The sequence below is a fragment of the Vombatus ursinus genome, unplaced genomic scaffold (assembly GCF_900497805.2).
Source record: "Vombatus ursinus unplaced genomic scaffold, bare-nosed wombat genome assembly UNPS02014802.1, whole genome shotgun sequence".
Taxonomy (NCBI): domain Eukaryota; kingdom Metazoa; phylum Chordata; class Mammalia; order Diprotodontia; family Vombatidae; genus Vombatus; species Vombatus ursinus.
In genome coordinates this window covers 5215651-5281384 of record NW_020954580.1, presented here as the reverse complement: position 1 = coordinate 5281384, position 65734 = coordinate 5215651, and the positions used below count along the sequence as shown (strand labels likewise).

Below are 65734 nucleotides of genomic sequence, written 5' to 3'. Positions count from 1 at the left end.
ACTGGGTCTCAGCCTGGCTATGGGCGAGGCGACGGCCGAGGCGGAGGAGAAGGCGGCGGCCGAGGCGGTGGGGCGGCTGGCCACGGCGCTGTGGCTGCGGCTCCGGGGCTGGGAGGCGGTGCTGGCGGCGGCGCAACGGCTGCTGGTGTGGGAGAGGCCGCTGCACAGCCTCGTCTCGGCCGCCGCGATCAACGGCCTCTTCTGGTAACGGCCACGGCCGCCGCCACCGCCGCCGCCGGGAGCGGCGGGCCGGGAAGGGGCGGGGCCGGGGCGGGGCCCGAGGCACGGCGGGGGCGGGGCCGGGGCCCCCCTACAGTCCGGTATGGTGCGGGAGGGGCGGAGGGGAGAGCCCCCCGGGGTCAGCCGCTCGACCCCCCCCCCCCACGCCTCGAGGTGAGCTGCCGTCTCTTCTCCCAGGCTGCTGTCTTCCTCATCCCTTCGGCCCTTCTTCCTGCTCAGCATCTCCCTTTTGGGTTACTTGCTGCTAGATCTCTGGCAGCCCCACTTTTTGGCTGACTTTTCAGGTGAGCTCTAGGTGAGGGGTGGGATGTTCATGCGCCCAGATTTCTGAAAACCCGCCTTCCCTTCCCCCGAGTAGCTTTAGCCCTGACCTAGCTTGCCACCCCAAATCATGAAGTGGGGGGGCACATATTCCATCTACCTGCACAGTGACCTCTGCCCACCCCCCCTCTGTTCATAGCTTCATCCCCAGAAGAGACTCACTCTGATAGGTAAGTACAAGTTACCACTTAACTCACTTCTGCATCCAGCTGGGAAAAACCCCAAACTTCTTTTTAGGGTACACAGCCTGGGGAGGGGCAGGTGCTTGTTGAAGATGTAGTATGTGTTGGAGCTTCCTGGCCTAGGCACTTGCCTCATCTAAGTCAGTGTATTGGTATTTAGCCACAAAGATTTCTTGGTCTCGGGTGCAAGTGGAAATTTTTTGAGACTCCTTGGAGCAGAGAATTGGATACTTTAGGTTTTATGCCATGATACCAGGGCATTCGAGTAAGGGAAATGGAGTTATGTGTTATTTTAGACAGAATAATTCACTGGAATCCTTAGAACAGGGGGTATTTGATCTTTTTTACTAAATGGAAACCTTTGGCAATCTAGTGAAACCTACGGGCCTCTTTTTAGAATGAAGTTTTTAAACATACAAGATAAATACAACAGATTATAATGGAAACTTTAAATACAGTAATAAATTATCTTTTTAAAAAGTTCACAGACCCTAGGTTAAGGACATCTGTTTCAGAGAGGCTTAGAGAAGGCTGGAGTGCCTAGGCAGCTGATGCCTGAGACTTCCAGGCATCATGTCATGTCTCCCCAGTGAGGGTGCAGGGCCAGGCGCCCGGCCTCACCTGCTGAGTGTGCCTGAATTGTGCCGATACCTGGCTGAGAGCTGGCTCACCTTCCAGATTCATCTTCAGGAGCTGCTGCAGTACAAGAGACAGAACCCAGCCCAGGTATACCTCCCAGCCCACATGTCCATTTCTTGTTCTGCACCAGGAGGAAGGAATGGGGTCTACCTACTGTCTTGAGAGTCCTGCATAGAATTTTGACTGCCCTTTGAAACCATATTTATCATTGCCAGATCTTTATGGGAGCCTTGAATACCCTAGATAACAAGCCTCTCTGGGTATCTTCTCTAGAGATTGATCACTAGTATCCTGGGCTACTAATAGTTAAGGCAAGATAGTTGTAACTATAAAGGTGACCCTGTTTTACAGATGCCAATGTCAAACTTCTTTGTGTTCATAATATCCAATGTGTTGGTTTCACTGATACATAAGTTATAGAATAAGGTGGAGGAACTATGTCCCTCTTAGCCAGCTGAGAGCCTATGATAGCCCTCCCCCTCTTCTCAGACCCATGCTCTTCTCTGCAGTTCTGCGCTCGAGTCTGCTCTGGTTGTGCAGTGCTGGCCATGCTGGGACACTATGTTCCAGGGATTATGATTTCCTACATTGTCTGTGAGTAGAGTGTAGCCCTCTACCCTTCCCTGAGCTCCCATTTTTTGGTCTTCTTTCCTTGTGCCTAGCCAGGGAAGACATTGCTTCCTTTGCAGCTAGGTGACCCAGTAGATAGGACCATGGCCTTTGGGAGTCAGGAGGACCTGAGTTCAAATCTGGCTTCAAACACTGTGTGACCCTGGGCACGTCACCTTCCACGTGCCTCAATTTCCTCAACTGTAAAATAGGGATAATAACAGCACCTACCTCTGAGGATTGTTGTGAGGATCAAATGAGGTGTTTGTAGAGCATTGAGTACGGTGCCTGGCACGTAGCAGGGGCCATATAAATACTTCCCTTCCTTCTCCCTTTTTTCCCAACTGTTTATTTGTGTAGGTCTCTGAAGAATCTATAACATAAGTCTCAGTGGAGGAAAGCTGGGAAGGGGAACAGGATCAATCTGTCAGGAGACCATCTGACTGAGGGGCCTCGGGGTGAGGGAAGTGGGGCGGGGAGAACTGAGTAGGCTTTCTGACTCACAGTGCTGAGTATCCTGCTGTGGCCCCTGGTGGTTTATCATGAACTGATCCAGAGGATGTACACCCGGCTGGAGCCCCTGCTCATGCAGCTGGACTACAGCATGAAAGCTGAGGCCGAGGCCCTCCATCACAAACACGACAAGAAGAGTAAGGCCCAGAGATTGGGAAGATCCCGGGAGGCCTGGGTTATGGGCATCCCTCTGTCTGTGGTCCACGGTTGCTCCTACCGCTTTCCCCAGTTTGTCAACCTCTCACCTCCTCTACCTTCTCCCTCAGAGCGGCAGACGAGGAGCATGCCCCCCGGAGGTGATGAGCCAATGGCCGAGACAGAGAGCGAGAGTGAGGCAGAGCTCGCCGGCTTCTCCCCAGTGGTGAGATCTTGGTAGAAGAATGGAAGGCTGAGGGGAATCTTTCTGAGGGAGTTGTGCATTCAGGTAGAATTTTTGTGCCCTGGGGGCTGTGTTTTGCAAATATTGTCATATTGGGGGTTGAAGACAGAGATGGAAAGGGCTTCCTGATAAAACTGAATGGCTTCTCCTGTATGGCTTACATTCAAATGAGCTAATGTAGTCAAGACTATTTTTAAAGCTTAAAGGACTACATAAATGTCAGTTACTCTCATTCATTCCTCTGGTACAGGTAGACATGAAGAAAACAGCACTTGCCTTGGCTATTACAGACTCAGAACTGTCAGATGAAGAAGCCTCTATTTTGGAGAGCGGGGGCTTCTCTGTATCCCGGGCCACTACTCCACAACTGACAGATGTCTCTGAGGGTATGGGGAGATCTTTATCTCTGCCCAGCGTAGGCCCCTCCCCATGCCATGCATCCTGTGCTCTATCCCAGGATCTTGGCTGAGTTCTCAGATTCCATCCTTGATTGCCCACACAAGATCTCTCTAAGGCCCCCAGAGCCCTGGAACACCTAGTCTCTAAGCCCTAGCCAGGCCCTCCCTGAGTTCAGGTTGGAGAACTGGCCACAGTTTTCTCAGTGTCTGGTTAGTCTGGTCATCAGAAACACAGGGCTGACCCTGCTTCCCATCTCTGCAGATCTGGACCAGCAGAGCTTGCCAAGTGAGCCAGAGGAGGCACTGAGCAGGGATCTTGGAGAAGGGGAAGAAACGGAATTGGCCCCTTCTGAGGAGCTGCTGGACCATGAACATGCCCTTTCAAAACAGGCACTGGACTCTGAGGAGGAGGAGGAGGTGGCAGCCAAGGGGACCTTGCTTCAACTCGCTTCCCCACTGCACTTTGTGAACACACACTTCAATGGGTCAGGGTCCTCCGGGGCTGGGATCAGGGCTGCCTTCGGGGGACCAGTGGAGTCGCTTAGCCCTGAGCTAGTGAGTGATTCCCTCAACACTGTGCCCAGCACCCTGTCAAGCCCACTCTGCCATGCCGAAAGCAGCAAAGTCCCCTCCCCCACAGTCCTCCTGCCTGTTCCCCAGGACTGTCCCCTGCCTGTCCTTGCCCCTGAGGAGGAGGAGGAGACACTGACCTCTGAGGACTTTGAGTTACTGGATCAAAGGGAGTTGGAGCAGCTGGAGGTGGAGCTGGGATTGGGGCCAGGCACACCTCCAGAACCCCCTGACGCTCCACTTCCTGCACTGCCAGACCAAAAGGCTGAGGCTGCTGGGGAACCCTGAGCCAGCTGGGGAGGGGGCCTGAGGGGGGGTAGGCTGCACGGCTGGCTGCTTAGCTGAGGGTATAAGCATTCTTCTTGCTGGCCCCACCGTATTAGGCAGGGAGTGGAGCAGTGAAGCTGGGGGCCATTCCACCCTCCATCCTGCCTGCAACTAGACCTAAAGTTGGTTTTAAGTTTGTAAATAACTTTAATTGGGGTTAGTGGATATGTGCAGGACTAGGGAAGCCCTGCCTGCAGCCTATCACTTGCCTCCCTCCTTCCCTCTCTTTATTCTCCCTCTCACCCCAGTGGGTTCCTAAACCTTTCCCTTCCAGCCTCAGGGACCTGTGCTGCTCTGCCTGTGTCCCAACGAGTTGTTTAGTTAAGGCACTTTACCAGTTTCCTCTCTTATCCTGCTCCCCTCTGTGCTCTATTTCCCTGTTGTCTTCATCTTACAGTTAGGCTGCTCTGCCCCAGCTCCCTCCCCATAACCGGCACTAGCTGAACTGTGGGGAGGTTCCTGTTTGGAGGTGGGGGGGTGGGGAGGGGGGAACAGGGAATTCACAGCACATACACCAGCACTGGGGTTGGATGAGCACAAAGCCTGGCTTTAAGCTGAGTGGGGATGGGTGGGGAGGGGGGATACTTGTAGTAGGGAGGGAGGGAATGAAAGAGGGACCTAGGTGCCTGGATGTTAGGTATTCTAAATACCTAAGGGTTTTGGATGTGGACTGTAACACCTGTGCAGGCATCAACTAGAATAATAAAATGTGTTGGTTGGCTGGATTTGCTGCTGCCTTCCTGCCCCATTGTGGGCTGTTTTATAGGATTCCTTGATACTTAGTGGTTCTGCCCTTCTCACATTCTCCCTTCCCCCAACTTCCTTTTCCATGGATCACTTAGAGCCCCTGCCCTGGAGAAGGGCAAAACTTATTACGTAAAGCAGCCCAAAGTTTCACTCAGCTATCCTTTAATTATGATTTGTTTTCCTAGTTTTCTGGAGTTTGCAAAGTTATCACATTTGGGGTTAAGTGACTTGCCCAGGGTCAAACAGCTAGTAAATGTCTGAGGCCGGATTTGGGCTCAGGTCCTCCCAACTCTAGGGCTGGTGCTCTATCCAGTGTCATAACCTATTTTCTTTCATCCACACATTTCCATCTGTTTTATGGATGGAAAACCTTAGGGTTTTTGTAATTTGCCTGAGGTCACACCAATAGTGATGGAGCTGAAACAAGCTATGTCTTCCTACACCCAACTTCTCTACTATGCTTGCCTTTCCCAGACAATGTCAACTAGTCAATGAGAAAAGTTTAGACTAAAAGCGTCTTGGACTATTCCAGTCCAAAGTAGTTTGTAATAGTGATTTTCACCAGTTTGGTTAGTGACACCGAAACCAAACCTTTATACCAAACTCTCTCCCGTCAAAAAGTTAACTGATGGTGTTGATCCCTATGGAGTTCAAGAGGTAGTAGTTCCATTGAAAGAAGTGGGGTTGAGGACTTGTGAACAGTGGGAGTTTGAACTTCGTGCCACCATTCAGATGCAGCTGTGGTTTTCTGTCCCAGGCAATTCTTCCACTTGGGTGCTGAATAGGATTGAAGACAGCCTTCGAATCAAGTGGGCAGAGGATATTCGTGTCCTTTAGCTTTTGACTCGACATTTTGGTTTTATCCTTGCCTCACAAGCCATGTAGATGTTGAGATTTACCTTTAATTCTGTTTTAGATATATATGTATAAGCTTTTTTCAATTTGATGAGACTGACATCCCACGCCATCTAATGAATAGAAGCATTTAGTAAATCATGATAAGCTATGAAAAGGAAGGGAGGAAATTCACTAGTTAGCTCACATAACCAGTCCAGGTAAATGGAATCAAATGTGAAGGGAGGCTTTGAAGCAGTGCTATCCCCATACATCCCACAATAGGTATGCAAATAACAAAAGTTTGGGAACTAAAATCCACATCTTAGCTTCTGGAATTTTTGGAGACCATGGCACAATGGGCAACAAAATGTGAGAAGCAGAACAGTAGCACCCTAAGGTTGAACTCACAAATGCTAAGTTCTAGTTCTGACGTCTAATTTATGTGTGACCTTAAGTCATCTCACCTCAGTTTCTTCATCTGTTAAACATGATTTGCACTGTTAAATCACTTTTGAAATAAATGCCTCCTGTCATTTTGATGTCCAGTCTGATCCAGAGGCGGCTACTTCCTCAGCCATAAATGAGTGGACATAAATGGCCATTTTCTCTAACAGGCTGAAGAAAGATGCTCCATATTCACAAATGATTTAATGGATATGTGAAGATCTGAAGGGTCAAAAAAATCACCTGCTTGCATTCAGGATGGAAAGGACTTGAGTAGACTGCAAGCTTAATATGAGCCAACAGTGTGATGTGAGTGCTAAACAAGCTTATGTAATCTTGAAGGGCATTAATAGAAGTATGATGTAGAGATGAGGGGAGTCAATAGTTCTGTATTCTGTGCTGCATGTTGTGTTCAGTTGTGGGTGTCACACTTTAGAAGAGACATTGGCAAACTTAGAAGTGATGAGTATGGCAAAAAGTCTCAAAACCACACCATATGAGGAACAGTTGCCCAAAAATGGAGAAGACAAAATTTATTGGACACATTATAGGGCCTCAGATATTTCAAAAAGATGTTACGTGGGAGAGAAAACAGACTCAATCCAGGATCCAGACCTGGAAAACCTGGGGAGGAAAATTTTAGTGCATATTTGTCAGGGAAGAGTTTTGCTGTTTTCAAACCAAAAAAAAGGAAGAACAATGCAATGTGAATGGATAGACACAAAATAGTCTTTAAATTAAGATCTAGGGAGAAAACAAGGGAGATCCAGTAACTGTAAAACTCAATAATCCAGTATTTGATAAACAGAAAACAAATTACCTAGGAAAAAACTATTTAATAAAAACTACCAGGAAAACTGGAAAGTAGTCTGGCAGAAATTAGGCTTAGAGCAACACCTTGCACCACATTCCACAATACATTCAAAATGGGTAAGTGATCTTTAATATTAAAGATCATACTATAAAAATGTAGAAGAAACAGATCATATACCTCTAATAGCTATTGATAGGAGATTATGCTTAACCAAAGAAGAGATTGTGGCAATTACAAAAGATTGAATAGATAACTTTGATCATTTAAAACTGAAAAGCTTCTGAACAGATAAAATTAATTCACCTTGGATGAGAAGGGAAGTAGTCAAATGGGAAAATTCTTTTTATCAAATATCCCTGATAGGGGTTTGGTATCCAATATATGTAGACAATAAACATATGTGACTAATAACCATTCCCCAATAGATAAATGGTCAAATGATATGAACAATTCTCAAAAGAATTATAAAGTATTCACAACAACATGAAAGAATTCTCTAAATCAGTAATAAGAGATGCAAATCAAAACAACCCTGAGGTGAAAAAATTGGCAAAAGTGACCAAAAAATGGCATCAGTCATTGTTGGAGGTGTTGTCAAAGTGTAGGCACATGAATACATTACTGGTGGAGCAGTGAAATGGCACAACCATTTTGGAAAGCGATTTGGAATTATGCAAATAAAGTGACTAAAATGGCCATACCTTTTGATGAACCAGACAGAGATTCTGTTACTGGGTTTATACCAAGGAAGCCATGAATAGGAAAATATTCCCATATCCTCCAAAATATTTATAGCAGCACTTTTTATGATAGCTAAGAATTGTAAACAGAGTAAATGCTCATCAGTTGGGGAATGGCTATACAAATTGTGGTACATGCATGTAATAGTATATTACTACACTATAAGAAATGTGTGTGTGATGAATCCAGAGAAGCACAGAAAGATCTAGAGACACTGATGCAGAGTGAAGTAAGCAGAGCCAAGAGAACAATATACACCATAACTACAACAATTTAATGGAAAGAATGACACACTAAAAAATCAAAAGTAAATGAAGCAAAGTTATAAAGATCAAGCAGGACCCAGATAAGGAGTGATGAAAAGACATCCCCAATCTATCCCTTCGTGGAAGTGCTAGGTCCATAGGGGTGACACATTGTACATGTTTTCCAGAGTTCTTCAATATAACAATCAGTTGGGCTGATTTTTTTTCCTCTCAAAAAAAAATTTTTTTTTTCATATGGGATGGATCTCTGAGAAGGAGAAAGAGAGGGATACTTGGAATAATTATGGTGATATAAGAAACAGAAAATATCAATAAAAACATGTTTCTTAAAATAAAAATTACAGGGGCAGCCAGGTGGCTCAGTGGATAGAGCTCTAGCCTTGGAGTCAGGAGGACCTGAGTTCAAAGCTGGCCTCAGACACTTGACACTTACTAGCTGTGTGACCCCCCGCAAGTCACTTAATCCTGGTTGCCTCACCAAAAAGCAAAAATAAAAAAACCAAAATAATTAAAATAAAAATTACCTAAGTAATTACCTAAGTATATTCAAATAGTGAATTTGAATAAATAACAGACAACAATTTACAGTTATCCTAATAGAAAATAGCCTAATAATGTCACTGTTGGATTTAACTATAGCGTCTAGGTAGTTTCAGCTAATTTATGAAATTGGCAGAGCAAATAAATAGATGGTGGTTAAAAATTACTCCGAGAGCCTTCCAGGCATAGGCAGCAATTAAAAGACAAAATGGAAGGTCCTCTGATTCAACATCCAGAAACAGCTTCTGAGTAAGAGCATTCTAGCACTGGACCTGATTTAGAAGTGAACTATTGTGAATGCTCCTCTGAATTTAGAGAAGTTAAAGTAGATCATCCGCTTTAGAAGCTTCATAGGGAATAATTTTAAGTATTATTAATTCTCAAACAGTGCCAGAAAAAGTAAGAGACTTTACTGACACAAATATGTCTATGATTCCTAAAGTATCTATTTGCTCTGACAGTCTGGTATTTCTAAAGCCAATACTTAACAGCTCTGTAATTGGGCATAGCATAATTGTGGCAGGTGACTCTCAGGGAAAGTCATATTTCTGTAAAAAATTTGTTATGGCTAGAGACGTATTTGGAACTATACCCAAAGGGCTATAAAACTGCATATCCTTTGACCCAGCAATACCATTACTAGGTCTGTATCCCAAATAGATACAAGAAAAGGGAAAAGGGCCTATCTGGACAAAAATATTTATAATAGCTCTTTTTGTGGTGGCAAAGAATTGGAAACTCTCCATTAATTGGAGAGTGACTGAAAAAGTTGTGGTATATGATTTCAATGGAACACTATTGTGCTATAAGAAATGATGAGCAGGATGCTTTCAGAAAAACCTGGGAAGACATATATGAACTGATGCAAAGTTAAATGAGCAGATGTTGTAACCAGTAAAAGCACAATTGCACAGTGATCAACTTAGCTGAGCAATGAATGATCCAAGACAATTCTGAAGGACTTTTTTTTTGTCGAGGCAATTGGAGTTAAGTGACTTTGCTCAGGGTCACACAGCTGGTAAGTGTCAAGTGTCTGGTCTGAAACCAGATTTGAACACAGGTCCTCCTGACTCCAGGGCCAGTGTTCTATCCACTGTGCCACCTAGCTGCCCCCCTGAAGGGCTTATGATAAAAAAAAAAATACTATCCACCTCCAGAGGAAGAACTAATGGAGTCTGAATACAGATCAATGCCTACTTTTTTTCACTTTATTTTTCTTACGGGTTTTTTGTCTTTGTTTTCTTTTACAGCACAGCTAATATGGAAATATGTTTTGCATGATTTTACATGTATAATCTATTGCTTTCCTTCTGTGGAGGTAAAGAGAGGGAGAGAGAGAATTTGGAACTAAAATTTTTTAAATGAATGTTTAAAACAATTTTTACATGTAATTGAGAAAGATTTTTAAAAAACATTATTCAAAGAAAGGGTCCATAGACTAGCAAACTGTGTGTGTGTGTGGGGGGGGGGGTTATGACACAAATGATGTTTAAAAAACCCAAATTTACAGAGTAAATTTACTTTCAGGCCTATGTGAACAAAAGACTAGTAGCACCGTGTCATCAGCATACAGAAGAGATTTTTCAAGAGCCAATGGAGCCCCGATAAACTCCCTGGTCAGGGAAACCTTTGTTTATATCCTTAAGGACTGAATAGAAGTGGTGCCAAGTGACATCCATGACTCATTTCTTATTCAGTAGAGATTACCTCCATATGCCAAAGAACTGGAAATCCAGGTTTTTCTTCTGGCCAAGAGGTTTCAGTGAAGGTGCTTAGTCAGGAAAAAGAGAAGCTGGTGCCTGTCAACATCAACATCCTTGAACTTGGGCAAAGCCAGTTTCTGAGGACCAAACCAAAGACTGCAATTAGTCAGACAAATAACATACACATACATACATACAAATATTTAAAAGTTTATGCTATTAAGTTTTATTATTAAGTTTTAATTAATTTAATTAAGTATTAACTTTATGCTATTAAGATTTTATATGCTTTGAACTTTTTTTCCCTTTAAAAAAATTTGTGTATGCTTTATTGTTCTCAGAAAATATTAGCATCCCTTCTAATCCCATATTGACTGGGGCGGGAATGACTTTCAGAAAACAACATTTATTAAGCCTCTACAAGGCCTGCTACTAGGTGCTAGGATAAAAAGGGGAAAATAAAACAGTCTTTGCCCACCAGCAACCAGCAGCTTACATTCTACTTAGAGTTACTGAATATTTGTTTATTCAATGTGTTTCTTCCTTTAGGGAAAGTAGTTCCCCACAAGAACAGTAAATAAAGCCTAGAATTTTGTCCATTGCTGAAAAGAGCAGAGCATAATAATATTCCATCTGAGGAGAGATCAATGTCACCTAACCCATCCAATGGCCAAAGACTGCAACTGTCAATTGAAGAGTGATTGCAAGAGACCAGTGGATTGTCCTGATCTGCAGAAGAGACGCTGTACCCTCGGAAGAGTCCAGCAGCCAAGCAGTGGAACCCACCTGGTGAGGAGCCAGCACATTCACCAGGGGCTTGCTCAGTCATCCTGACACCACACCTTAGGAGGGAGTAAATCCAGCTGAACATGGAAACAACTAGGAGCAAACATTGGGAGGACTATTGGGAGAGAAAAGGAGCATCAAGGCACGGTTCTGTAGTTGTGAGTCGCCTTGGTCATGTGTGTCCCCTACACGTGTATCTCACCACAATTGTACTTTAAGTTTGTGCCGGCTTTTCCTCCCTCCTGGACCCTGGGCATTCTTGTGGGAGAGTGTGTACCCTGGTGTCAGGGAAAATGCTTTAAAGCAGCTGTTTTTGCTAGGCTATTTGAGAAAATGCCCTTGCTAACGAACTGAGTCTACTGGCTGACTGTTAGGGGAATCATGCTAATAGGGGTTTCTCAGTTGATATCTAGGGGGATACACACCCACTGAGTCACTCCGTAGAGCTCTGGGATTAGTAATAGTCACCACTCTGAGGACCTAACCAGCCAGTGGTGGTGTGAGTTGGATTACTGAGCTCCAGAGGGGTATTAAATGTCAACTTATTTTGTGTGACTCTGCTTTTTTTTTTTTACAAAGATTTTCTTTTGAGGAAAGAGAGAGAAGAGAGGTGTGAGAAAGGAAGAAAGAAACAAAGAAAAGAAGAAAAAAGAGGACAATTAAAGTGTTTTTAATGCACAGAAGAAATAAGAAGGACACAGACAAGGAAAACCTTGAAATGACCATGTTGAATTTATAATGTACTTAAAAAAAAAGCATATTGTATTAGTATAAATCCACAGATGCACAGACAATCCTCTTTTCCTGTTCTTGTTTGTATATAGAAATGCTTATATCTGTTGATGTTTGTCAAGTTCAAAATAACAAAAGAGAATTTTTTTAAAAAAAGTATCTCTTATAGCAGGTTAAACCTGAGCTCAGCCTTGAAGAGAGTTGAGAAGGTGCAGCTAGGTGGCGCAGTGGATAGAGTCAGGAGGACCTGAGTTCAAATTTGATCTCAGATGTATATTTACTAGCTGTGTGACCCTGGGCAAGTCACTTAACCCCAATTGCCCCCAAAAAGAGAGAGAGAGAGAGAGTCAGGGATTCCACCAGGTGGATGGGAAGTTCAAGGACATCCCGGATATCAGAGACAATCTATCCAAGGTGTGGAGGTAAGAAATTGAATGCAATGAATTGTAGGCAAGTTAGACCCCTTTTGCTGAAATGCAAAATTATGAGGGGGGTGGTAATATGAATTTAATATTAAACACTCACTATGTGCAAAGTATTATACTTAGTGCATATGCATCACTCTGGAATACAAATAGAAAACTGAAACAATTAGGAACCCTGGAAGTTTAGCTTCCTGCATGATTCATGAGTCCCGCCAAGAATTCTACTGAAGGAAAATCAAATCCAAATGATTTAGGTGCTTATCTTTTTTTTTTTTCCCAAGAAAAAGGACTGCTATGATACTGTGCTCTCTCTATTTTTTTTTCAAAGATTCCAATGACCCAACTACTCATTTGTCATTAACACAAATTTCTACATGATACTCTGTACATTTAGTAAAACAGGTTTTCAGAATCCAAACTGGTAGATAAGTGGGGCCTGCATATTTTGTAAATATTATTGGCAGTGTTTGCCAAGGCCTCAAGTTTTGAAAGCATTAAGTAGGATGTAGATATTTATAGGAAGGATATAACCAGTTTATTTTGTAGCAAGATGTGTTGACCATTTAGTTTTAGTGTCTATTCCCAAGGCTAAGTACCTTGAATCAACCATGTCAATACCCCTCAAGTATGAGAGCTGAGTCGAGGAATAAACTACCAGACTCTTTACTAACAGGAAATTCCTTCCAGCTTTTGAATATATGATCCTAAGAAAGGTTTCGACAAGCTGTGTATTGGACAAGGAATACACAAGCAGAAAACATGCTATATCATCCAGGTCCACACCCACCAGCATTTACTCATCAGGAAACTGCCTGACTGCCTGACGTATAATTCAGGACCAATTAGCTGCTCAGCTGAAGTAGCATGAGTCAACAAAAATCCTGCACCAATCAGTTCATAACGCGGAGGACTGGCCAGCTGGTGATCAAGCTGGCAGTGTGAACAGTGAAGCCTGGAAGATTGCCATAGAGGAGTGGGATGTGTTTATTTAGGTATGACTTGGGAACACCTGAGTTAAACAAACGGAAAGAAGTACAAACTAGAGCAAGGCACAAAAACATAAATAAGAGCTGTCAAAAGTAACTCCAGTTGACTTCTACATGAGGCTCTGGACCACTGCAGGAGAATAGGCACTATTAGAAATATTTGTTGAATTGAGGCAATTTTCAGGGTTTGAGTGTCAATCTCTAGATCAGTTAAGGTGCAGGGGGTAGATATGGAAACTGGCAAGAGTGAGGCCAAAAAGAGGAGAAAAGGAAAAAAAGAAGGCAATTGAAACATTTTGTAAATGAACAGAAGGGAATTAATACCTAAGGAGATACAGACCAGCAGGAAAACTTGGAAAATGAAATTGAATATATTATATACTTTTTTTAAAGCAAGCTATAGGGACTTGAGATTCATGGTTTCATATATAATCTTTTTATGTTCTATTTTGTGTATGGAAATGCTCACCGGGAAGTGTCTGTTAAGTTTAGAATAAAATAATTTAATTTAATTTAAAAGTTTTCAGTAAAATATGAGTTAAGGTCTTGGGCCAAGACAGTCAGAGAAGAGATAGGGAGAGAAACATTTTAGAACATGTAGGGTGGTGAATAGTATAGAGAATCAATTTGTTGTTGTTCAGCCATTTCAGGCATGTCCAACTCTTCATGACCCCATTTGAAAAACATCACTTTGCTGTATACCATAAGGGCCCATTAGATAAGAGGTTCGTAACCTTTTTAGTGTCATGGACCCCTTTGGAGTTGAGTGAAACCAATTGACCCTTTCTTAGAATATTGTTTTTAAATGTATAACATACAGAAGATTACAAAGGAAACCAATTAAACTGAAATTCAATTATCAAAAAATATTTTTTTTAAAAACAAGCTCACAGACTCCAGGTTAAGAATCCTTGGTTTAGAGAACATACACTTGTATTAGAACAGTCAACGTCCTCTAGAGCCATTACACATGGACTTGGAGCTGATTTCCCAGGGGCTCACTTTCTCTCTTTGGAGCATTGCCCTTACCTTGGAGTAAAATTCTGGGAAAATCTGATTAAAGCTTACAAATGGTTGGTTCCTGGATTTCCCCAGCAGAGGGTAAAACACTGCAATTCCCAGATGGACACAACATAGGTACAATGTTTATGTAGGGGATGAAAAGTCTTCATTTTACCCACAGAAGAAAATGCACAGAATTAAAAGGACTCAAGGTACCCATGAACAAGGGACAGAAAGTGGGAGTAATCCAGGTTTGGGCTTTGTAAGACATAAAAAGCCCCTTCTATTTTTTTTCTTCTTTTTTTTCATCTTTTTTTCTTACTTTATTTTGATTTATCAACAATCATTTCCATAAGCTTTTGAGTTTTAAATTTTTCTCCTCCTCCCTCCCCAAGACGATGTGCAATCTGATATAGGCTATACATATACATTCCTGTTAAACACATTTTCACATTAATCATGTCGTAAGGAAGAATTAGAACCAATAGAAGGAACCACAAGAAAGAGGAAACAAAACAAAACAGGAAAAAAAAGAGCAAATAGTATGCTTCAATTCTTTCTTTGGATGTGGATAGCATTTTCCATCATGAGACTTTTGGATATGTCTTAGATCCATGCATTGCTGAGAAGAGCTAAGTCTATCAAAGTTAGTCCTTGCACAATGCGGCTGTTACTACGTACAATGTTCTCCTGGTTCTGCTCACTTCACTCAGCATCAGTCCATACAAGTCTTTCCAGGTTTTTCTGAAGTCAGCCTGTTCATCATTTCTTATAGCACAATAGTATTCCATTACATTAATATATCACAACTTGTTCAGCCATTCCCCAACTAATGGGCATCCCCTCAATTTCCAATTCTTTGCCACCACAAAAAGAGCTGCTTTAAATATTTTTGTACATGTGGGTCCTTTTCCCATTTGTATGATCTCTTTGGAATACAGCCCTAAAAGTGCTATTGCTGGGTCAAAGGATATGCACATTTTTATAGCCCTTTGGGCATAGTTCCAAATTGCTCTCCAAAATGGTTGGATCAGTTTACAACTCTACCAACAGTGCATTAGTGTTCCAATTTTCCCACATCTTCTCCAACATTTATCATTTTCCTGTTTTATCATGTTGGCCAATCTGATAGGTATGATGTGGTACCTCAGAGTAGTTTTGATTTGCGTTTTTCTAATCAATAGTGATTTAGAGCATTTTTTCATATGATTATAGATGGCTTTAATTTCTTCATCCAAGAACTGCCTGTTCATACCGTTTGACCATTTATCAATTGGGGAATGACTTCTATCCTTATAAATTTGACTTAATTCTCTATATATTTTAGAAATGAGGCCCTTATCAGAGACACTGGTTATAAAAATTCTTTCCCACTTTTCTACTTCCCTCCTAATCTTGGTAGCATTGGCTTTGTCTGTGCAAAAACTTTTCTATTTAATGTAATCAAAATGATCTATTTTGCATTTCATAATGTTCTCTATCTCCTGTTTGGTCATGAATTCTTCTGCTCTCCATAAATCTGACAGGTAAACTATTCCTTGCTCTCCCAGTTTGAAAAAGGCCCTTTTAGGTGCAGAGCACTGGCCCTGAAGTCAGGAAGACCTGAGTTCAAATCCAGCCTCAGACCAAACACTGGACACTTACTAGCTGTGTGACTCTGGGTAAGTCACTTAACCTCAATTGCCTTAAAAAAAGGGTGGCCTTTTAACTTCTGTCACTTTTTGATTATGTTAGAGCAACCCAAAACTTTCTCCAACATATCCTGGTAATGCATACAGCATTCTACATGGAGTTTCCCACTTATCTCATGCAAAAGCAAGTTGGCTAGCTTGAAAAAAAAAAGCACATTTAGACAAAGCCCCAAAGATGTGTGGAACTCCCCAAAACAAATTAAGAACTAGGGTTTGAAATCAAGCCCTTACATCTTGGATGAGCTCCAAAGATGAACTCTAAAGACCGCCCTGTTGTCACTTCCCTCAAAGACTCTGGGCTTACATGGACCTGGAGCTGATTTCCCAGGGGCTCACTTTCTCTCTTTGGAGTATTGCCCTTACCTTGGAGTAAAATTCTGGGAAAATCTGATTAAAGCTTACAAATGGTTGGTTCCTGGATTTCCCCAGCAGAGGGTAAAACACTGCAATTCCCAGATGGACATAACATAGGTACAATGTTTATGTAGGGGATGAAAAGTCTTCATTTTACCCACAGAAGAAAATGCACAGAATTAAAAGGACTCAAGGTACCCATGAACAAAAACAGAACGAAAACACTCCAGTAACCCATCAGATTGATTAGACTTCTCTAAGAAGGTAAATATGCTTGTGGGCCTGTCGGGCAAATGCTTTCTATGTACCATGCACCTGCACCAAACAATTTACAGCAATGTTATGGAGGCTTGGCAAAGTCCAGGTTCAGGGCTAGCCTTTACAGAGGATGTTCTTCTCTGAGTTTCATGATGCTAAGGAAATCTCCCTTGTGGAGGCTGTTGCCCAAACACTCAAACTCAGGCATTCTTAATCTTTTGGGAACTCTCAAACTCAAGATTACTCATGGTGTGAACCTCACCCCCACCCCCAAGACTGGAATCATCCATTTTCAATGCATCAGGGGTTGGACTCAAGCCCTTCCTATGGAGCGAGGCTTATGTTCTGGTCCTTCCATTAGGACAAGTACTGTGGCCATTTGCTAAAGGACCTATGTCACTAGCAGGTATTGGTTGATTCCCATGTGTCCCTGTGACCGGAGGCTGGGTCAGAGATGATTGTTGACTTAACCAGCAAGAGCCTCACAGTCAGGAGGCTATAAAAGGAGAGAAAAAAAGGCCTTGCTTCTTTTTTCCTTCCTCTCCTTTGAGCACACAACTTGGGACACTACCAGATTTCTCTTGGATTTCCATCCAGCAAGAGGGAGAGGGGCCTTCTCTCCCCTTTTCATCCCCTCCAGTGGCCATAGCAGCACTGAGCACATGGCAACCAGAACATGTACTTGAAGCCCAGTCCAGTCAAGATTAAACTTCAAGCCCATGACTACTTCTCTTCTTTTGCCTTTCTTTCCCTGAGAACAAGTCATGGACAGAGATCATGGAAAATGGATGTTTCCTGCCTTGGTAGATACCTCAAGAACTCAAGGTTTCCCAAGTCTTGAGCTGGTACAGGTTGACTATTGATTGGGAAAGGCTTCTTGTGTCTCTATGCACCACTCTCAGGAGAAACCCCAATCCAATCCAATTGAATAAACATTTATTAAGTACTTACTACATAGCAGGCACCGTGCTAAAGGTTGGGGGGTAAAGTTAATAAAAATAAAGACAGTCCCTACCCTCGAGGAGCTTACAACTTAAACAGAAAGACAACACACAAAAAGAGGCAGGAAAGTGTGGGGTAGGATGGCACACAAAGGGGTACTAAGCCCTTGTTACATGGAGTTGAAACAAGGCTGGGTAGCAGAAGCAAAGTGGAGTGAGCTCAGACTTCATCAGGTCCTCTATAAAGAAAGACACCGGGAAGAGTTTGGGCAGCCAGGTGGCGAAGTGAATAGAATGCAGGCCTGGAATCAGGAAGACCTGAATTCAAATTTGCCCTAAAATACTAGCTACATGACCCTGGGCAAGTCACTTAAGACTGTTTGCCTAGTTTCCTCATCTGTCAAATGAGCTGGAGAAGAAAATGGCAAACCACTCCAGTATCTTTGTCAAGAAAACCCCAAGTGGGGTCATGAAGTCAGACACTACTGAAAAGACTGAACAACAAGGAAAGAGTTTGGTACTCTACCCCACAGCTCTCCAATCAGAAGGGAGGGGAGGCGGAGGGAGGTAGTGTCCACCAAGGCTTCAGTGAGCAGCATGGTGGTGAGTTTAGAACCCCAAGAAGATGCTGCAGCTGAAAAATTAAGGAAGCCCAAACCATGTTCAGAAGACCCATCCCTGTGAGTCGCACAGAGTTGCCAGAGATAAAAGAGATATTAATTCATCAGTCCTGCAAAGTGCTTTTGTCTTTCTGGACAGTATTCAGGTGATGGATTGTTGTTTCATGTTTGACTACTAATGTGGAAGTATGATTTTTTTTGTGGTGTTTTGAGAATTTTTTTGTGGTGGAGGAAACAAATAGCTGTCCGATACTCCATATTGACTATGTCCATTGACTTTGTATCTTTTCTAGAAGAGACCCTGTAATAATCCATCTTAGAGGAAACCCCAGACAGGTGCCATCTGCGGTGGGAACAGTTTCCTAAGACCCTCTCCTTACAAGGCTAGGTCAGTTTTTAAAGAATGGCTCCATATGCAGCAAATTTTTATAGCTGCAGTTTTTTGTGTGTGGTAGCAAAGAAGGGGAATGCCTAAACAAATTGTGATGCATAAGTGTAATTGAATATTACTATACTATAGGAAACAACTAAGATGAATACAGAGAAGCATGGAAAGACTTACATGAACTAATGCAAAATGAAATAAACAAGGCCAGAAAAATAGTAAACACAGTAACTACAACTACATGAATGGAAAGAACAACCACAAAGTAATTAAAAACTGAATATTGTAAAATTATGAAGATTAAGCTTGACCCCAAAGAAAATATATGAGGAAACAAATCCTTCTTTGCAGAGATTAGAGTCCATGGGTGTGGAATATTGTATATAATATATGCAATATAAGTATTATGGCATGTTAATTGATATTTTAACATAATTGTTACTATAACATTATTAATTATTAATATAACCTTAGATTTTCAATGTATTGATCACTTTTGCTGAATTTCTCTTTTTTTCTTTAAAAAAATTTTTTTAGTTAAAAAGTATCTTTCTGAGAGGCTAAAGGGGGAGGGATATAGGGAAGAAAGCTAAATGATGTAAAAATTAAGATATCAATAAAAATCTATTTTTAAAAATGAAAATGGTATTGAAACTATCTGAGATTTAATTGGTTTATGAGACTATGACTTTTGATGTTAAATATGAGGTACTCCATCTCTTCTTGATGCTTAACCAGCGAACCATCATGGTTGCACAGAGGCAGGACAGCTCAGCTAAGCTGAGTCCAATCAACAAAATGTCTTCACTGTATATCCTTTATTCTGTTATGGCTAAGTAAATCTTTTTAAAAACTGTCAAATATTTTACAAATGTCTAATTTCATTCCATTATCTCACCTAAACTACCAAGAGACTGGCCTAAGTTTCCTACAACACCTGCCAAAACCTGGTTTAATTGATTTTCATAAGAACTCTAGAGTGAGGGTAGAATACGTCAGGTAGTGTGAGAAAAGTCTGACTTCCCTCTCCTTGGGATTATGTTGAATCCCGGCTGTATGAGTCAACTGTAGGAACCCTATAATGAGAGGGATTAATGATGTTTAGAGGATGGAGGAAGAAGCTAAGGGAATGGATCTTCTCAGTAAAGGAGAAGGATAAATCACATGTTTGAGAGAAATGGTTATTAATAACCAATGATTTGGGGAGACTCAGATTTCCCCCTTTTTCTTTTATCCTCATTTCAAGACATCAGTCTCTAAAGGTTGAGTTAATCTTCTCCATCCAGACCCCACTCAGGTGGGGCACCCATTATGTTCCATTGAGGTTTGGGTGGGGATAAATTCTTTGAATAGATTGCCCATAGCTGGGGCTAACTTAGAAGCAAATGATGTAATGAAATTTCAGGTCCAGCCCCTCATAGAAATATCCATCCTTTCATTAACTGTTAACCAGGGGGCAGATAGTGGATAGAACACTGGCCCTGAGGTCAAATCCAGCCTTAAACATTTACTGGCTGTGTGACCATGGCCGTGGGCAAGTTACTTAACCCTGGTTGCCTCAGTTTCCTCATCTGTAAAATGAGATGGAGAAGGAACTGAGCCTAAAATTATACTATTTATTCCTTTTTGGATTTAATGGTTTTCAGGTTTGGATCTTGGATAACACTGCACTTCTCTTGTACTCATTATGTTCAATTTTGTATTATAATTATTAGGCTATCCCTTCTAGCAAACTGTAATTTCCATGAGGGTGTAGCACCCCTTCTGGGCTCACTCTCCCAATTCACAATTGCCTTGCAAATTCAGTCCCTTAGAGGTCAGTTGCTACTCTTATTCCTTTTAGCAGTTAGGGGTAACTGTAAGGTTTTCTAGTAGTGCCACTCATGAACCTCTATCTAGTGTGCTTCCCATTTCAAGCAACCGGACAGCATCAATTAGTTGGTTTTTTTTCTTTTTTGGCTAGGCAATGGGGTTAAGTGACCTGCCCAGGGTCACACAGCTAGCAAGTGTTATGTGTCTGAGGCCACGTTTAAACTCAGGTCCTCCTGAATCCAGGGCTGGTGTTCTATCCACTGCACCACCTAGCTGCCCCCAATTAACTTTGAAAAGGCAAATTTATTTAAAACATCAGTAGCTAATAATAGCTAACATTTATATATCATGTTAAAGTTTGCAAAGTGCTTGCAAATATATCATTTTATCCTTATGACAACACTGGGAGATAGGTGTTATTATTATCTCACTTTTACAGATGAGGAAATTGAGTCACAGAGAGGATGTGACTTTCCCAGGGTCATACAACTGGTAACCTTGGAGTATCTTCCACCATTAATAGATAGCGGCTAGAAAAAATGTCCTGACCTTAAGAACTATCCCTTGACCAGCAATAGTTAGATGTACAGATAGATATAAATGTAGTCCAGGACCCTTTCTCAGAGGATAACAGAGCAGTCAGCCTTGTGGCCCCTTCTACTCTCCTCCAGGCAGACTCATAGTCTCTCTTGAAGAGAGGTGGGGAAGATGCTGGGGAAATCTATCTATGCCTACATGGGCAACAGTCACACACCTTACATAAGGCAGAACTTCCTGGCAATTCGCGGTCCAACAACAGCACAGGCTGCTTAGAAGTTACTGAGCCTTTTGTCCGTGTAAGTAATCGAGCAGAGGCTGGTTGATATTGGAGAGCACCCTAGATAGGGGCTCATGAGTGACGCTCAGGATCCCACTGCCGCTCTGGCAGAGTTCTCATTCGTTCGTTCATTTGCTCGTTCCTTCACTCTTTCTATCACTACTAGTCCTCCCTGCCAGGGAAGGGAAGCTGAAAAGTCCGGAGATTAGAGGGGAAGGAGGGAGGGGCGGGGCCTGGAGGCAACACCGGGGGAGGGAAGGAGGGAGACCGGCCGGGAACGCGCCGCAGTGGTGCGTGCCGTGACGTCACCGCGCCCCGTGGCGCGGGAAGGGGGCGGAGCCGAGCCTGCAGAGCCTGCAGATGCTTGATGGTGGCGGGTGGCTGGCTGTCTCATCGGAGAGCGGTGGGTCCAGCCGGGACGGAGTGCATCAAGGCAGAGGAGCCCCCAGGGGCGTGGTAGGTCTGCCCAGGTTTGGACCAAGAGCCATCGCTACGCTCCCTCTTCTCTTCCTCCACCCAGAGGATCCTCCTCCCTCCATCCCCGGCCATGGAATTCCCGGACCTGGGAGCCCACTGCTCGGAGCAGACCTGTCAGCGCCTGGGTGAGGGGCGGAGCCTAGAGGCCGGAACTTGGGCTGGGGCGGGGCTTAGAAGCGGACCGACAGGGTGCGGGGCCCATTGGGGGCGTGGCCTGGGCTAGAGGGCGGGCCAAATGCAAGCTCTACAGGCTGGGGAGAGGGCAGAGCCTGGGCCTGGGGCTACCTTTGGCTGGGCTCTCTAGAGGAGGGTGCAGCAGACGGGGACCAGCTTCTGTGATAGAGGGCTAGTACGCACCTAGAGGAAGTGTGTTGTCCAAAGAGGTTAATTAAATCCCACAGCGAAGCGGTAATGCATTATGTATATTGTACATCTGTGTGTATATACACATACACGTACATCCACATATACACACATATAAAATGCAGCCGGAGCCGTGGCACAGAGTGAAGAAATTGGTGGAATGGGGGTGGGGGGTGAGAAGGGATGTGCCTAGGCGAGGGGAAGGCTGAGCTTTGCAGGTGGTGGAATGGGGGATGGCATGATACTTGGAGAGATTGAACCAAAAAAATGAATTTAGGTTATCGTATGAATGAGGCATGACTTAGTATTAGGAATCCTGAAAAACATCTAGATGCTGTCTCATCCTTGCAGATTTCCTGCCTCTCAAGTGTGACGCATGCTCTGGCATATTCTGCGCAGACCATGTGGCCTATGACCAGCATCATTGTGGCTCTGCCTACCAAAAGGTGAGGTTAGACATCGATTGAAACTTGGCCTTTTTTGTAGGGTGAGGGAGGATGACTGGAAAAAAACAGGACCGTATTGACATACATTATTACGCTCCTTCTACAGCATTTGACATGCTTAAACACCTCCTCCTTCATGTTCCCTCCTCCCTCGACTCCTGTGACAATTCTGGCTCTCTTATCTGTGGTCACACCTGTCTCTGAGGGCTTTTCTTTATCCACCCCCCCCCAAATGTTGGCATTTCTCAAGGCTTTTTCTCCAGATACTTTGTCCCTTGATAATTTCATCTGGTCCCATGCCTTTAGCCGTTACTCCGTATCTGCAGCCTTACATGCCCTGCTGGATATCTTCTCCATTTTTCTGAGTCACCCAAGCTCAGGCAATCCTCTTTGGCTCTTCCCTCTCTCTCTAGTCCCTCACATTTATTCAGACTACAAGCACTGTCAATTCTGCTTCTAGAATCTCTCAAGTATCTACTCCTTTCTTTTCTTATTACTCCCACTTGTTCAGACCCTAATTGCTCTTCCACTGGCCTAATTGGTCGTTGCCTCCATTAGCTCCTCTACCATCCTACACCACCTTACACCAGGTAAGTCTTCCTAAAATTTATTACTAATCATGTGTTTCACATAGCTCAGTCAGTTTCTCATTTTTAGCCTGACATTCAGAACCTTCCAACCTACTTTTCTAGTCTTGAGTTCCACTAATGTTACACATCTTACAACTTATCTGACCTATCCTGGACTTTGCCACTTATGGGTTAGATTGCCCTTCCCCCTGCCCCCCCCCAAAAAACCCCAAAACCAAAAGTGTTTAAATCCTGCCTTCCCTTCAGTACCCAAATAAAATGCCACTTCCTATGTGAAAATTTAATTAATATCTTCAGCTGGATATCTTTCTCTAAATTATTATAGATCTATATCTAGATATCTTTATATATCTTTTATGATACTGCTCAAATTTGTCTTACATTATGGTAATTTGTATTTATGGTTCATCATTCATGTCATGTAATAGGTAGCATTTATACAGTGCTTTAAGGTTTGCAAAGAGGCTTACAAAGATTATCTCATTTGATCTTCACAATTACGTTGGGAAGTAGGTGCTATCATTATCCTCATTTTATAGGTGAGAGGAAGTGGAGGCAGACAGAAGTTAAGTGATTTGCCCAAGGTCATATAGCTAGTATCTGAGGCCAAATTTGAATTCAGGACTTTATGACACCAGGTCTAGTGGTCTACCCATTGCACCACCCAGAAATCTGTCATATTGCTTGAGGATAGGTGTGTCCATGTATACCTAGTATACATAGTAGATGCCCAATAAATATACATTGAATGAATCTCCTTACTCTGTCTAAGCTTGAGGCTATGCCATGGCTGTTGTTTGATAACAGAAGTTAGAGGGAAGGGTTTCCGGGGTCCACAGTTCATATCCTGGGGCTTTACTAGACTCTCTTCATTGCCACAACTGTACTAGGATAAAGTGGTCCCCAAGATGTGCCTTTCCTTCTCTTTTTCCTGGCTGTAGGATGTCCAGGTGCCTGTATGCCCACTCTGCAATGTACCAGTGCCTGTGGCAAGAGGGGAATCACCAGACCGTGCCGTGGGGGAGCATATTGACAGGGACTGTCGCTCTGACCCAGCACAGCGCAAACGCAAGGTGAGGGGATTCTGCTGGCTCGTCACCCGTGTGGGAATCACTGATGCTTTTTTGCAGCCGATTGAGAAGGCTGGCTTTTTAGATGACAGCCAGGAATGGATGGGTGGGAAAAAGAGGTCCTTTGTTGTGGAGTGTCTTCTGTCTGCCCTATTAGATCTTCACCAATAAATGTAGCCGCCCTGGCTGCCGGCAACGGGAAATGATGGAGCTGACTTGTGAACGGTGTGGCCGAAACTTCTGCCTCAAGCACAGGCACCCACTAGACCACGAGTGCTCTGGGAGTAGAACGCCTTCCAGCCAACCTGGGTAACTGTAGGAGTGTGCTTTTCCTACCCTGAGTTTTGGAAATTGCCCAGCTGCTCAGTCCCTATCGCCTGGTTCTCCTTTGGGTTGGAATGCCCTTAACGTCTTACCTTACCTAGAACTACAGCCCCCCAGTCTGGTGGAGGAAACCCTCTGTGTTCCCTTGGGTCGCTTGCTATCATCTTAACTTCCTGTGAACTCCTTGGAGAAGGGGAACTGGGGTGGGATTTGTTCCTGGGGTGTAGAAGGCATCTCTCCCCCGCAGACTTGCTGCTATCTCCAGAGCCCAGGGCTTAGGTTCTAGCACAGCCCCAGTCCCTGGCCCAGGGTCGGGTAGGACCTCACCCCCTTCTCACAGCAGGTATGTATCTGTTCACTTCTCCCTGACCTCTTTTCTCATCTGTGCTTCTGTCTCCATGCTGCTTGTTTCTCCTTTCTCCTAGAGTTGCTGAGTCACCGACTCATGCCTTGCAGAGTGGCCTGGTGAGTTTGGATAGCAACAGAAGAGGGGGAGTCGAATGGGTGGTGAATGAGAGAAAGATGGATAATTTGTCTCTCTGTAGAGCGAAGATGAAGCCCTCCAGCAAGCACTGATCCTGTCTCTGACTGAGGCCAAGCCTGTCGCTCCTAGGTAGCTGCTCTGAGGAGAACTGGGCAGGTGGTGGAGGTGGAGGAGCTGAGTGTGGGGGTGAAGGGGCTCATGACACTGTCTCAAGCTAACTCTTTACTCTCAGCACTCAAGAGGAAGAAGACTTAGCTCTGGCTCAAGCACTGTCAGCCAGTGAGGAGGAATACCGAAAGCAGCAGGTATTGTGCTGAGCAGGTCCAGGAGGGGGAGGGGTTCCTTTGCAGGCTCCACCCCAGGGCTACCCTAACTTTGCCCCTCCCTCTCTCTTTCTCTCTCTCCCCGCTTTCCTTGCTCCAGGCCCAGAGCCGAAGCCTGAAACCCTCCAACTGCAGCCTTTGCTAGGGCCCTGGGAGTGGGGAGGGAGGCTCAGCTGAGAGGGGCTGTGGCCCTCACACTTCCAGGATCCCCTGGAAGAGGCTAGGAGCTCAGAGCAAGAATGACAGAGGAAGTCCAGAGCTGGAAGTAAGGAAGACCACACCAGGAGTGCCTCTGAGTTCAAGGTGGCAGGAATCTCTACTGTTTACCCATGTCTTAAGGGGTAGGTGGATTTGGCTTGGAGAGAACCAGCCGTCCTCTGGTCCCTTTTTTCTTCTGTGTCCCCCATGGAGGGGGCCATCCCTGGAGCTGTCACCTCTGTCCTCGAGTTGGGGGGCAGGCAGAAAGGACTTGGAAAGGAATAAAGCATCTTACCAAACAATGGTACCCTTCTGCTTATGACTTTCTCTTTCTTGGGAGGGTATAGAAGAACCAAGCTTAGAGTGTCCATCTCCGTAAATACAGAGTGGAGCTCAGGTTTCACTCCATAACTTTATTTCTGAGGTCCCATTTCTCCTGCTGGCTGAGGTATACCATTCCCATGAGTGTACCCCAAGAATAGGGTAAAGTGGGACGAGGAGCTGGATCTCATGGTTGTATGGCTCATGATCCTCATAGGGACCTTCACTGTGGTCCTGGGGACTGAGGATCCCCTTCTGGTGACTGGCTCTTTGGGACTTGAGTTGCTTCTTCATCCTGTCCCTGTTGCTGCAGGTGCCACATGTCAGCATACAGCCCTCCTCGGGCCAGCAAAGCCTCATGCCTCAGAGAGGGAAGAAAAGAGTAAAGGTCAGGGTTGATCAGTACTTATGTTATCTTGTCCCACAGATCCTTCCCCTTTTCTTGAACCCCCAAGAATGATGTTAGGAAAGAGAGTCCACAATTAATGGGTTAGTTGGTTCTGCTGAACTCTTTTTTTCTTTGATATTTTAAACTTTGTTACAAGGGATGGTTTGATGGGGAGGGGAGAGATAACAGCTGCAAAACAAACAGATCAATAAAAAATAAGACCTTTACCTTCCTCTTTCTACAATGCAGCCGTCTTTGAGCACTAGAATCTGGTCAGCACTGACCACTGTAGATAGCCTGGGAAGTCAAAGACACTGGTGAGCACCGCCGCCTCCCAGGGATAGAGAAGTTTCCGTGCCCATTTCCCACTGGCCCCAGTTCTCTACCTGTGTGCCACCACAATGGTGGTACGTAGGGCACAGACTTTGGCGAGGGAAGCCTGGATGGCCCTCTCGGTCGATGTGTCCAGTGCTGATGTTGCCTACAAGAAAGAAGCTGGCACACTGACCTCTGCCAGACTGATTTTAGGGAAGCTGCCCAAAGGAGAGGCAGGAGCTTTTGTGACAGGAAGGAGTGTTGTGGGTTGGTGACTCATGAAGAGAGACTAAAGAGTACTTGGGTTGAGGGTCACAGGCTGTCTAGGAGTCTTACCTCATCCAGAAGAATGATGTCTGGAGCTTTGAGGATGGTGCGGGCGATGGCCACGCGCTGCTTCTCTCCTCCACTCAGCTTCAGCCCTCGCTCGCCCACCTGGGTCTCATAGCCTGCGGACACCCGAGGCCTGCCTCTGGTCAGTGCTCCTCGCAGAACCGTGCTCTCCTCATCACTCCCACATTGGAGAAGACCCAGAGCAGAGAGCGGGCTCTGTGTGGCTCAAGGTCTTGCCCATCTCACCCTTTCCTCCCTTGCCTTGCTCTGCCATCCAGCCATGCTGGCTCGTGTGGCTGTTGCCACAACACGGCACTGGGTCTGTCCTCCCTGCTGGGAATGACTCCCCAGCTCACTTGCTCCTCATCATTTCCCTGAATTCCTTCAAGACTCAGCTCACATCTCACCTTCCCCTCTGAAATCATCTTTCATCCACTCTGTATTTATCTTGTATCTATCTGGGCATTTACATATTGCCCGCCCCTTAAAGTGTGAACTTCTTGAGGCAGGAATTTTTAAAAATTTAGTAACAGCAATACCAGGAAATATTTATATAGCACTTACTATGTGCCAGAGGCAGCTAGGTAGTACCAGTCAGGAAGACTCATCTTTCTGAGTTCAAATCTGACCTCAGACATTTAATACCTGTGTGACCCTGAACAAATCACTTAACCCTGTCTGCCTCAGTTTCCTCATCTGTAAAATGGCTGGGGGAAAAAACTGGCAAACCACTCCAGTATCTTTGCCAAGAACACCCCCAATGGGGTCATGAAGAATTGGATGTAACTAAACAACAAAATGTGCCAGGTACTGTGCTAAGCATTTTACGATTACTACTTCACATCATCCTCACAACAACCCTAGGAGGTAGGTGCTACTGTTGTCCCCATTTTACAGATAAGGAAACTGAGGCCCACAGAGGTGGTGACTTGCCCAGAGGTCAGATAGGAACTCGTGTCTTCCTGACTCTAGGCCCACCACTCTATCCACTATACCACCTAGACCCAGCACTTAGCACAGTGCCTGGAACACAGTTAAGTACTAATAAAGCTTGAGGACTGACAACAAAGAGAGGCAGAGGGGTGGTAAAGCCCCTTAGGGCTCAAAAGGTGGGGTATTGAGTTGGGCTGGGCAGGGGTCAGTTCTGGGGAAGGACTCCCACCTTCAGGGAAGGCCAGGATGGCATCATGGATCCCAGCAGCCTGGGCAGCAGTTTCCACCTCGGAGTCTGAAGCCATGACTCGGCCATATCGGATGTTGTTAGCAATGGTGTCATTGAAGAGGACCGTGTCCTGGGGCACGACTCCAATATGGGAACGAAGTGAAGACTGGGTCACCTGAAGCCAAGAGAGCGGCCATCCTGATTGTCCAGGGCTCCTCTCAGGGCCTTGGTCACTCTGGGGCTGGGAAGGTTGGGGTCAGCCTTGTTCCTAGTCAGACAATGCCTCTAACCACCTCCCTGGGAACCCAACATGGGAAATGACCTCTGGCCCCTGTTACAGGCCCTCTTCTGCACTCACCTGTGAAATGTCCTGTCCATCTATGCGGATATGCCCGGAGCTGATGTCGTAGAAACGGAAGAGCAGGCGCAGGACAGTGCTCTTCCCTGCCCCTGAGGGCCCCACCTGTCGTGTGAGAAGTGACAGATACACACTGAGCCCCACAGAAGCTGCCAGACCCACTCCAACTGCTCCCCCAAATCAATCCCGTGACGTCTTCACCTCCCTCCCAGGAGACTCACACACATTCTCTCCCATTCCCACCCAACACATGTAGACCCCAGGAGGGAACCAGGAGGCTGTGGGACATACTCTAGGGAAAGGCTTTCTTCACACACAACCTCGTGAACAGGTTTGCATCATTCTCATTTTACAAACGTGGAAAATGAGATTGAGGGAGGAGGCAGTGTGGTTTGGAGTCAGGACTGGTTTTTCCACTGTACCACACTGGAGAAGGCTAAGGAAAAAAAGGTGAGGCAAGGGGGAAAGACAGCGCATCTCTCCTTACCAAGGCCAGTGTCTGTCCAGGCATCACAGCAAAAGAGATATCTTGCAAGGTCTCCCGCCTGGGAGAAGAGAGATGATTAGCTATTGGGTCATAACCTTCTCACTTCATTCCTCCCCTCTCTCTCCCTTAAAGAGAGAAGATATGGGCAGAAAATACCAATGAAGAGAGTAGTGTTTGGGGACTCCATGGGAATCGGGGAAGAGCTCAAGGATCTCCCTCTCTGTGGAGGGGGATAGGGTTAGGACATTAGCATTGGGGAGCTGTGGGAGGTCCTTACCCATCTGTGTAGCTGAAATGCACGTTCTCAAACTCAATGTATCCTCTCTGAAACTGCAAGGGTGGGGCCCCCGGGATATCCTTCACCTAAAAACACCATGAATACAGCCATGGCTACAGGACTGCTTCATAGAGCCATGGTAACCATCCCCCAGCCCTCAGACTAGTTCACTCTACTCACTTCGGCTTCTTCCTTCAGCAAGTCAAACATGTTCTCCATGTCAATAAAGTTGGTCTGAATCATCCTGGGAGAGGGAAGGCCATGTGTTGGGAGGAGGAAAGGAGCAGAGAGAGAAGGGAAGAGGGACGATGAAAGATGTGACCACGACAGCACAGGTGAAGGGTCTGGGGGCCAGTGACCACTCTACCTGTAGTAAGTGCCAAACCAGTTGAGAGGCATGTAGAGCTGTATGATATAGGTGCCAAACAGCACAAAATCTCCAACCTTTGAACAACAGGGGAAAAGGTGTAATGAGCAGGGAGGGATGAAAGCTATCTCCCAATGGTCTGACCTGTTTCCTGCCCACCACCTAGATAAAAGCTCCCCTTCTGCCCTTCTTCCTTCACATTCACCCTCTCACAGCACATTCCCACCTTCCTCTTTCCTTAAGCCTCACTCACCTGCAGCTGTTGCTCACTGACAAAGTAGGCACAGAGGAGGGATCCGGCAAGGAGCCCAAGCCCAATAACCAGATTCTGTGTCTGGTTTAGCAGAACCAGCGATGCATTCGACTTCCATTCCAAACTCTGAAGGACGAGTGATAGGAGGGGAAGGTATGTCATGTGCCCACATAGCCCTGGATGCCCCACCATGACGAGACGAATCTGAGTGCCACTCCCGTCATCTCCGGCATCTCGCTGAGTGCTCAGAAGCATCCACCAGCCCAGACCTTATCCCTGTGAGCCTCACCTGGTACTTGATGATAGCTTCTTTATATCGCTCCACCTCATAACTTTCTGCATTGTAGTATTTCACCTAGGGAGGTCAAAACCTACTGTAGCACCTGGTGCCTTGGCTCTACACCCCACCAATGCTTCCCAGAGTCACACCCACAGATACAGGATAGTAGGAGATAACAGAAGTTGGAAGGGACCCTAGAAGTCATCTATCTAGTGCAACTCCCTCATTTTACAGACGAGGAAACCGAAGCCTAGAGGCGAAGTGACTTGTCTGCAGCCATGCAGGAACGAAGGGGCAGAGCCAGGCTGGAGGCTGGCTCCTCCCAACGTTGCCACCATCCCAGGCTCCAGACTTGCTGACTCCACGTGTACCGTCCTGAGTGCTAAGCCCCATTACCGTCTCGAAGTTGAGCAGAGAGTCCACTGCTCGAGCTCGTGTTGCATTCTCCTGTGTATTCATATCACGGCGAAACTTGGTTCTCCACTCAGTGACTAAAATCGTCAAGGCTGGAGGGTGGTAGGAGCGGTTGGGGGAGGGGAGAAGATACAGCAGTTTCCCCAATTCAGGCCAGGATCCACCAAAAGTGCATTCACCACTCATCACATGATTAAACTGATTACAAACCTAGAGTGAGCTGATACTCCAGGGAAGCCACTAAACAGACACCAAGTGTGTCTTTGTATACCCCGGCCCCACCCCAATGGTGTCTCACATTTACTGAGCACCTTTTATATTTTTTTGAGTAATGTCACGAATGAACAAACACATGCCGTTTGTGAATTGATTCTCCCTGACCCTGGGACAACAAAAAGTATTCATTCTCTCCCTCTCGCCTCACAACTCCATCCCTGAATTCAACTGATGATCATCAGGAAAACCACGGTGAACTGTCATGGTGACTTTCTTTGTTAGTAAGCAGTAAGATCCTATTGGAAACCACTGACCCTTTCCCCCAAGTTAACCTCGAGTCAGGGAATCGGAACTCACTGAGGTAGAGAGTCATGCAGACGAAGACGATGAGGCCAAACCAGGCATTGAAGAACATGCTGAAGTAGATGATGCCAATGATGATGTCAGCTAAGGTTGGTAAGATGTTAAATATCAGGTAGCTGCCAAATGGGTATAGATAGAGTGGTACATGAACGGAGAGGAAAGGGGCAATCCCAAAGCCCTGTTTGTCCCAGGATCCTCTCTCCTATGCTTCCTTCCTTCAGATCCTGCCTATTTCTCTACCTGAGCAGCCCAGTGACACTAGCTGTGCCTCGGTCAACAATTCGGAGCACTTCTCCTGTCCGTCGTCCCAGATGCCAACGTAAGGCCAGCCCATGCAAATGGGTGAAGAGACGCAGTTCTACTTGACGCGCTGTGAACTGCTGCACCCGGATCCATAAGAATGTTCGTAGGTTGCTCACAAATCCTGGGGAAGGGGCATGCACATGAGAAGCAATGGCTTGAAGCCAGAAAGTAGGGTATGTTTATTTTTTAAAAAAAAACCCACAAAACTGAAAGAGAGGAGAAAAAAAAACAATCATGGGGGAAAGTTTGTGGCTCCTAAAATTGGAGGTAAGTTCAGAGAGTTACTACTGTACCAGTACTGCCAGTGCCGCCCCCTTGTAAGAACTTCAGTAGGACGTAAGTGCAGACTATCCAGGCCAGAGAGCTCCAAGGGGCCTTTGCAGTTAGTGCATTCACTATGGAAAAACAGTCAGTACCAGTTGGTAGCCACTCTCCAGGGGAACTGTCTGGAGAAACTAGCCATTCCTGCCTCCCCACCACCCTGGTGCCATGTTGGACTTAAAGTTATCCTCCCCCCCCCCAAGTTATTATCACAAGGACCCTTCCCCACCATCTAATGCAGGACCAGGACTACATTCATATCCTACATTCTAGACGTACTGGATGCAACTGGTGCCCTTCTGTCCAAATGCCTTCACCCATACTTTTTTTCTGCTTCAAGTGTCTTCTCCACCAACTATGATTTTGCAAGACCCAATTTAAATTCCCCCTTTTCCATGAAGACTTCTCTGATCTCCATGGCCAGAACTGATCTCTCTCTCCTCTGGATACCCACACCTCTTCAGTTTATATGTCTCTTCCACAACCTTCTGATTTATGTTATGTTTTGTAAGGAATAGTAGGTATTTAGTACAGGTTTCTAGAATGAAACTGACCAACATGTTCAGTTCAATTCACTTCTAGAATTAAATACCTACTATACACCAAATGCAGCACCATCAGAGAAAGTGTGTGTGTGAGAGACAGAGACAGTATGTAGAGAAGTATGATACAATGAACTGTGGATAGTGCTCTAAGAATATTTTAAATACTTGTGGGTTGGGGTGGGGTAGGGGTGGGGGAGAACTGGCATCTTCCACCCTTTCCCTGGGCCACCCCTCACCGATGTCCCTGTAACAGATCGGGACCAGCACGTTAAGCCCCCGCTCCAGGCCCATGAGTGCCAGGCAAACAAGCACAATCAGCTGCAGGGCTGGGCTCCCTTGGGGCCACAAGTAGCCACTTAGCAGTCGCAGCTTCCGACCAAGATCTCGCCACGTGGAAGGGCGTCTAGAGGGGCCTGTAGTTGGCAAAGGCTGTGGAGGCAAAGTGTGGAATTCAGGGGCAGCTGGAGGATTAAACTCAGAAAGGTGGGGGGTAAAGCTCGGGCTCCTGGGAAGGTTGTCAGCAGCCTAGCCAAGCCCTGCGTCTCCTCTGCTTCAGGGACCAGTCAGTCCGAGGGATTACTGGCCCCGGGAATGACAGGTCCCAGGAGAAGAGTTAAATTAAGTTAAGGCTGTTTTAGAAGGGCAAAGCTTCAGGGGACATTAAGTATCCCGGAAGTCAGGAAGGTAAATGCACCTGGCTGCTCTCCACATCACGCTCATCTCCATTGACCTGTAAGGCATAGGTCTGGCACCGATGCCCAGGGGCCCAGAGCCCCAAGCCCAGGAGCCCTGCAAAGACCAGATAGCGCAGCACCCACAGGCCGAACTGCACCTGGAAGACAGCGGGGCAGCCCGAGCCCGTGAGTCAGGGTGAGTCAGCACTCCTCGTCCCCTGCCCAACCCCCCCCCCCCCCCCCCCCCCCCCCCCCGCCCCCGGCCCTGGGCGCCGCCCCACCTGTTGCCCCAGGCTCTGCCGGGACCACCACCACAGGGGGCTGTTCCAGGACACCAGGGCCAGATTCTCAGCCGCCAACGCCGCGGCCCACAGCAGGAGGAGGCCGGCGCTGTGCCTAGCCCGGCCCGCGGCCGGCGCCCGGTCCAGCAGCTGCAGCGCCAGCGCACAGGCCCCGGCGCCGGCCCCAAGCAGGGCCCCGAGCAGCACGTAGCCCGGGAGGGGGGCGCCGGCGGGGGCCGCGGCCCGGGCAGTCAGCGCCGCCAGGGGCAGCAGCGGCTGCAGCCCGCCCAGCAGCAGCTGCAGCCCGGCCAGGAAGCCCCGCGCGCCCCGGCCCGGCCCCGGGCCCACGGCCGGGTGGCCCCGCGGCGCGCAGAGCCGCCGCAGCCGCAGCCCCAGGACCAGGGTCCCCAGCCCCAGGAGCGTGGCGGGCGCAGCGGTGAAGAAGAAACAGGGGCTCAGGCCGCCGCTCGTCCACCGCGGGCTCAGCGGCCCCTCCGCCCCGCAGTAGCTGTCCAGCCTCAGCATGGCCGGGCCCCGTCGGTCAGCGGCAACGCATGCGCCCGGGTCTCTGGGCCCGGGTACCCCCGGGGCGCTCTACCACTTCGCCCTCGCCCACCCACCCTCGCCCTCTCCGGGGACTATCAGGCAGGGAGAGGGGCGGGGAAACCTCGGCGCCTCGCAGCCACCCCGCCCGTCGCTCCACCCCCAGGCTCCGTTAGAGACGTCCCATTGGCCAATTCTGCCGGAGGGGCGGAGATCACGCTGCACGCGGCGGAAACAAAATAAGGAGAGGAGAAAGTCCACAATGCATCACGTGACGAAGCTAGCCTAGAGCCTGAGAGTCCCGGATGTGAAAACCTGCCGATCGCAAATCCTTTCCACGACGGCGTTCTCCAGAAAATGGCGGCTCCTCCGAGCCGGGCTCGTTCTCTTCTAGCCTGTCCCCGCCTGTGGGGGAAGGAGGGGGGCAGAGAGGGTAAAGAGCGCCGCCAGGGACACCAGACAGTGAGGGAACCACAACCGAATCAAAGTCCCTCTTTTATTCAACGCCGTCCACCTGTACACGGCCCTACAGGGCGAGCTCCGCCACGCCGAACCCAAAAGTCACCATGACAAATCGGTCGGTGGTTACAGGTGCCTGGCGTAGCGACACTTTGACTCCCAGCATGCAACGCGCCAGCGAGGGGCCGGAGGGGAGCAGCGACCCCACCCCTGCGCGCTGCACGCTGGGAATTGTAGTCCTGGTGAGTAGTCAGAATCCTGGAGCAGAGCCTGCCCCACTTCCCAAGCAGTAGATTGCGTGGAGCTGGGCAGGGGGCGACCAGTAGCAGCAGGGCTTAGAATGGAAGGACCTACGGTAGACTCCGAGGGGCCCATCTATGAAGGACGGAGGGCCAAACCCTAGGAAGTCAGGAGCTCCAAAGTCCTGCTCCTGCAATTAAAAAAAAAAAAAACCCAAAACAAAACAGAGCCCTCCCCCAGCTTCTCGAGGGCCGGTCTTGGCCAGAGGGAGCTGTGCAAAGCAAAAGCCAAGCCCCAGCAGGGGCAAACACACAAGCCCGGGGGAGCAGGGGAGCAGGCAGGGCCAGGAGAGAGGGCAGGAAGATTCCTCGATCACTCAGCTCCCCTCCTCTGACCGAAATGAAGAAGGGGAGGGCCTAGGCACAGCCTCCTCACGGTTGGCACGGGCACCCCAGTTGGCATGGTCTGGGCAGGTCAGGGAAGGAAGCCTTGGCAGGGCAGGTAGCAGCAGGGGAGAGGTGGCAGTGCTGTGGCCGGGACTTGGGGCTGGTTCCTAGCACCACACTTGGAGAGGATGGGGGTGTGGGGCCAGCAGTCAGGGCCCAGTGGTGGGGACAAAGCCAGTGTCCAGTGTCCCCAGGCCCTCCAGCTGCCAGGGCCAGCCTTCCACTCGCTGGAACTAGAGTTGGCACCTCCCTTGGCCCTGCTCAGACAAACAGCACAGAGCCAGGCAGTCCTCCCATTCAGCTGATCTCAGCCATGTGGTAGGCAAGGACAGCTTCTGTTCAATGAGGCCCTGGGCCTTCCTCAGCCTTGGCTACACCTGCAGAGAAGAGAAAGAGAGGCAGACTTGGCTCAGAGGTAGGTTTGACACTCTCCCATTCCTTTGATAGTTACAGAGGTAAAGGGATAGAAAAGCTATATTCTTAAGTCTGTGAAAGGAGACAAACTGGCAACACCATTTTCCAATACCCCAACAAACAGTGAGCACCTACTATATACTAGGCATGAAGCTGGGAAATTATCCTGATTCAGAGCACTCATCTTTTCTCTAAGCGGAAGTCCCTTAAATCCTCTCTCTGTTCCTGGGAACCAGGTGATACCGTTTCTCAAGGACGTCTTTCATCTTCTGTCTCATGTTAGCCCTTACCTTGTGTACCTGGGGTGGCAGCTCATCCTCAGAGCCCTCCTCCGGCACAGGCTCAGGGTGCCTTGCTGCTGACTGCCCATCTTCTGCCCATCCCCCAAGGGGGAGGCGGGAGAAATGAGAGGGAGCCCGGGGCACAGTGCCAGAATCTAGAGAGGAAAACCACAGCCAAAAACAAAGTAAGGAAAGTGGGCAAGGAATAATAACAGCTGATATTTTTATCAGCATGCTTTAAAGTTGTCAGAGTGCTTTATGTGTATGTTCCCATTTGAACTCCATTCTGCGTGGTAACTATTCCATGAATCATTATCCTGGTACTGCTATTTTACAGATGAAGAAACTAAGGCAGTAAGTGATTTCCTCATGATCTTGGGATGCTCAAGTGCAAGAAACAGAATTGGAATCCAGGGCTTGGTTTTCTTTTGTCCCTTGCTCCCCAACCCTCTCCTCCCTGCATAGGCTTTGTCTCCTCACTGTACTCTTTTTCCACCTCGCCTCAACACGTCTCATACCTGTGATCCCCCCATAGCGTCGTTGGAAGGCCCCTTGCAGGGCAGTGGTCTCTGGGGCTCCAGGCCGAGAGGCAGCACAAGGGTAGCTGGCAGAGCGAGGGAGCGTGGGAAGTGCCCGGGAGCCCTCTGTCCCCTCTTCAGGGGCACTTTCCCCACTTTCATCACTCTCTCGTCGGTGCCATACATGCCGCTCTGGTTCTGCCTGGGCTTGCTGTTTGTGCAGCTACGGGCATTAAGGGGCTCAGTCGGCACAGCATCAGAGGAAAAGGCCCATTCCCAATGACCCTTCTATTGCCAAGTTTGCCATTCCCTGGACTGCTGGTTTCCAGCCCTGTGCCCCCAGTCCCAGCCTACTAACCTGGTGCATGTAGAGGGCATGAAGGCTCATCTCTGTGGAAGCATACTCAGATAGTACGAGGCTTTGCAGCTGCCCCTCCCACACGCTGCTTCCAGAACTGGCTGTCCGGGCATCCACCCTGTCCCCCATAGCCCCAAAACACAACTCTTATCACTACAGCATGAAGAGTCTGCTTCTCAAAAGCAGTGCCCTCTTTTTTCCTGCTGATCCTTCCTCCTGAGACCCAGACAAACCTCCTGGAGTCATTCCCCTCTCCTCCCTCCCCTCCCAAAAGGACAGCCTGCTGCTAAGCTCTGTCCTTCACTCCTGCTCACCCTGAGCCACTCAGAGTACCAGGTGCTCGGGCTGTAGGGGCCTGGCTAGGTTGCACTGGAGAGAAAGAACGAAGGGCAGAGGCAACTTCAGCCCGATGCCTGGAACCCTGCAGCTCCCGGGGCAGTGGTGGGCCTCGGCATGATGAACCTGCCACCACATTGGCAATCAGGCTTAGTGGCTGCAAAGAAAATGAAGAGTAAGTGTATAAGATTTAGAGGAAGGATGATCCCCCCGCTCTCCAAAGTTCTCTTCCCTAAAGGAATCCTGCCCCCCCAACTCTAGATGTCACAGACCAAAGGCCCAGTGTCATCCTCTACAATGAAGGTTGGACTGGATGAGGCTCTGATGTTGTATGCACTGGGCAGGGTCTATGAGTTTCTCTGCCAACCCAAACCACCTGGGCCCCATACATAGACACTTCCACGCTCAGGTTTTATCTCCCCTACCTTCTTATCCTCAAGACATACCTCTGACTCAGACTGTAAGGACTGGATAGAAGTGAAGAGGGCATTTTCAGGAAGGGGTCCCCCTGGAGGGACTCCAGCTGCAGCTCCATCTCTCTGAACCTGTTCCTTGAGGAAACCCAAGAAGGCTGTGCTCTCACGAGGTGGCTGCCAGCCAGGATTAGTGATGGCAAAGTGCATAAGCGACAGCTCTGTCTTCCCATCCTCTGCTTGCTGGTAAACTGAGGCCTCTGTCTGGCCCCCAGACATCCACTGCAGATGGAGGAAACTGTGATTTAGAGAAGCTGTGGGTCTCCCCATGCATGAACCCCTTCACCTGTCCTTGCCGTGATAGCCTCCCCCTGCCTGACAGGCAGCCAGTCAGTGGCTCTGTAACTTGCTGAGGGGGATAACCATCAATGATGGGGATCTTCATGAGCTCTCTTCTTCCATCACCTGAGGATGACCATGCTGTCGAACATCCATCTGAGCAAAAGAGCAGGTGTCCCCAACTCCGACAACTTCCACAGTGAAGTTTCGGAAGAAGTCGATTATTTCCAGGGCACGTGGGCGCAAGCAGAAGATTAAGATGAGGGGAGTGACGATGGGACTCAGCAGCTCCTCTACAATGAATACCTGAAATGGAAGGGGCTGGATCAGGTGCCAGGAACGGCCCAGGAGAGACCCAGGGGCTCCTCCCCTGACTGCTGTCATAGCCCAACCTCAGCTCTACTCACTGCCTTATACTGAAAAAGCTGTGCAAACTCATCACGGGTCTGCGAGCGGTGGGCATTGCCCTGCCAGTGATCAGGCATGTAGTGGATGTGAGCCAAGATCACTCGAAGCAGCTGCTCTGGGCAGAACACCATGTGCTGATCGGGTATGAACGATCTAGAAGAGAGATGACTTGTGGTAATCACTCCCAAAGAGCCAGGCAGCCGGTCTATTCCCTACCTAGCTGCAAACAGTGGAGACCTTGTTCCGCAGCTGCCTCTGCTTACATCTCCTCCCTCAATCTTGGGACCCCGTCCCCCCGTCCCCCTTCCCGCTCACCTGCAGACAGTGACAGCAACTCCTAGGAGCGTGACAGTTGTGAGCACATGCTCTACAGCCAGCACGTCTTCATCGTAGATGGTGAGGGCGATGAGCACCGCCAGGATGGAACCAGCAAAGAAAGCGCCATTCTTGGCCAGCAGCGTGAGAAGTGGAGAAAGAAAGCAGTTCATGTACTTGGAAGCTGGCTTGTAGCCCCTACTGAGGCGTGACTGCAGCTCGTGCTCCAGCTCATTGAAGTGACGAAGGTAGCACCGACCATAGAGGGACCAGCAGCGGGCACCCAGGGCTCCCGGCTCCCGTTTCAGCACTTCTGTGTAGCTGAAGAAGGCATAGAGAATCTGCCAGATCAGGATGAGGGGGCAGAGCAGGAAGTTGGCAATGCCAATCCAGAGGATGCGGGTGCTGAGCCGCTGGGCCAGCTCCAGACGCTGACCACCTCGCTTGTACTCAGCCTTAAGGCTCCATTCATTAAGAAACAGGGAGCCAGGCCCCCAAAATAGAATGAGCTCAAAGTTGTACTTGAGGCCACGAGTGAAGAACACGACTTCTCCCAGGCCAGGCAGCCGGAAACGCAGTGGCAGGAGTGACTTGTTGACAAGCGCCACCATGTAGTTTTGGAAGCGTAAGATGCGGTGGTAGATGTCAAGCTCTGTCAGCTCCCGCTTGTGGATGCAGATCTGGTGCTCCTTCTGTGTCTGCACGATCCTCGCCTGCACCTCTTGCCAAGTGCAATATGGAAGTGTGGACTGAAAAAGGCAAAGGCAAGGCCCAGGAAGCTGAGTTCCTTTGTCCTCTCCCACTACCTCCCCATCCTCGCCTCCCCCAACTGTCTTACCATAGGTATGCGCAGCGCCTGCAGGTAGAAGGAATGAATTTCCCAGTAGCAGCAAACATTGTAGATGAACTTGATGAGTCGGTGGATCCAGAAGACACCAGCAATAACCAGAATGGAGATAAGGGAGCCGTTCTCTTGGATTCTGGTGAGGAGGGAGACAGGCATGGAGCACCCTAACCCACCGGCCTGCTTATCCACAACCCACCTTTGGTACACACTGCCCTTGAAAGCCATTTTGCAAGCCTGTTGCTACAAGTGAGCTTGTATTCCAGGGCAGGGCTGGCAGCAAGAGGTGCCAGCAGCCTACACACAACTTCCCCCCAATTGACTGTATGACAGTAGCCAAGGTGGCCATCAGTTTTAGCCTCAACGTGCACTGACCTGTGTTAAGGAAAAAGCAAAATGTGCTCAGGAACAAGTACTATCTTTATTCTACAATTGCAGGAGAAAGTGAGAGAGACAGACACACCAAGGCTAACATTTAGACTTAAACTTCTTTCCCAAAGGGTGTCACAGAGAAGGTTTTGAATCTTACACACAAGAGGAACACAATGTCATCAATTAAAAACAATTTACAGATAAAGGGCATATTCAAATGAAAGGAACATCATATAAGGTATAGCTGTCTTTCTGTTATCAGCAAGGTCTTGCATAGTTAGGACAAAGAGTCTCTTAAGCTTAAAATGATATTTTGAATTCCTGAGGCCACTTACTGCTTTGTCCAACTAATGCACACTACCCAAATAACAACTGGAACTTTCCAGTATCTTTATCACCTAGGGCCCTTACCTAGCACTGCAAACCTGGGCAGGCAGAAAAGCATCTGGCAATGTGACTTTGACAGGATCACTGGGGTGCAGACTGTGATTCACCATCTTGTTAGCAAAGAGGATGTCATAGTCCACACAGCTGACCAGAAAGGTGGTGAAGGCCACCACAAAGAGGAACTGCCTAAGGGGAGAAAGAAGTAGGAAGGCACTTCTGTCTCCAGGTGTCAGAGAAACACCAGTGAGACACAAAGGAAAATGAAAAGGACATGTAGGTGGTGAGGGATAGGATAAAGAAGCCTCTGGGAAGAAAGAGGCAGAAAGGAGGGAAGTGTGGCCCCAGCTCTGAGTCCACTGTCTTTGGGCTACGTGGAGTTAGTGGTGAAATGGAAGCAGGAGGATAAAGCCCTTCACCCTTCAGTATACTTACATGAGTTCAAAGATCTCTCCAATGAGCATGCAGGTAAAGCCATTCTTCTGGTGCAGGTTATAGACGTGTGGCCGTTAAGAAAGCACTTGGGACGAGTGAAGGACCAGGATCCCATGAAACAGGTGGGTCCCAGAGACAACCAGGATATCTTTCTCAGCCCCTCTTAACCCTTCAGTATCCTCCATCTTTGCTCCTAGGAGTACAATCTCAATGCCACCCCTGCCTCCCCCTCAGGACTCTTAGAGAGTGACTGAGTTTGGGTATAGTCACCTCTTCCCGTACCCCAACACCAAAGGATATCCGAGAGAAAAAGAGGTCAAGGTTTTCAATGTGATGCCAAGGTGCTGTGGAAATAAGGAGAAGGGAATCAGGATACCCCTTCTCTGCCCACCAAGGGACACTCCAAGTCATCCCAACACCCTCTTCCCAGAGACTCACACTTGCTGCCCTCAGGGACATGCACTAGCAGGTCCTCTTCTCCAGGAGGTGAGTCACTGTAGGAGGCCTCCAGCCGTTGGTACTCTGTGTCAAACTGTGCCATCACCACCGCCTGCCTGCCTTGTCCACCTCAAAATAATAGGGGATATTTTTGGTTTAGCACCTAGATCTTCCTAACTGAGCAAGGAGTGGAAAGACTTTCAACTCAATCTTTATCACCAGCTTCCTTTAGGCAATGGGGGTATATAGTATAGTGGAAAGAGCCCTACTTTAGGAGTTGTGATTCCTGGATTCGGCTAAGTCATTCAACAAGGCTTTATTGAGTTTTTACTGGCCTTAGCTAGGATACAGCTGACTTTTAGGTGTGGCCTGTTAAGTGGGAATGAATGAGTTTCACTTTCACTTAAAGGGATGATTCATTTTTTCCCCCTCCTCTACCTGAGGGTATCCCCGGTCTTTTATAAGAATAAAAGAGGCAATCGTGATTTCTAGATTGATTGATTAATCACTGGTAAGGAAGAGCTTTATGAGCATAGGGTTTACATAACTCTCAGGGAACCTACCAGCTCCATGGACAGCATTTGCTCCACTCCAGTGTTTGATGCCCAAGTGGTTCTGCAGTTGCGGGAGGAGGTGTTAGACAGACAATGGGGGTGGGAGGAGGAATGAAGCTAACAGAGGAAAATGAAGCTAAGGGCTGATCACCCCAAGAGGAGGCCAGCTGGGCACTGGTGGTAGTAGTAAGTACTTCCTCTGGCTATGTGGACTGCACAGTTAGCTACCCAGAGCTTCGGGGCCCCAGGACACGTTCTATCCGCCTTAAGAGAACAACCTAAAATCGGTGCAGAGGCCAGGTCTGGGTGCCCAGGCTTCCTCTGCTCCCGAACCTTACTAACTGACCTTCTAGGGGCCACTCAGACCGTACCCAAATTCGGCGCTAAAGCGAAGCCCACTTGGAATACGCTTCCCTTTCTGGACCTCGTCCGCAGACGCGCCCGCACCTAGCTCGGCCCTCCCACGGTCCAAGCAATGCCTTCCAGAGCAGACCCAGGGTCGGCGGACATTGGGCTGGCAGGTTCAGCCACAGGGTCAGGTTTCCCCGGGGCCGCCTCCCTCCTGGCCTGGCCTTCCAAGCCCTACAAGGAGGGGCCTTTCCCATGGCCGCCCCCGCCCCCTGCCCACCACTCCCGGGCCTCCGGCCCGCTCGGCTAGGGACACTGGCCGCGCGCTCCCGGACCCCCACCTCCCGCCCCCTTCCCAGAGCGCGCCCCCGCCCGCGCGTGCCCAGTTATCAAAACACCAGGAGCGCGCGTCCCCGCCCGGTTCCCCCAGTTACCCGCCGCACGCACGCCCCCGCTCCTCCTCCCCCACAATTTTCCCCCCTCCAGCCCCAGATGTTCCAGACTCAGTGGGCACGTACGCCCAGTCCTGTCCCGGGCCCTCTGTCGCCGGTTACCGGTCCTCGGCTCCTCCTTAAGCTCAGGCGGTGGTGGACGTGCTGGCGTCCAGGGCTTCGACTCCAGCCCCAACCCTGAGCACTAGGCCGGGCTGATGCCACTCATTGCCTCCCGCAGCCAGTCAGACCAATGACTACAGGGGGTGGAGATGCAACAACCAATCGCTTGCTATGGGGGTGGGACATGTGTTGTGTAGCGGGTGGAGATTTAGCGGAACCAATACAAGGCTACTTAGAAGGTGAGGCTAAGAGACGGCGGCGCGGAATGGCCTTCGTGGGGCGCCGTAGTGACGGACCCGAGGTGGTGTTTCTGGGATCTGAGTGGGACTGAAGCGCCGTGGGCGCCGAAGAGCACGCACCGGGGACCTTCCCGTAGGCCGCGCCGACACTGTGCAGTCATCGCCGGAGCCCGTCGCCCTGGTAACGGGCAGGTGGCGAGGGGGCCTCAGTCTCGCCCCAGCTGCTGGACCGGGAAGCCGCTGCCGTCGCCATGTCGCCCGGCCCGGTTCGAGCCCCGCCTCCGGCCTCGGTGTCAGTGTTTGATCTCGGGTTCGGCGACCCGCTCTTGCAGGGCCTACGCCTTGTGGACCGGGCGCAGGGCACGGCCTTGGCCCGGGCCCCAGCCAGCCCAGGTAGCCGAGGGCCCTGGGGTGGGGGTGGGGGCTCCCGACACGGGCTCCTCTCCAGGCCCCTTCTGTAACAGTGTCCGGGCTCAGGACTCGCCCTGCCTTCGTGTTTGTGGGGAGGATGCGCTGGGTTGAAATACAGAATTCATCATGAACTACCAGCATCCTCAGTGCTATTTAAGTAAATGGATTTAAAAAAGTCAAACTGTGCAGCCCCTTTCTGGAACATCTGCTGCACCAGATGAGCCAGGGTCTTGTTTAGGGGAGGGGAGAAGGGTCGGAGGCCTGGTTAGCGCCCCTTCTGTTGAGTGGTCACTGTCCAGCGGCCCCCAGGACATTCCCTGAGGTTTCCTCCCTTCACTGCAGAGTCCGAGAAGGAGGCCAGCCCCAGGGAGCAGGGCGTCCCCAGGGGGCACATCCCCAAGGGGCACGTCCCCAAGGGGCACACCGAAGTCTCCGATCGCATGTTTTGCTCGACCTGCATGCAGCCCTTCCAAAGCCGCCAGGATCAGGTACCAGACTGCAGCGGGCAGGGACGGGAACGGGTCATCCGTGGTGCCAGGCTCATGCCCAGTCGGCTTATCCTTTGGCTTTCCACCAGAGGGAGCATTACACGTCGGATTGGCATCGTTTTAATCTGAAGCAGAGCCTCAAGGGCCAGCCTCCCCTATCTGCCCACGAATTTGAGAAGCAGAGCTGTTCAGGTGACAAGTGGGGACAGGTACAGCCCGTGGAGGGGGTTCAGCCGTGGAGTCCAGGGAAGGTCCGAGGGGTATAATACAAGACCCCTGCCTTGTCCCCAGGAGACTTATCCAGCATCTCAGGTTCGGAAGACTCGGACTCGGACTCAGACACAGAAAACACGGAGTTAGAGGGCTTAGATACATTGAATGAGGAGGTGGTGGAGCTAGGAAGACCAGACCCCCACTGGGGCTTTCACCCACACCGTGTCCTCTTCTGCAATGCTCAGGGCCAATTCCTCTCTGCCTTTCGATGTCTCCTGGGGCCTCATCAGGCAAGTAACCCCCTCAGTTTCTCACCTCTCCCTTCCCTGAGTTTGGATGAATAGAACAAACATTTATTAAACACCTACTGTGTGCCAGGCACTGTGCTAAAAGGCCACACATAGGAACAGTGCCATGGACTGAGCTAGTCCAGGGGTGGTGAATGAGGCTAGTGTGTACTTTGTATTAGTCTGAGCTAGTCTGTACTTTGGTGGTGGCATGGTAATAATAGCTAGCATTTGTATAGCACCTTAAAGTGTGCAAAGCCTTTTACAAATATCTCTATCTTCACAACAACCCTGGGAGGTTGGTGTTGTTATTATCATCCTCATTTTACAGATGAGGGAACAGAGGCTGAGAGAGGTTGTGACTTTCCCCAAAGTACACAGTATCTGAGGCTAGATTTGAACCCTGGTCTTTCTCACTCCAGGACCAGTACTATACAGTACCATCTAGCTGCTTCTTGTGGTGAATCACTAAGTCCTGAGAGCAGATTGCAGAAGATACAGCAGGCTGAGCTAATGTTTCCTTCCTTATCCTTGTAGGCTCCCACAGAGGAGGCAGAGTTGCTGTTGCAGACCATTCAGGCTGGGGGTCCTCAATGCTGTGTGGTCCTCATGGCTGCAGCTGGTCACTTTGCTGGTGCCATCTTCAGAGGGTAATGAGCTGGAAATCGAATGGGGTGTTGAGATGAGTCCAGGGTTAGATTCTCAGAAAAGCCCTCTAACTTTCAGGACTGAATATACTATTTACAGGAGAGAAGTAGTGACACACAAAACATTTCACCGCTACACTGTCCGGGCACGGCGGGGGACAGCCCAGGGACGTCAGGATGCCCGGGTTGGAGGTTCTCGTTCTGCTGGAGCCAACTTGAGGCGCTACAATGAAGCTGCACTATACAAGGTGGGTCATCGAGACCCTTCAGAATCTCTTCTCAAAAGCTTCTCTCTCAATTCAGTTTCTTCAAACATAAGTGGAATAGGAAGGATTTTGCCCCTTTTTGTTTTTTTTGTTTTGTTTTTAAATAATCACCAACATTACTTTTTCCTAAGGAGGAATTTTAGAATGGAAATCTCCAGGGGCATTACCCCCTTTAATTTTTAACCCTCCTATGTCTTCCCTCAATCTATGACTCCTGAGTCACTGTCTGGCTGGAGGATGGAACATAGTCTGTGGAGCTGAGCTGCTGTCTCTTCTAGGAGGTGCGAGAGCTGCTGGCAGAGCCAGGCTGGGCAGGGCCACTGGGGGAGGCAGGGACTATACTGCTGCGAGCCCCCCGATCTGGCCAGGCTCTCTTCTTCGGGGGCCATGGAGCACCACTGAACCGGGGGGATCCCCGTCTCTGGGATATTCCCCTTGCTACCCGTAGACCCACCTTCCGAGAGCTTCAGCGTGTACTTCAGGTGCTGGCCATGGTGCACATTCATGGTGAGAGCTCAGCCCAGATCTTCAGATTTTTCTTCCTACTCTGAACCAAATTCTGGGAAAAGGGAACCATTTGGTCCCTATGGGGCTCCTTAGCCACACCTTCATGGTGAGGACCCTGATACCCTTCTTCTGAGCCTACCGGGGAGCCTACTGGTCACAGCCTCTTGTTTTGGTACAGGAGAAGACCCAAGGGAAATGGCCAGATTGGATTCTCCTCAGACGGACTGGAAAGTGAAAAATGAGAAAAAGACGATGACCATTCAGGAGAAGGGTCCAAGTGATGATGATGAGGTCCTTGGGCCAAGTGGTGAGTCTCCTTGTGAAGTACAAAGAGTTTGTCTCATGCCTCATAGAACTTCCATCCCTCTCCAGGTGTTTCAGCCAAAAAGGTACCAGAATTTGAGTTCATCTTTCTCTTTTTCCATGAGGACATCTAGTTTTCTGTTGTGTATATTGGACTCAGCCCTATTGCATATACCTTTCATCCCTCGCTTCCCAACTCAAATTTGTGCTTTACTCTGGGAGAGGCAATAGAGATGGCTGTCTGCCAGGGCAGCTTTGATTTCTAGGTAGAGAATGAGGAGCCACAGCCTGTTTTGGTGACTTCTCAGGGCAGACCTGCTGTATGTCAATTTATTGAAATCTCTGATCAAAAGCGACTGTGCTGACAAGATGTTATTAATACAAAGCTTTGAGCCTTTGGTTTTGCTGCCTTTATTATGAGAAACTCACTGTCTTCCTCTGTCCCTGCTGGGCTGATCTTCACAGTGTAGACTGGCAGCCTTTTTCCTGTATTCTGTATGGTAGTTACCACTAAGGGTTATCTATCTATATACATTCTCATGTACCTAAGCAGCTCAGATATGCCATGACCATATCCTTCTGTCCTCTAGTGTGACCCTCCTTTTTTTCCTTCAGAGTCTGAAAGAGAAGGCAGGTCCCCTGTGGAGCTAGAGCTGGTGGAGTTAACCCTGGGAACCCTGGATCTTCGTGAGTTTGAATTATTGCCCAAGAGAAGAAGAAGAAAAAGGAAGAAGAAGAGCCAGGAGGTTAGGGCTGGTGTAGAGATGGCTTTACACTCCCCCCAAGAAACTGTGCCCCTTTCACAGACAGCCCAGGAAAACATGGTGCTTCTGCAGCCTTCCCAGGAGGAGACCAGAACCACAGGGCAGCAGGAGCTGTGGGACACTCTGTGGGCAGCCTGCCGTGCAGGAGATATTGCAAAGCTGAAGCACCAGCTGCAGGCTCTCCCCTCCAACACGACAATCCTCACTCTGCTCAGTGCCCCATTGGGCGCTGGTGGTTCCACTCTCTTACACGCAGCAGCTGCAGCTGGCAGGGGGCTAGTGGTCCAACTACTGCTAGACAACGGTGCTGACCCCACAGTCAGGTTCGTGAAGGAAAGCGAATTCCAAAACGATGTTGGGAGCAGACCCCAGCCATGAGAGCCTTGAGCTGGATCCTTTGTCTCCCTGGGTGACACTGGGGAGAATGGGCCCTGACCTGGTTCTCTCTCTACTCCATAGGGATTCCTGTGCCCGGCCCCCATACGCAGTTGCAGCTGACAAAATGACACGCAATGAATTCCGCAAGTTCATGGAGAAAAATCCAGATGCCCATGATTACAGCAAGGCCCAAGTGAGAGCTGGGAAGGCAAGGGGGCAGGGTGAGACTAAGCTTCTCCAGATCCTTATGGAGGGTTTCCCCTGGCCTGGTGGTAGGGCTTAGCTTATTCCTTCCTTGGATCTCCCCAGGTCCCAGGGCCCCTGACGGCAGAGATGGAGGCACATCGAGCTGCTCGTCGGCAAGAGCAGAAGGCGGCCAGGCGGCTTAGGGAGGAGCAGCGTCGCCAGCAACAGGAGCAGGAGAAGCATGAGCGGGAGGAGCAGCAGAGATTTGCTGCCCTCAGTGACCGTGAGAAGGTGAGATGGTAGCTTCAAGAGTTTTCCTTCTGACCAGCTGTGACACTTTATCTCTTCTGCAGTGCTGGGTGTCTCATCCTTACTGTGGCTTACTGTTCTCCTCAGAGAGCTTTGGCTGCTGAGCGCAGACTGGCTGCCCAGCTTGGGGCTCCAGCCCCTCCGATCCCCAGCCTCCACAACACGAGGTACAGAGGATAGGGTGGGAGTGGGGAGAGCACAGTACTGCCAGGACTGTTGGGAGGTGGGGTGAGAGAGCAGGGGTTTGTGGGGAGACTCAGCTACCTCCCAGCTCTTTGTTTTTCTTCTCTTCAGGCGCTGCTGGGGTTGTGGGGCCTCTCTTCAGGGCCTTGTCCCCTTTCACTATCTTGACTTCTCCTTCTGCTCTACACGATGCCTGCAGGAGCACCGCCGGGGAGGAAGGCCACTGTCCTGACCCTGCAGCAGCCTTCTCCAGGCCTCCTGGGGGGAAGGAGCTCCAAGGGAAATGAAGGGATCGGGCTAGTTTTTGGTCTCTCCCCCAACTTTTGCTTCACCCTCATACCTCTGCTGTGGTACCAAAGAAGGATGTAGAAAGCCAGAGGGAGGAGGGAGTGTTAGAGGAGTCCCAGCAAAAATAGGGCCAGAGACGTGTGTGGAAGACGAGGAGTATGGTGTCTCTGAAATTTAATGCAATAAAATTGGATAAAGTAACAGTATTTCAGTTGGAAAAGCCACAGAACCACCTCACCCCCCGGGGCCTATCCTACTTCACTGAAGTTGGGCCTGGGATGGCCCTGCCCTAGGGCAGTCAGCTGGAGGTCAGCAGCAGTATATTTAATGAATAGTGAAATTGAGGAGAGGTCTGTCCAGAAACTGTATTTGAGTCCCAGGAGGTGCATGCTCCAACTCCAGCAGTTTGATGCTGTTGGGGGCACCTGTGGGCAAAAGCAGAGGTCCTGGCACGTAGAGTGATTGCTGTGGGCCCCGTTTTGTCCAGTAACGGCCCAAATTAAACCCATTGATCCAGACTTGGCCCTAGTGGGAGAAGGGAAGAGTCAGTACTCCTTGTGAATAGACAAATCCCTGCTCTGGGACTCCCAGATAAAATAAGGAAGCATCTGTCCTCAGGGTTATTACCTTCTCTTCACCCCCACAAACACACAGACATACACATTACCCCCCCCCCCCCCCCCAAATACCTTGGTCCAACCTGGAAGGTATAGAAATGTGTCCCAGGCAGGACCTGGGACTCGAAAAGTTGCAGAGTAGAAGGCAGGGCCAGAGGGAAACTTCACATCACATTTTTTGGTCTCAAATACCCTGTTCTCTGAGTCCATAAGGGCATCAATATTCAGAGGAAAGAGCTGCCAGTCAGTGAGGGCAACTTGCCCTAGGACCAAAGGCTGTAACAGGCCCTGTGGGGTAGGCAAATGAAACTTGTTCTCTACCTACCAAACTCTTAGACCAAGCCTATACTAGTAATTCCAAACACACAGGCAGGAAAAAGAACCTGTCTCAGTCCCATTTTCTTTCCCCCACCTCAACCACTTAACTTTCCCTATGGGATCTTGATGGGGTGAGATGCAGTCCTGGTTCCCCATTCAGTCAGCAATGTGACTTTAAAACCAGAGGATCTACAGGGGAATGGGGCAGAGGGGTTCCTAGCTGTCCCACCTTAAAGTCACTCTGGTTGAACCCAAAGCTGATCCTCCCCATATTCTCCAGCAGCACATCCAATGTGGATCCTGCTTGCCCGGTCAAAAACAGTGCTGCTTCCTTGCCTCGTTCCATAATCCCCTGAAACACCTGTGAACAGGACGAGTGATGAGGGGAAGCTAGCCCTCGCTGCTGTTCCTCTGCCTTATCACAGAAGCATACCAGGGCAAAGAGAGCTTCCCCACAACTCCCAGTCCATCCTACAACCTCCATTCCCTCAAAACAAAGAGAAAGGTTCAGGCTAGCCATCCTGAAGTAGGGAGTGGAGGGCAGCAAAAAGGTGCTGGGAGTAGGCTTGCCAGAGTGGGAAGCCGGAGAGCTTAGGAGATGGAGACCTTGAGGGGTCTTGGAACTGAGGTTCTCACCCCATCCAGCATCACATAGGCACGATCATGGACACTACTGTTCTGTACCCAGAGTTGAGTTGGTTTTGTCAAGTTCTGGGGCAGCCGTGTCCGGTACAGTAAAAAGCCATAATCCTGATATTAAGGAAAGAAGAAATTAAGCTGGCTATGAAAAAAAAAAAACCAAACACACACATTTGGGAGATGGAGCAGAGTTAGACACTTGGGTAAGGCTGTTGGAGGGTGTCTGGCCAGCTGGAGAAGGGTAGATTGCCTCACCTGCTTGACAGCCTCAAAAGTTAGGGGTAAATGAATATGGGTGGGCTCATCAGGACACAGGACATGTAGAAAGTTCAGCAGATCACCATCCTACAAAAGCAGAGGAAAATTTGCAAAGAACAAGAAGGGGAACTAGGGAAGAGGGACAGAGTCCTCAAAGGTGCGTGGAATCAAATGAAGAAGTGGGATGAGGGTCTCACCAGCTTCAGAGTCACAGGTCCAAATTTCATCTTAGGGCTAGGGAGGGGCAAGGGCCCCAACGGAAGTTCCTGGAACTAAGCCCAACACAGATTTTGTCAGGAGCCATCGGGATTAAAACAAAACAAATTCTAATGACCCACCCCTCCCCAGACCTGCACAGGACCCCCTTACCACCCTGGCTGCAAAAATCCCCCCATGTTCTGAGCCTCTTAAGCTCAGGAGAAGATCAGGGATCCATAATAATGACAGGCACCTTGCTGATGACGTTTCGGATGGCAAATAGTTTGGGTGTGGGATCCCCAGCTTCAGAAATAGGTGCGTCATAGTCATAACTGGTCGTGACTGGTAGGTAGACCTTCTTCCAGTCAGCACCTGGGAGATTAGAAGAAGACAAACTTAGCCCAGCAGCTAGAACTCCTGCCAGCAGAGGAACAGTAGCAATCAGCCTCCTCTTACTTCCCACCCTCTGCTTGTCCTTCAAAGGCAGAACTGTCTCCATTTCCCTGGTTTTGCTCCCTACTTGTCCCAGACTCACCGTTCCAGTAGCCAAAGTTGGTGCCTCCATGAAACATGTACCTGAGGCAGGGAAGGGCAAGGGAGGAACATGGTGTAACTTGCCTAAGTTACCTGCATTCAGAAGCTCAGCTACCATCCCTAACTCTCTCCCAGAGCCCACTTACATGTTCACATTTGCCCCCAATTCCAGAATGTCCTGTAGTGCTCTAGTCACAGACTTTACATCCTTTGTCGAGTGATTGCCACCCCAGTAGTCCAGCCAGCCTGTGTAGAACTCTGAGTTCACCTGGAGAGTTAGATGAAAAGATGAGGGCGGGAGAAAGGAAAAGGGAACCAACCGAAGCCCTCCCTCATGAGCATTGCCTTCTGGCTCCCCTTCCCCACCCCCCTCACCAGGGGCCCATTGGGCTCATATTTCCGCTGCTTGGCAAAAATCTTGGTCATGTTGTCAGCTGCAGTAGGAATGAAGGGGTACATGATGTCACAGGTCAGAGTGTACCTTCCCCAGACCCTACCCATACCCTCTCCTCAGGTGACCTGGGCCAAAGTCCACAGTGCAATAGAGTCCCTGTAGGGTGCCACATCTGAGCCCTTCAGGCCCATCTGTGGTGAACAGGAAGATCTCATCCCCCAGCAGTGCCCGGAATAGCCCTGCCAGGTGTCTCAGGTATGTATAATCACAGGCAAAATAGCTGCCATATTCATTCTCCACCTGTCAGAGAGATGGGACGGTAAGTTTGGACTGAAAGGTAGAACAGACCTTTCTCCCTTCCCTCCCCGATCCCTTTGCCTCTGGCACCTGCAAACTGATGATGTTGCCCCCATTGTGGTAGAGCCAGGGCTGCACCATGGGCAGCAAGACATGGAACCAAGAGTCCACAGCGGCAAGGAAGTCTAGAAGGAAAGAAGTCTGCATGAGCTCCACCAGTCAGCCATCAGCTCTCCTGGAACAGAGATGGTCACAGACCCAGAGCATTCTCGGGCAAAGGATCTTACAGCTCTCCTACCAAGGAATGTGGGAATCACTAAAACTCAGAACCAAGCAGGCACCCACCTGACAGCTCACTGAGACTGACACAGGAAGCCTGGAAGTTCAGCACCTTGGAGTGCTACAAGGAGGAGGTAAAGCCACGCCCTTGGTATCAGTACAGGCTTAAGGCGCCGACTGAGGAAAACAGGAAAGAAATGGAAGAGCAGAAGAAAAGAGTGAAAGAGAAGAGCAGACAAAAACCCAGAAACACATAGAAGGTGGGAAGAGTGGCACGCCACCAACAGGTATCCCAGATGCCATTCAACAGGAGGGAGCCTTAAGTTTCTTCTTCCCTAAAGACCAACCAATGCATCCTGTACAGAGTCAGATAGGACAGACAAGATGGTGAGCTGATGGCCTTTGGCACCAGAGTGATTCTGCTAACCATCATAAAACCTGCTTCAGTTAGCATGTATATGCTTAATGACTTGCATCTTGAAGTCAGAGATGCTATGTTTTGTCTTTGTGTCATCAATGCTAGCATAGTACCTTTAAATACTTGTTGGACCGGACTGAAATGGATAAAATACTACCCAAGGAGGTGCTAAAGCGCTGCCATGAAGGAATATTAATTCAATGAGACAAGTCATTAACCTACGGAGATTCTGAGCTTCAAAGAGGAACTTAAAAAAGGGAGCCATTAATGCCACTAAAAAGTGAAGAGATTTCTCTCCCCTATGAACAACAAGGAATTGTTGGGAAACTTAAAATCATAAAGGTCTAGTACCATCTACATTATTTGAATGTAGTTATCTTTCAGTTTCCTAGCAAATGTTTCATTTAGCTCTGAATCATGGAATTTTATGGTTGGAAGAGAGCTCAGTATTATCTAGCCCAATCCCCATGTGAATCATGAAACCCTCTATAGAATCTGCCACAAGTGATTCCCCAAGTCTGGCCTGGAAGGCCCCTTGGTGATGGAGATTTTCCATGACGACCACTGCCCCACTCCTGGATGACTCCAAGGACACTGAGTATCAGCTCAGGGCAATGCTTTTCAACCCTTTCGTACCCATTCTCCCTGTTGTACCCTTTTCAACCCATTCCGTAGTACTTGAACATAACCGTGACCAACTTGGTCAAGGAAACTTCCTAAGGAATTCTCCCTAAGAAGGAACTTTATTTCCTGCCCAGCTGAATGACTTGATAAGAGTGACTGAAACAGGTCCTGAACCACCAAGTGAGTTGGCAGGAAACATGATGGGAAGGGCCTCCCTATAGCAAGGTTCCCTGCCATCTGGACTGGCTAGGTTAAGGCTGATTTCCTTTAGGTAGCAACCCAACTAGGTGAGGCTAAATGCCAAAAAGGCCTTCTTCCTGGTTGAAATATGCTGGTTAGGATCTACTTACCAGACCCATTTCAAAGTGCCCGGGATGTCCTAATGACTTAGCAAACCTACAACTACCACTTTCCCCATCTCCTTCTGGTTTTGTAGTGCATGACCAGGCAAACTTCTGTCCTTTTATATTTTTCAACAATGGTCTTTAGTCCCCAAACTCACCTGGATCTGAGGTTCTTAGGACAATGTCAGGTTTTCGAAGCAGCCAGGATGGGAGACCACCCTGAGAAGGGCATAAAGACAGAAATATAGAAATAGATAAAAACGAATTAGAAGGTAAAAGAAGGGCTGATGACTGAAAGGAATGGGCTGGGCTGGTCAGTAAGAAAAGAAATGAATGAGCTTTGTCCTGTTCCTTCTCCCACTCACCATTTCCCACTCTGCACAAATGTAGGGTCCCGGCCTCAGAATCACCAACAAGTCCTCACTGGATGCTGCCTTCAGAAATGCCACCAGATCCCGATTGCCTTGGAAGTTGTAGACCCCAGGCTGTGGCTCATGATAGTTCCAAGGCACATAACTGGGGAGAAAAGGGTTAAGGGGCCCCACAGTGGGAAGGGGTCTGGGGAGGAGGATCGAACTATAAGCCCTACCAGCAGTAGCCAGGGAGCCTCAGGAGGTAAGGGTATTCCACCATTCTTTTTCCTCTGTCACTACCATTGTGACAAGACACTTAGGCTTCATGAGCCCCAGATTCCTGTCTGTAAATGAGGCGACCGGCTTAGATGGCCTTTATAGAGCGGCAATCTTGGAGTCTTCCCTCCACCGTTTGTCCTTCCCCACCCCACTCCCCACAGCCATCCTTTGTCCTGCCCAGCCCTCCGAGGAGCGGGTCTCACGGATCAGGGTTTGGGAAGCCCCTTACACCTGCACTGCGTTGAGGCCGCTCATGCGCATCTTGTGGAGCCGGTCGGACCAAAGCTGGCTGGGGACCCGGGAGTAATGCAAGCTGCCCGACACATAGCGGAACGGGACCCCGTCTAGCAGGAACTCGCGCCGCTCGCGATCCACCACGAAGGATCTGCGGGCTGCCTAGGGTGGGCAGGAGAGAGGCGCCCGGGCAGAGGAGCACTCGGGGGGTCGCGCGCCGCCCCGCCCCCCTGCTCCCGGGGACGCTCCGAGGCCCGGGGCTCACCTGGGCCAGCAGGTGGAGCAGGAAGAGGAGCCAGAGCCGCGGCCCGGGGCCCATGGCTAGCAGAGGCTTCGGAGCTCCTCCAAGGCCGCCGGCCACGCCACGAGGCCCCGCTCCTGGGCGGGTACAAGAGCGACTGGGGAGAGTCTCCAAGCGCCCCTTCCCCCCGCCTTCCTTCCTCCCCGCGGGAGACGCTCCTACACAGGCAGGGCAGGAGACGGTGGTCCCCTAGCTCTAGCAAAACAAAACAACCAAACCCAAAAACCTCGTGGGTGGAAGAACGGATGCCTGGGGCATGGGATGAAGCCGCCTTTGGGAGGGGACCGAGGGGACACGCCCAGAGCGTGACGGATGCGGGGCGGGAGGGGCGGCCTTCTCCGAGCCAGGCGGGACACGGGACTTGGAGAAGCCCGGTACGAGCTCGGGGCTTGGGCCTGACCCCCGAGAGGAGGACGTGCTTCAAGCCCCAGATAGGGAGGGGGGAGGGGAGCGGCCGGAGCTGCCCCCCACCCCTACCTCCGGCATGGGGGGCCGCCCGTCCGAAGCGCCAAGGGCCTGGCTAGGCTAAGGCCTAAGGGAGCCCTGGGCCAGCTCCCGGAGCCCAGCAGAAAGGTACCCTCCCCCCGCCCAGACTCGGGCTCTTGGGTTCCGGGCGCACAGCGGTCCCAGCGCCGCGCAGTTGCTAGGATGCCGGGGGCCGTTACCACGGCGCGGGGAGATGACGACACGCCACCGCTTCCTGTCGCCGCAGCCGCTGCCGCTCGCGCGCCTGGCCCAGGTCCGTGGCAGCTCCGGTTCCCTGGTGCCTCCGGGGGGTGGGGGGGGGGGGGGCTGAGGGGAGGGGGGGGGGGGGGGAGAGGGGCCTCGATCGATCCGGGCTGCAGCCCCTGCTGGCTGGGGGTGGGGCGCCGGCCCCCCTTCCCCGCCTCCTCCACCGATCGCGGGGCGCCCTGGGGTCCCTCGGGAGGCCTTGGGCGTGGGCTCCTCACCTGGGGATGGAAGGAGGGATTGGGGGGCGCTTCGCGTGGTGCGCTGGGTCGGGAGCCCGAGGAGCGGGGCGACGGTCAGCCCTCCAGGGTCGCTTCCGGCTCGGCCTCAGTCCTGTCCTGTGATCCCTTTGCAGCCCTTTGACCGGTTACCCCCTGGAGCGTTTGCTCATCACTGCCCCCATCGGTGGGCAGGCTCTGCCCCCACCCTGAGGATGACTAAGGCACCATGGGCCACACGCTGTGTATCTGCTCCCGAGGGACCCTCACTATTGACAACAAGAGATACCTCTTCATACAGAAGCTGGGAGAGGGGTAAGTGCTACCTGGTCACCTCCTGGTCCCCAGGTCAGGATGCTTGTATGCGTATGTGTGTGAGAGAGAATATAGGATCCCGGATATCAGGGCTAGAAGAGACCTGAGGCCATCTCATCCGATTTCCTCATTTTACAGAGCAGGAAACTGAGGCCCAAGATTATTAGGTGACTTGCCCAAGATTCCATAGATAGTATCAGAAATGGAATTTGAACCCAGGTCCTCTGACTGTTCTAAGTTCCATCAATCCAGTCCTAGAATGTAGGATCCAGTGAGAACAGAATCTGTTGGGAAAGCTGCTTCCAGGTTTTGCCCTGCACAGACTTGCCTTGCTGACAGAGCCTGGTCTTGCCTTCAGAATTTCTGGAGCCCCCATCTTAGAGAGGTTTCTGCTCTGGGGGGAAATATGCCCCTGAGGAACCTCTCAACGTCTGGGCATTGTATAATGTGGCCGTGGTCATTTTTTGGCTCCAAGTGGGTTCAGCTACGTGGACCTGGTGGAGGGACTGCAGGATGGGCACTTTTATGCTCTGAAGAGAATCCTGTGCCATGAACAACAGGATCAGGATGAAGCCCAGCGGGAGGCTGACATGCACCGACTCTTCCAGCACCCCAATATCCTTCGCCTTGAAGCCTATTGCTTGACAGAACGAGGCTCCAAGCAGGAGGCCTGGCTGCTGCTACCCTTCTTCAAGGTGAGACTAGCTCCTGGTTGAGGACTGGGTAACAGTTCTCTGGGGACTCTGAGAGTTCTAAGGAAGGACACTATGAGAAAGGAAATAGATGTGAATTGATGGAATCAGGATTTGTGTTTTGGGGGGAAGGCTTTGCCCATAGGCATTTAAGAATGGTTATTGAGGGGATGAGTACAGGACTTTTGAGTTTTCCCATTGAAGACCCTGGTCACCTTTGGTGGAAGATAGGACCCTAGCCTGGTAAACAAGAGAGCCTCATCAAATGAGAAGGAACACTTAGCCAGCCATGGTGGGAATTGGAAGAGACTTGTGTTTTGCAGAAGGGTACACTATGGAATGAAGTGGAAGGGCTGAAAGACAAAGGCAACTTCCTGTCTGAGGATCAAATCCTGCTGCTGCTGTTAGGCATTTGCAGAGGCCTAGAGGCCATTCATGCCAAGGGTTATGCCCACAGGTCAGTGGGAGGGTATTCTATGCCTGCTGGGGAAAGGTGTGGGAGGAGGGATATAAAGGATATTTACTGAGAGGTAGGGGAGAGACCTTTTTTCTGCTCATAGCCAGAAGCCAGCCCATGCTTCTTGAGTACATGTGACTCCAGTAACCCTCAACAGGGGGCCATAAGTCCTACTAACTTTCCTACAGGGACCTGAAACCAACCAATATTTTGCTTGGAGATGATGGGCAGCCAGTGTTGATGGACTTGGGTTCCATGAATCAGGCACGAATCCAAGTGGAAGGCTCCCGACAGGCACTAGCCCTGCAGGTAGAACCCTCTGAATTTTGCTTAGGGATACTGGGGATGAGATGGGGCAGAACTAGCACTGCAAGTCAGGCTACATTCTCCAGGTTCTAACATGTTCCTTTTGAACATGGTGGTGATGGGACCCTTAACCCACCCTTACCTCCCAGGATCGCTTTTTTCCAGGACTGGGCAGCCCAGCGTTGTACCATCTCATATCGTGCCCCTGAGCTCTTCTCTGTACAGAGCCACTGTCTCATTGATGAACGAACTGACATTTGGGTGAGCCTAAAGGGAGTTGGTGGCATCTATCTACTTTGGAATGACTCCTTAAGGGAAAAATGGGGACGTTTGCCTTACTTTCTATAGCTTGGGGCCCCAGGAAACCTGTCATGTTGTTCTTTTCCTCCACTTCCTTCCTATAAACTGGTGGCAGTGCACAGGAAGTGGTATAGCCAGGGTCTCTGAGCAGGAGTGTGTAGGCCTGGAGCTGTTCAGCCAAAGCTCCATCCATCCTCCAGTCAAGGAAAACTCTAAACCAGAAGAGCAGTAGAACTGACAAACAGTTCTGCCAGAGCTGAGTTAGATCCCTGCTGCTATGGTGAGTAGACTTGCAGCCCTTCTCTCCCCTTCCCACATTGGCTTAGGCAGTTTTCTTTGCCCACATCAAGGAGCAGGGGGACAGAGCACTTAGCATTGTCTGGCCTAGTACCTAGTAGATGAATTCATCAATGATTGCTGATTGATACAGGACCCTGGGTCCCATTTCCTAAAAATCATAGGTGTGTGCTTAGTCCCTAGGTTGTGTTCTGTATGCTATGATGTTTGGGGAAGGCCCCTATGACATGGTGTTCCAGAAAGGGGACAGTGTGGCCTTGGCAGTACAGAACCAGCTCAGTATTCCCCAGAACCCAAGGTGAGCGCACGGAGGGGAAGCCATTTCCAGAAGCTGTGAAATTTCTATGACATGGAAGGCCCTATGCCTTAGGGGGGTGGGGAGAGAGAGAGAGAGGGAGGGAGAGTGTGTGTAGCTTGCCACATTTGTACTCCTCAGGCATTCCCCAGCATTACGGCAGCTGTTGGCCTCTATGATGACTGTGGACCCCCAGTGCCGGCCACATACTTCTCTCCTCCTCAGTCAGCTGGAAAGTTTGCAGCCCACAGCTCCAGACCAACATACCACACACATCTGAGAGAGCATGCAGTTTCGGAATATAGGACTTTCTATAAGAGGGAAGTATTTTTCCTCAATGGGACTTTGAGGATAGCAGACTCCCATCCTAAGAATACTACATAGGTGCTTCTGAGCCCCTACCCACACAAGATGAAGAGTGGGTCCTTGAGAAGGGACCTAGCTAACCCACAAATGGAGAAATGGTCACACACGGTACAATTGGCCCTGCTGGGTCCACATCATGGTCTGCCCCTAAATGTGGGGGGCAGGGAACAGCATTTTCAGAATATGTAAATACAGAAGTAAAGCTAAAAATGTCCGTTTATTTGCCTCTTGTTTTGCTTTGGGGCTGGAGGGGAGAAGAAAAGGTATCAAAGTCTACTTGTCCTTTCTAGTGTGACAGTAGATGAGAAAGGGTAAGGAACCTGGAGGGCAGGGAAGTGGCCCTCCCACCCTGCCTTAGGATGGAGGCTAGGATGCCAGTCCTTTACTGAACCTGGCCCCTCTAAAGGCAGGCAGCCTTTTTTTTTCTTTCCCTTACTGAATCTCTAGCGGTGGATGGCTAAGCCTGAGTGGCTGGTTGTCGCAGCCATTTTATCCCAGGCTTTTTTCTAATGTTTCTAGCACACATTGAGTTAATGATTAATAGGCAGGCTATTGTGGCAGTGCCCAGCTGCCTTTCCTGCAGGGCCTGCTGAGTAAACAGGGGCCCAACCTTGGCTGTTGCCTCTACTCTACTCCCTGAGGGAAGGGCACTGCGTCCCTGAATCACCAGAGAGGGCAGGGCTGGCACCCGCTGCCCTTGTGACACAGGCTTCCTCTCCCAACTACACCCATCCCCCCATGCTGACGCAGGGCTGGGCCCTGGGCCACCTATTAGCATAGCTGTAATTTCCCCTAGGGCCCTGGCAGGAGGCCCCCAAGAGGCGAGGCTGAATCTGGAAAGAAAGCACAGAGAGAAGGGGAGAGGACCTGACTTTTAATGCCACAGCTCAAGGTCCCTGGCAAAGCAGTGGGAGAGAGCACAGAGGCCATGCAGAGATGAGAGGTGCAGAAGGGACAGACGTACAACCACTCGATAGCACCAATGCCCTGCCCATCCCCCAGCTTTGAGGCTGGGCACCACACTAGGCACCCCGCCTTGGAACTCTGGCCCAACCCTGCCCCACCTACACCTTTCCTATGCAGATGAAGCTAATGGTCTGACTCAAGCTTCTCTTCTTCTAAAGCTGGAGGATGCAGAGGCAGCATGAAGGTGGCAGGGAGCTCTTTATCACTGAGAAGCAAAACTGGTCTTTAGTTTTCATTCTGAGGTGAGCATATCCTGCCAAGAGCAGGCAAGGTTGGCTGTGGTGGTAGAAGGAGCCCACATCCAAGACAAGTCCAACTCTTTGGTCCTCTTTGGACACACCTCAGTGCCCTAGGGCCTTGAATGCAAGGGACTAAGGGCTAGGCGCTCTAGGCCGGGACAGGGATCATCAGCAGTCCTTACCTTCAGCCCATAGGAAAGAAAAAGGTAATGGGCAGCAGGGAGGGAGGGAGGGCAGCCACAGAGAGGGAGGAAAGGAGGGCGGTAGCAGCAACAGCCTGGCAACAGAGTGCACAGCACAAGGGGTGGGGGCAAGTTGAGTTTCAAAACACAGAGACTCTGTTTATTTCGAAAGGATTTTGCAACAAACAGTAAAATGGCTTCAGGTGGCTGCTCTACTCTTCCCCCTCATCCTCATCCTCATAGGAGTCGATGCCCACCTCCTCGTAATCTTTCTCCAGGGCTGCCATGTCCTCCCGAGCCTCAGAGAACTCTCCCTCCTCCATGCCCTCACCTACATACCAGTGCACGAATGCCCTCTTGGCATACATCAGGTCAAACTTGTGGTCCAGGCGAGCCCAGGCTTCTGCAATGGCTGTTGTGTTGCTCAGCATACACACTGCTCTCTGTACCTTGGCCAGATCCCCACCAGGGACCACAGTGGGTGGCTGGTAGTTGATGCCAACCTTGAAACCAGTAGGGCACCAGTCTACAAACTGGATACTTCGTTTGGTCTTGATGGCCGCGATGGCAGCATTGACATCTTTGGGCACCACATCACCACGGTACAGGAGGCAGCAGGCCATGTATTTGCCATGACGAGGGTCGCACTTCACCATCTGGTTGGCTGGCTCAAAGCAGGCATTGGTGATCTCAGATACTGAAAGCTGCTCGTGGTAGGCCTTCTCAGCAGAGATGACAGGGGCATAGGTTGCCAGGGGGAAATGGATTCGAGGGTAGGGCACCAAGTTGGTCTGGAACTCTGTGAGGTCCACATTAAGGGCACCATCAAAACGAAGAGATGCTGTGATAGAGGAGACAATTTGGCTGATGAGACGGTTGAGGTTGGTGTAGGTGGGACGTTCGATGTCTAGATTTCGGCGGCAGATATCATAGATGGCCTCATTGTCCACCATGAAGGCACAATCTGAGTGCTCGAGGGTGGTGTGGGTAGTCAGGATGGAGTTGTAGGGCTCTACCACAGCTGTAGAAACCTGAGGGGCTGGATAGATGGAGAACTCTAGCTTGGACTTCTTTCCATAGTCAACTGAGAGCCGTTCCATCAACAGGGAGGTGAAGCCAGAGCCGGTGCCACCCCCAAAGCTGTGGAATACCAGAAAGCCTTGGAGTCCTGTGCACTGGTCAGACTGAAAGGCAGGAAAGAAGGATGGTCAACACACACCTAGATAGACAGCTGAAGCTGAATCCTGAAGTAGAGCCAAGCTTATCCTAAGAGGGTGGGACCAAGAATCTAACACCTCATACCTATAGAACATCATGCTTCAGAGAACGTGGACCTTTCTAACTCTTCCCTGAAAGTTGCTCAGAAGAAATTTTGTTAGCCCCAGACCCTCCCAAGCTCCCATCCCTAACCCAAGTACTCACCAGTTTGCGGATTCGATCCAGCACAGGGTCAATGATCTCCTTGCCAATGGTGTAGTGGCCACGAGCATAGTTATTAGCAGCATCCTCCTTACCAGTGATCAGCTGCTCTGGGTGGAAGAGTTGTCTGTAGGGGCCATTTCGGATCTCATCTGGAAGGAAGTTTGCCATGTAGTCAAGGAAAGAGAGGTACTGTGCTAAGCACTTCTCATCCTTCCACCAAACATTGTGTTACATGCTAGGGTGTATACAGTTTGCAGCTTAGTCTGTCAGGAGATACCAGCAACTCTATTCATTGCCAAGTCCAGCATGAGATCGATACACCTTACTCAAACAGGTCTGTGAGTTTTTCAGGCAGGAATAGGAAGGTAAGGGGTAGGGTCCAAGGATCCACTTGAGTTCATCCTAGATTGTTCCCTTATCTCAGTCATCCCAAGCCTCCTCTCCCCCTTCCCATCTTCTTACCGATCACTGTGGGCTCCAGGTCCACAAAGACAGCCCGAGGCACATGCTTGCCAGCCCCAGTTTCACAAAAGAAGGTGGTGAAGGAGTCATCTCCTCCCCCAATGGTCTTGTCACTGGGCATCTGCCCATCAGGCTGGATACCGTGTTCCAGGCAGTACAGCTCCCAACAGGCATTGCCCATCTGGACACCTGCCTGCCCCACATGGACTGAGATGCATTCACGCTGAGGGATGGAGGAGAGGTGACAAAATAAGCCCTAAATTCAGCACACTGTTCATCCTGTCATCAGTTCTAAGCCTTCATTTAAGATAGACCATTCTTGGGAGATTCAGGACTTCATAATGGGTAAAGAGCTCAAAAATGCATTATGTAAGCAACACACTCAGTACACCCTTTGAAACTACAGACACAGGGTAAGACTGATTCCACAATCCCCTGAGATGAGAAAGCAGTCAGCAAGAATGTCCATAGGATAACCAAAAATGGGCTAGAGATGCCTAAGTGTCTATAAGAAATTAGCAGGAACAAGGGCAAATTCTCTTACATACACGGTGGAGGACACCAGGAGAGCAGTACAAAATCCCTACCGATTTTTTTTTCTTTTTGGTGGAGGCAATCTGGGTCAAGTGACTTGCCTAGGGTCACGTGGCTAGTAAGTGTCTGAGGCCGGATTTGCACTAAGGTGCTTCTATCCACTGCACCACCTAGCTGCCCCTCCTACCACATTTTAATACAGAACAGAATAGTCTTTTCATCAAAAGGCTCTCAGACCTGGGAAGTCTGCATAATCATCTTCTCTGATAGATTTTAGCTTTGATGAAAAACAGGAGCAGCTGGAACTTCTCGCATCCATAATCAAGGCATTGCAATTGATCTATCACGCTTATGTATCCTATGCTTCTACCTACTTCCCAATTTAAGCCCCATCCTCTCTGGAGCAAAAACAAAAAGAGATTGCAGCTACTTTTCCTACTTCCACCCCCACAGTCTCAAGCTCAAAGCACCACGTCAGCTTGTCACTGGGTACACCAAACCCAGGGAAAGCAGAGCTAGGGAGCTGAAGGAAGCAAGTGCAGCGCAGGGGGGTTATAAGGATAACAGATGTCGTCCAAGGAGACGGTTCTTTTTAGTGCAAGATTAACTACTGAAGAGCCAGTGTGAGAAGAATTAAGGATCAGAGTTCAGGCGGGCCTCCCAACCCCCACTTCAGGATGGCAGAATGAAGGTTACAAAATATTCAGCAAAGGAAGTGGAACTTGTGGTGAGGCCCCAAGGCAAGTGCCCTCCATCTTCCTCCGCATTCCCCTTCTGCAAGGGCCACTGTATCACCCCACCCTACACCGATATAATTTCCAGTGAGGTTCCAGACGAAACGCAGGATTGGATTACAGAGCACCCCCTCCCCCCCACCTCCGGCTATAAATACCATCCGCCCTTCCCTCTCCCCCAAACCTGGCCTCAACCCCAACTCTCCATTCCCTATCCCCAGCTGTCCCTGCCCATCAGTCCGTGCGGGCTGGAGGGGGAGGGGTTAACTCTCAGCATGGTCGGAAACCCTTTCCCGCCGTCCGGTGAGCTCCTCCTAAGCATCCCCCACCCCCGCTCCCCAACTCAGAAGAGGGGTGCTGAGTCACCGAGGAGGACTCGTGAGGCTGCATACTAAGAGGAAGAAGAATGCGTGGCCAGATCCCCGGAGTAATCTGGCCTGCTCCCTGGCCAAGCACGTGTCCCATCCATTCCAGTGTGGTCCCAGATGGGGGGCAGCGAGCCGGACTTCCCTCGCGCGGGAAGGCCAGGGTGCATGAGCAGCGGAGGACGCGTGACTAGCCCCAGGAGAGGGGGAAGGGACACACTTGTGTGGGGGAAAAGGGGACGGGGGAAGTGACTGGGGCCCTTTCCTGTCTCTACCTACAAGCACAGTGCCCCGACTTCTGACCCCATCCTGCTCTTTCCTGAAGGTCGTGAGCTTTCTGCTCCAGCCCGTCTAGCCTGGACAGAGCTCATACCAATATGCAAATATAACTATATACTTATAAATACATACACATATTATATATACTCATATATTAAGGAATTTTTTTTAAAAATCCATGTGTCCAGTAGGAGGGGCTTGGGACCTCGGGGATAGGGACCCTAGGGCTGTAGGAGTGTCCTATTAAAAAAAAGGAATAAACAGAAGTCCTAGCGGCAGGGATGGGGTTCCAGCCCGGGCCTCACTCACCATGGTGGGGGTCCGGGCCGGAATGTCTCACGTTGAGTCTGCGTGACGGATCTCGGTGAGAACTGCGCTAGCTGCAGTGCCGCACCGCTTTTGTATGATTGGGGTGGGGCCAAGCGCATCCGACACGCCCACAAAGGAGGCGACGGTTAGCAGGATGACCACGCCCACCAAACATTGTGGGGAGGTCCCTGTCCCAGAGACCACTCCCTGATGGCGGTGGGCCGGTGCGGCCGGTTTCACCAGCTCTCATTCTTCTGTCGCACCCTGGGGAGGCTCCAGTCTTAAGACTTTATTGCCTTTCAGCACTCAGCCTTAACCCTTCCTTCGTTTGCTGCACAGTGTTTGGGAGTACAACAAGCCTATTTAACTCCTCACTCTCAGAATAGAGTCAGGGTCGAGGACTCTGCCAGATGGGATGGGGAGAAGAGCAGGGAAACTTCTCTTCTTTTGGAACTTCCTTTCCAAAACGCTGGGGGAGGATGTCTGCATCTGTAATCTTTAAACTCTGACAGATTAGGCTTTCTGATCCAGACTCGAAGTCCGTGGCACGTTTTCCAGAGGAAAGGTGCTCAGGTGCTGCTTCCTTTCCTTCCCATCCTTTCTTCCCGGGGCAAGGTTCGTTCCAGGTAACCACAGCGTCAATCAGCTCTTGAACATTCTTCTGGCTACGCCACCTGGTAATCCCAGCAAGTACTACAGAGTTTTAAAAAAGTATAGGGGGTGTAGAGTCCAAGGGGCTGGAGAGAAGAAGGAGCAGTGCCCGACTCTAAAAATATTGCCTGAGCTTTGTTTGCAAGAATAATTGCGTCGGCTTCTCCCTCCGTAACAGGCAGACACCAACAATTTTAGGTGTGGCTCCTTGTATAGTAAGGAATGCTATGAGTTCTTAGCATGACTTCACCATCACATCCTTCACCCCCACTCCAAACCATCATCACTGTCACTTTTAACATTGTCTGCTTCCAATGCCTTAGGTACTAGAGAGATGTCTCACCTTGAATTCAATTGTCACTTTCTGAGTCACATTTCCTGACTGGACCTTCTTATTTGAATCATGGGAAAAGGGGTTGTTTCTACCTCTGCTGATTGAGGGAAGAGAAGTGTAGGTCAGTCGGTTGACAAATATCTTGTGGCACCATTTAAATAATATATATTTGAAGAGGCAGCATGGCATAGTGGAAGGAGTTGGTATTGGTGTTACTAAGACTTAACTTCAAGTCCATTATCTGACATGTATTGACCATGTCAATGGACAAAGTTACTAAACGTCTTAGGGTATCTCAAGCATCTTCAAGACTATAACGTTTCGGAGAAGGTGAGCCATCTACACTGGATGAAATAAATTACGGGTCCAGTTTTTTAAAATATGCTCAGCACTGTGGGGGTGCAAAGGAAGGGAAAACCTAGTGTCAGCTTTCAAAGGGCTTACAAATGGAGTACAAAAAGAGTACAAATGTTCTCAAAAACATTTTTTCCCACTCCCAATGATATTATTCTTTGCCATGAGGAATTGAGGTACACTATATGATTATCAGTGTAAGTTACACAATTTGGGAAACACTTAGGAAGAAATTCAGGGCACACCCTTTAGAACCATTGATCTAGCTGGAAGGGTAAGGCATATAATGGAAAGGTAACTAATAGAACCTCAATAAGAAATAATCAGTATCTAATGAGTTATATAGACAATATATAGACGTTCAAAGGAGAGATGACAATGTCCAAGGAAGGCTTTAAAGGAGATGGAACTTGAGTCAGGCCTTCCTTAGAAGATGAGTAGGATTCAGATAGGCAGAAAAAAGGAAGGAAAATGTATATGAGAGAGAGAACATTTTTGTACTTGGAGCCTTTGGTCCATGGCCCTTAAAGACTAGTTAAGCTGTATTTATTAACCTAACTAAATAATAGCTAGCACTTCTATAACACTTTAAGGGTTTGCAAAATGCTATACTGATGTTTCAGCGTAACAACCCTGGGAGGTAGGTGCTATTATATACAAAATCTTCATTTTGCAGATGTGGAAACAGAGGCTGAAAGAGGTCAAGTGACTTGTCCCGGCTAGCAGACTGGCTAAAGAGAGATAGGTAGATCTGTGATCAGAGTGCATTTGTGAGATAGTACCATTTGACCAGAACCTTAGCATGGTTTTGCTCCCTAGTGTTATGTTGCTATCCTGCTAGATCCATTTTGCTTTTTAGAGGAGTTTCCCCTTCACGTTGGATAATGATCAGACTGACCTATAAGGCCTATAAGGCCTGTAAGGCCTAATCATCAATCTATAGGATCATAGATTTAGAGCTAAAACGGAAGTTAGAGGTGATTTAGTCTATTGCCCTTATTTTACAAATAAGGGGGAGGTATGGGGTGTTCAAGAAGGACTAGGGCCTCTGGTGTGAGGGCTTGCTGAGCTTTTTTCAGGGCTGCTCATCCACCTTTGGTGTCTGCCAGGCACTCAACTCTGACCTATGGCTCCAAGAAGATGTAGCATGGGTAATGGCCATACCCTGGTAGAACCATCTCAGCAGACAGGCTAAAGCAGGTTGAAGAAAACTGACAAGCCTCAAACCTGTCCATGATTTAGAGGGATGTTTACCCCAAGCATGTGAAGACTTCCCCTCAGAAGAATGGGCAGATGAGAACAATTTGTTCCAATGACCATGAAGGTGGCTGAAACAAATACTGTGGAGTGCTTAGAGCTTG

At 49.2% G+C, this 65734-nt stretch overlaps 8 protein-coding genes across 13 annotated transcripts in view; 4 read left to right on the top strand and 4 right to left on the bottom strand.

The window, feature by feature from the left end:
• The window catches only part of RETREG2 (reticulophagy regulator family member 2), a 4986-nt gene extending 83 nt beyond the window's left edge, over positions 1–4903 (top strand). Inside the window, exons 1-9 of the mRNA XM_027873799.1 lie at positions 1–204; positions 418–524; positions 701–731; positions 1334–1469; positions 1892–1976; positions 2498–2641; positions 2771–2865; positions 3134–3269; positions 3544–4903. The exon at positions 1–204 is cut by the window's left edge and continues 83 nt beyond it. Of these exons, the coding sequence (XP_027729600.1) occupies positions 1–204; positions 418–524; positions 701–731; positions 1334–1469; positions 1892–1976; positions 2498–2641; positions 2771–2865; positions 3134–3269; positions 3544–4139 (1534 nt within the window). The 3' untranslated portion in view covers positions 4140–4903. The remainder of the gene's footprint in view (positions 205–417; positions 525–700; positions 732–1333; positions 1470–1891; positions 1977–2497; positions 2642–2770; positions 2866–3133; positions 3270–3543) is intronic.
• Positions 4904–21417: 16514 nt separating this feature from the next.
• Positions 21418–25656, top strand: ZFAND2B (zinc finger AN1-type containing 2B). 3 transcript variants are annotated; one of them, XM_027873618.1, is made up of 9 exons: positions 21418–21681; positions 22271–22365; positions 23897–24028; positions 24183–24334; positions 24597–24692; positions 24775–24814; positions 24895–24962; positions 25066–25138; positions 25361–25656. In XM_027873618.1, exons 1-9 carry the CDS (start codon positions 21627–21629, stop codon positions 25397–25399), a joined length of 750 nt encoding a protein of 249 aa, XP_027729419.1. In that variant the 5' UTR covers positions 21418–21626; the 3' UTR covers positions 25400–25656. The 3 variants fall into 3 exon arrangements, with proteins under 3 accessions (XP_027729419.1, XP_027729418.1, XP_027729420.1); XM_027873617.1 differs by having other exon boundaries at positions 25257–25656; XM_027873619.1 differs by lacking the exon at positions 24597–24692 and having other exon boundaries at positions 25257–25656.
• Positions 25657–25747: 91 nt separating this feature from the next.
• On the bottom strand, positions 25748–33552 carry ABCB6 (ATP binding cassette subfamily B member 6 (Langereis blood group)). Its single transcript, XM_027873616.1, has 19 exons — positions 33013–33552; positions 32752–32889; positions 32294–32486; positions 31485–31586; positions 31129–31312; positions 30883–31004; positions 30292–30401; positions 29905–29970; positions 29616–29741; positions 29363–29439; positions 29176–29239; positions 28996–29081; positions 28719–28776; positions 28232–28336; positions 27874–28048; positions 26715–26827; positions 26450–26544; positions 26292–26360; positions 25748–26037 (listed from the first exon to the last, which is right to left on the bottom strand). The coding sequence occupies exons 1-19, from the start codon at positions 33535–33537 to the stop codon at positions 25899–25901; spliced, it is 2547 nt and encodes an 848-aa protein (XP_027729417.1). The 5' UTR covers positions 33538–33552; the 3' UTR covers positions 25748–25898.
• A 479-nt stretch (positions 33553–34031) lies between these two features.
• Positions 34032–42098, bottom strand: ATG9A (autophagy related 9A). 2 transcript variants are annotated; one of them, XM_027873726.1, is made up of 16 exons: positions 41976–42098; positions 41119–41170; positions 40556–40684; positions 40418–40461; positions 40118–40182; positions 39710–39871; positions 38921–39062; positions 38083–38831; positions 37767–37920; positions 37486–37665; positions 37054–37302; positions 36586–36764; positions 36272–36389; positions 35914–36136; positions 35405–35550; positions 34032–35077 (listed from the first exon to the last, which is right to left on the bottom strand). In XM_027873726.1, exons 3-16 carry the CDS (start codon positions 40656–40658, stop codon positions 35072–35074), a joined length of 2520 nt encoding a protein of 839 aa, XP_027729527.1. In that variant the 5' UTR covers positions 40659–40684; positions 41119–41170; positions 41976–42098; the 3' UTR covers positions 34032–35071. The 2 variants fall into 2 exon arrangements, with proteins under 2 accessions (XP_027729527.1, XP_027729528.1); XM_027873727.1 differs by having other exon boundaries at positions 42012–42098.
• Positions 42099–42273: 175 nt separating this feature from the next.
• On the top strand, positions 42274–47681 carry ANKZF1 (ankyrin repeat and zinc finger domain containing 1). 2 transcript variants are annotated; one of them, XM_027873470.1, is made up of 13 exons: positions 42275–42643; positions 43004–43149; positions 43239–43341; positions 43441–43652; positions 44187–44299; positions 44397–44544; positions 44841–45069; positions 45248–45376; positions 45988–46459; positions 46596–46707; positions 46824–46991; positions 47097–47176; positions 47304–47681. In XM_027873470.1, the coding sequence occupies exons 1-13, from the start codon at positions 42502–42504 to the stop codon at positions 47422–47424; spliced, it is 2175 nt and encodes a 724-aa protein (XP_027729271.1). In that variant the 5' UTR covers positions 42275–42501; the 3' UTR covers positions 47425–47681. The 2 variants fall into 2 exon arrangements, with proteins under 2 accessions (XP_027729272.1, XP_027729271.1); XM_027873471.1 differs by lacking the exons at positions 47097–47176; positions 47304–47681 and having other exon boundaries at positions 42274–42643; positions 46596–46735; positions 46824–46990.
• On the bottom strand, positions 47638–54120 carry GLB1L (galactosidase beta 1 like). 2 transcript variants are annotated; one of them, XM_027873472.1, is made up of 16 exons: positions 53532–54120; positions 53262–53428; positions 52766–52916; positions 52559–52619; positions 50826–50920; positions 50564–50738; positions 50420–50478; positions 50191–50312; positions 50046–50086; positions 49764–49882; positions 49510–49584; positions 49310–49399; positions 49052–49165; positions 48645–48776; positions 48170–48385; positions 47638–48005 (listed from the first exon to the last, which is right to left on the bottom strand). In XM_027873472.1, exons 1-16 carry the CDS (start codon positions 53583–53585, stop codon positions 47805–47807), a joined length of 1872 nt encoding a protein of 623 aa, XP_027729273.1. In that variant the 5' UTR covers positions 53586–54120; the 3' UTR covers positions 47638–47804. The 2 variants fall into 2 exon arrangements, with proteins under 2 accessions (XP_027729273.1, XP_027729274.1); XM_027873473.1 differs by lacking the exon at positions 53262–53428.
• A 106-nt stretch (positions 54121–54226) lies between these two features.
• On the top strand, positions 54227–57762 carry STK16 (serine/threonine kinase 16). Its single transcript, XM_027873475.1, has 8 exons — positions 54227–54306; positions 54652–54829; positions 55305–55524; positions 55845–55978; positions 56167–56287; positions 56450–56545; positions 57058–57179; positions 57318–57762. The coding sequence occupies exons 2-8, from the start codon at positions 54744–54746 to the stop codon at positions 57454–57456; spliced, it is 918 nt and encodes a 305-aa protein (XP_027729276.1). The 5' UTR covers positions 54227–54306; positions 54652–54743; the 3' UTR covers positions 57457–57762.
• A 1300-nt stretch (positions 57763–59062) lies between these two features.
• On the bottom strand, positions 59063–63131 carry LOC114051273 (tubulin alpha-4A chain). The gene is made up of 4 exons (XM_027873474.1): positions 63035–63131; positions 60814–61036; positions 60352–60500; positions 59063–60113 (listed from the first exon to the last, which is right to left on the bottom strand). Exons 1-4 carry the CDS (start codon positions 63035–63037, stop codon positions 59142–59144), a joined length of 1347 nt encoding a protein of 448 aa, XP_027729275.1. The 5' UTR covers positions 63038–63131; the 3' UTR covers positions 59063–59141.
• Positions 63132–65734: the final 2603 nt, after the last annotated feature.

Bases quoted from the DNA above. Each gene is read 5' to 3' on its own strand.
- ZFAND2B (XM_027873617.1), top strand. From the start codon at position 21,627: ATGGAATTCCCGGACCTGGGAGCCCACTGCTCGGAGCAGACCTGTCAG. The intron at 24,693-24,774 runs GTATGTATCTGT...CCTTTCTCCTAG, and splicing joins TCACCCCCTTCTCACAGCAG to AGTTGCTGAGTCACCGACTC. The intron at 25,139-25,256 runs GTATTGTGCTGA...TCCTTGCTCCAG, and splicing joins AGGAATACCGAAAGCAGCAG to GCCCAGAGCCGAAGCCTGAA.
- ABCB6 (XM_027873616.1), bottom strand. From the start codon at position 33,537: ATGCTGAGGCTGGACAGCTACTGCGGGGCGGAGGGGCCGCTGAGCCCG. The intron at 26,361-26,449 runs GTAGAGAACTGG...TTGACTTCCCAG, and splicing joins ACCATTGTGGTGGCACACAG to GCTATCTACAGTGGTCAGTG. The intron at 26,038-26,291 runs GTAAAGGTCTTA...TCCCTCTCTGAG, and splicing joins TGCATTGTAGAAAGAGGAAG to GCATGAGGCTTTGCTGGCCC.
- ATG9A (XM_027873726.1), bottom strand. From the start codon at position 40,658: ATGGCACAGTTTGACACAGAGTACCAACGGCTGGAGGCCTCCTACAGT. The intron at 38,832-38,920 runs GTAAGACAGTTG...TGCCTTTTTCAG, and splicing joins AGGCGCTGCGCATACCTATG to TCCACACTTCCATATTGCAC. The intron at 36,765-37,053 runs GTATGTCTTGAG...TTTTCTTTGCAG, and splicing joins CCTTACAGTCTGAGTCAGAG to CCACTAAGCCTGATTGCCAA.
- ANKZF1 (XM_027873470.1), top strand. From the start codon at position 42,502: ATGTCGCCCGGCCCGGTTCGAGCCCCGCCTCCGGCCTCGGTGTCAGTG. The intron at 43,653-44,186 runs GCAAGTAACCCC...TTATCCTTGTAG, and splicing joins GTCTCCTGGGGCCTCATCAG to GCTCCCACAGAGGAGGCAGA. The intron at 45,377-45,987 runs GTGAGTCTCCTT...TTTTTCCTTCAG, and splicing joins TGAGGTCCTTGGGCCAAGTG to AGTCTGAAAGAGAAGGCAGG.
- GLB1L (XM_027873472.1), bottom strand. From the start codon at position 53,585: ATGGGCCCCGGGCCGCGGCTCTGGCTCCTCTTCCTGCTCCACCTGCTG. The intron at 49,166-49,309 runs GTGAGGCAATCT...CCTTAATATCAG, and splicing joins CTTTTGAGGCTGTCAAGCAG to GATTATGGCTTTTTACTGTA. The intron at 48,006-48,169 runs GTATTTGGGGGG...TTCTCCCACTAG, and splicing joins ACCTTCCAGGTTGGACCAAG to GGCCAAGTCTGGATCAATGG.
- STK16 (XM_027873475.1), top strand. From the start codon at position 54,744: ATGGGCCACACGCTGTGTATCTGCTCCCGAGGGACCCTCACTATTGAC. The intron at 55,979-56,166 runs GTCAGTGGGAGG...ACTTTCCTACAG, and splicing joins GCCAAGGGTTATGCCCACAG to GGACCTGAAACCAACCAATA. The intron at 56,288-56,449 runs GTAGAACCCTCT...GCTTTTTTCCAG, and splicing joins GACAGGCACTAGCCCTGCAG to GACTGGGCAGCCCAGCGTTG.
- LOC114051273 (XM_027873474.1), bottom strand. The intron at 60,501-60,813 runs GTAAGAAGATGG...ACTTCCTTCCAG, and splicing joins CCTGGAGCCCACAGTGATCG to ATGAGATCCGAAATGGCCCC. The intron at 60,114-60,351 runs GTGAGTACTTGG...CCTGCCTTTCAG, and splicing joins TGGATCGAATCCGCAAACTG to TCTGACCAGTGCACAGGACT.